The sequence below is a fragment of the Wyeomyia smithii genome, chromosome 1 (assembly GCF_029784165.1).
Source record: "Wyeomyia smithii strain HCP4-BCI-WySm-NY-G18 chromosome 1, ASM2978416v1, whole genome shotgun sequence".
Classification (NCBI taxonomy): Eukaryota; Metazoa; Arthropoda; class Insecta; order Diptera; family Culicidae; genus Wyeomyia; species Wyeomyia smithii.
Window position 1 is genome coordinate 58,361,516 of NC_073694.1, and position 72,089 is coordinate 58,433,604.

The 72,089-nt window shown below is 41.5% G+C and overlaps 1 protein-coding gene across 4 annotated transcripts; it reads right to left on the minus strand.

The window, feature by feature from the left end:
- Nucleotides 1–1,700: 1,700 nt before the first annotated feature.
- LOC129717213 (LIM domain-containing protein A-like) lies at nt 1,701–57,419 on the minus strand. Of its 4 annotated transcripts, none has more exons than XM_055667075.1 (4): nt 57,167–57,419; nt 26,107–26,200; nt 25,791–26,015; nt 1,701–3,363 (listed from the first exon to the last, which is right to left on the minus strand). In XM_055667075.1, exons 2-4 carry the CDS (start codon nt 26,176–26,178, stop codon nt 2,347–2,349), a joined length of 1,314 nt encoding a protein of 437 aa, XP_055523050.1. In that variant the 5' UTR covers nt 26,179–26,200; nt 57,167–57,419; the 3' UTR covers nt 1,701–2,346. The 4 variants fall into 4 exon arrangements, with proteins under 4 accessions (XP_055523050.1, XP_055523046.1, XP_055523043.1 ...); XM_055667071.1 differs by having other exon boundaries at nt 57,096–57,419; XM_055667068.1 differs by lacking the exon at nt 57,167–57,419 and adding an exon at nt 29,590–29,630.
- Between the last annotated feature and the right edge of the window lie 14,670 nt (nt 57,420–72,089).

Below are 72,089 nucleotides of genomic sequence, written 5' to 3' on the forward strand. Positions count from 1 at the left end.
TCGTTACTTCCTAGATGAGGGCTGTGCACGTAAATTATGCTCAGGTTGAAGACACGGCCTCTAATCCTCAACTTGCACATTCTGTTGTCGATTGGCCATCACCCAATCACGCGCTTTTGCATTTCACCCATCACAATAAAAGCTGTACCCAGGTCATGTGTGTTGCCGCAGCTCTGGTAAATGGTATAACCATCTTTGTACGTATTTACCAATACTCCCTTCCAGCATACCTTCTGCAGCGCTACAATGTGGAACTTGCGGACCCTCAATAAGCCGGAAAGAATGCGGCTACTTCCCAAAAAATTAAGGGACTTGCAATTCCATGATCCGAGTTTTCAATCGTTAGTCCGTTTTCGTTGCCTGGGTCTATGCCGATTGTTCCGGTCCGAATTTGTATTGTTTGCTTCCTGTACTGATGATTTTTACGGCTGGCTTGTAAGGCCAGCACCAACCCCCTGTCTCGCCATCATGTCAGCACTGTTTAGAGTCCCACACCGATACCAGGACGTCGATCAGCCGACCTTAACATAGAGAACAGACGCTGTTTTGAGCCGCACCATCTTGGTGAACAGACGCTCAGGTTGGCGAAGCATTTCCTCTACCGCTGGAATATGGTTAGCGCGCCAATGGTCGCGTCGCACCTTCTCACTTAGCTGTTGCCGGATTGACATTGCCCAAGCTACGCCAACCAGCTGTGTCCATGTTTCCAGGTTGTCAACTCACCATTTGACGCCCATACGGAATACTACTAAGCAGGGTAAAAAACTCGAGATTTCTGGTGATCTCATTAAATGAATGAAAACATACCTGACAGACCAAGATCTCTGCGTGAAAATTGGTTCGGAAGAGTCGGAATATTTCAGCGTTACAGTTTGGTGCCCATCTTAAGCAAACTAAATTGCTAGAATCGAATCTGTCCAGAAAAAAAAATATCATCAAGACCATACTGATGACTTTACAAATAAATAATAAAAATAATAATGTTCAATTATGTTAGTTTTTTATCACCATTCGAAAAAAGTCTATTTTATAAATGCAAACGTTAAGTTAAACTGGAGTAATAAAGCTAGTCTGATGGTGTTACATGTAAAGGGCAAAAAACTAGAGAAACTGTAGAACAAACAGTCAAACATGGTAGAGGTAGCTGATCGTAAATCCGTAAATTGTCAACCGACTTAACTTGTTTTTGTTATCAGATTTAAAGCACACACCAATGTTGGTGCAAATAGGTTTGCACAATCTCCCAATAGATCCAAAAGAACTTCGGCAGTCTGATTCTGAAAATTAAAGTTCAAGGACGCAATTACCAACAAAGGAATAAATGCAATAGCAACAAACCATGTTATAATCGTGAAACGTTGAATAAAAATATGTATAAATCATTGTATGTAAATACAATGTTCTGGTTTGTCTGATGAAATTTTGATAGTAATCGAGAAAAATATCGTACTGAAGAGAATTACTTTTCAAACTTTTACTACTCTGCACCATCACCTTTGACCATTCAAGGTATAATTTTGTTATTGTACCCTGTTAGTTTGTCACTTCGAATCTCCTATGAAAATAGGTTTTCCTTCTATTCTATAACGAAACAGTAACACCTGTCCAGTTTTTTCTTGACTATTCAACTGCTAAAATGTTAGATTTCCTTGCGCTTAGCAGTAAGACGCAGTTGAATACTCAATTCACCCTGTGCCGTGTATAGTAGTATCCTTTAAGGTCTCTAAATTTATTTCACTGGGATATAATGCTGCTTAAATTGATTTAAAGTTTGCCGGAACAGACTTTTATTAAGGGGCCGAAACAAGCGCATGAAACTTCCCCGTCAACATCGCTATACCATTCCTATCGAAGCTTCCGCCCTACAACAATAACCGTAATTCTCAAACACGTTGAGGTTTCAATTTTATTCACTACTCTTCTGCGATTCCCATCACTTCTGCGTAGACCAGCTTTCGAGCAGAAAGAAAAAAATAATAAATATACTAACCATAAAGCAATAAAACATCATCTATGAGAGAGGGAGAGGGTAAATATACGCTTGTAAAATACAACACCTCACTAGAAGTGTGGCTAATAATGATGGAGCAAATCACCACACGTGCGCGCCCTGATGCTCGGACACCTCAGATCTGAGCGCTCGCAGGCCATAAAAAGCAACACCTATCATCTCCCAAAAGATCGTTTCGATTGTCGAATAAAGAAATTAGTGGTGGTGGTGTTTGGTGTTGGTTAGAAAAAAGGTAGGACAAAAATTAGTGCCAGGACTGCTGCAATCGGACCGAAAAAATCACTAACGACTAGAAACCTAAAACAATATAAAACTTTCGGCCGTCGCGCGTCCACTCAGTTCGACTGCTCACTGCTGTCACCGCCGTGCTGATGATGCTGGTGATGATGATGATGGGCGGCTCCACCGCCAGTACCACCCGGATGTTCGCTGTGGTGATTATCGTACGTCAGGATCGCTCCGGCGTGATTCGGTTTTAGCTCGTGTGGATGAATGTTGATTTTTTCCTTAATCTCGTGTCCGTGATTCAACCGAGCGTCATCGTCATCGTCATCCTCATCGGCGGTAATGACCAACGCTCCGTGCGGTCCCCGTGCCAGATGGTGATGCTGGTCCAGCTTCTCTCCCGCCGCGTGATGATGTGCGGCAGATGGCGGATGCTGGCTGGTCGCTTGGTGATGCGGATGATGGTTTAGGATGTCAAATTGATGTTTCAACAGACGTTCGTGATCTTCCTGCTCGGGACTACCAGGTTTCGGGTAAAATTCCGGGTCCTCCTCGATCTCTAGTTCGTTGCGCAAGCGTTCAAAGTCTAGGATAGTGTTTTCCGATTGAAGTGATTCAACCAAATCATCCCAGTTGCGATCGCTGGAACCCTTTATCAGCTTGATCATTTCGACTAACTGTTCGCGATCCTGCTTGGAGTTGGTTTCCTCGATGCTCTTCAGAAGTCCGCTAATCTTCTGATGCAGTAGCTTTTTCACATTATCCGTGTGGCTGTTGTGCTCGTAATGATTCAGCTGGTGCTGCTGCAGATAGGTCGTACCGTGGGTTCCACTCTGGTGGGAATGAACCGGCGAATGGTGAATCGGTTCGGTGTCGTTCTCGGTGTACGGCACCACCTCGAGCAGCTCAGGAATGTCGTTCTGTATCAGTGATGCCGTCGTCGATGGCACCTGCACGAACTGGTTGTGCTCCTGATGGTTGTGGTGGTGGTTCTTTTTGTGGGTCGTTTGCTTCTCGCACGACGTACAGGAGCAATTTTTGATAATTTGAACGCGCTTCACCAGGATGGTGGGCTTCGCCTCCTCGTCTCCGTTGGTGTTGAAATTTTCCGAACAATCCAAGGTGACCTGAAATGAGGAAACGGGGGATTAAAACGGGTGCTTGAATGGTATTTAAAATAACGAACAAAGTGATTGATAACGATAGTATTTCAAGATTTTAGTTCTAGCCGTTTTATAACACTGGTCAACCCAGTTTTTGCCTTAGAGATTAGTTTTCTTTGCTTCTGTCGACTTGATGATAATAGCGTTTTAAACATTCCGGTAAACCTTAGAGTATACAAACAATTTGACTTTGTAAACGATTTGTTTTTTTTTTTTTAAGGGGGGATTTGTTAGTAGCTTAAGTATTTATGATAAATATTAGTAAATAATGAGTATGTGTGTCCAATCACAAGTGGTGACTTCTCAACACTATAAGAAATTTGTAATTTTAATTGTTAGGGTTTGTTTGCTTTCGCAATTAGGACTTATCATTCTGGGGGTTTAAACCTACTTGTCAGAAAAGGGGAAGTAAACTTACAACTAACTTAATTGCTAACTTATTGGCTATAAAGAGAGCTTATCGTAGCAATTGAGGATTGCAACGATTTTTGTCGAAAATTGTTAATAATTTTATTTGACATAGCTTCTAATGGTTCAACACCAGTAAGTCTATGTAATTCGAGTGTACCAAACCATGGAGGACGCTTCAAAATCATTTTCAGAATTTTATTCTGAATCCTTTGAAGCGTTTTCTTCCTTGTTGAACAGCAACTTGACCAGATCGGTACAGCATAAAGCATTGCTGGTCTAAAAATTTGTTTGTAAATCAAAAGTTTGTTCTTTAAACAAAGTTTAGAATTCCTGTTAATGAGAGGATATAAACATCTCGTATATTTGATGCACTTGGCTTGTATACTCTCAATGTGCTCTTTGAAAATAAGTTTTTTATCATAAATTAGTCCCAAGTACTTAACCTTGTCGGACCAACTTAAAATAACCCCATTCATCTTGACAACGTGATTATTGTTTGGCTTGAGGAAAGAAGCCCTAGGCTTATGCGGAAAAATTATCATTTGAGTTTTAGAAGCATTGGGAGAGATTTTCCACTTTTGCAAGTAGGAAGAAAAAATATCTAAACTTTTCTGCAATCGACTGCATATGACACGAAGACTTTTTCCTTTTACGGAAATGCTTGTGTCATCGCAGAACAATGACTTTGTGCATCCTGGAGGCAAATCAGGAAGATCTGAAGTGAATATGTTGTACAGGGCTGGACCTAAGACTGAACCTTGAGGTACACCTGCTCTGACAGGAAATCTATCAGATTTTGAATTCTGATAGACAACCTGCAGAGTTAGATCAGTAAGAAAATTTTTTAAAATTTTGATTAGGAAAATTGGAAAATTAAAAGTTTGCAATTTCGCAATCAAACCTTTATGCCAAACACTGTCGAATGCTTTTTCTATGTCTAAAAGAGCAGCTCCAGTGGAATAACCTTCAGATTTGTTAGCTCGTATCATATTAGTAACTCTGAGCAATTGATGAGTTGTGGAATGCCCATGGCGAAATCCAAACTGTTCATTTGCAAAAATTGAATTTTCGTTGATGTGTGACATCATTCTGTTAAGAATAATTCTCTCAAACAGTTTACTTATTGAAGAAAGCAAACTGATTGGTCGATAACCTGAAACTTCAGCTGGGTTCTTATCCGGTTTTAAAATGGGAGTAATTTTTGCATTTTTCCATAATTTGGGAAAATATGCAATTTTGAAGCAGCAATTGAAAATTTTCACTAAAAATTCCATTGTGCTCTCAGGGAGATGTTTGATTAGTATATTAAAGATTCCATCGTCACCAGGTGCTTTCATATTTTTGAAATTTTTAATAATTGATTTAATCCTATTCAAGTTAGTTTCAATTATTTCTGCAGGTAAAAAATTCTGGGAAGAAATTAAATCAAATTGACGTGTGACTTCATTTTCAATTGGACTCACAAAATTCAAATTTGAGTTATGAACACTCTCAAACTTCTGAGCAAGTCTTTGAGCCTTTTGTTAATTGGATACAAGAAAACGTTCACCATCTTTTAAAACTGGAATAGGCTTTGAAGGTTTCTAAAGAATCTTCGACAGCTTCCAAAATGGTTTTGAATATGGTTTCAATTTTTCAACTTTAGTCTCAAAATTTTGATTTCTCAGAATGATGCATCTCTTTCTGTAAATCTTTATAAATAGTTTTAAAAACAGGGTCACGAGAACGTTGATATTGACGCCTGCGGACATTTTTCAAACGAAATAGAAGTTGAAGATTTTCGTCAATTATTGATAAATCAAATTTCACTTGAGCCTTTGGAACAGAATAATTCCTGGCATCAACAATTACACACTTTAATGCTTCCAAAGCGGAATCAATATTCACTTCGTTTTGCAAATCAAGCTCATTATTGAAATTTCTCTCAATATGAGTTTTGTATCTTTCCCAACTAGCCTTGTTATAATTAAAAACATAGCTCATAGGGTTTAAAACTGATTCATATGATAAAGAAAAAGTTATTGGAAGATGGTCAGAATCAAAGTCAGCATGTGTGATCAAATCACTACATACATGACTTTGATCTGTTAGCACCAAATCAATTGTTGAAGGGTTTATTACAGAAGAAAAACATGTAGGACTATTCGGAGACAAAATAGAATAGTAGCCTGAAGAACAATCATTGAATAAAATTTTGCCATTGGAATTACTTTGAGAATTATTCCATGAACGATGTTTAGCGTTAAAATCGCCGATTATGAAAAATTTCGAACGATTTCTGGTGTGTTTTTGTAAATCACCTTTAGAATAATTTTTGGGCTCGCGTGTGCATTGAAATGGTAAATATGCTGCGGCAATAAATAAAATCCCAAGTTCAGTTTGAACTTCAATTCCCAAAGTTTCAATAATTTTCGTCTCAAGATGGGGAAGAGCACGATGTTTGATTCGGCGATGAATAACAATTGCAACTCCACCGCCGGAACCCTGAATCCTATGATATCTATGAACCACGTAATTGGGATCATATTTTAATTTTATGTTAGGTTTCAAAAATGTTTCAGTAATAATTGCAATATGCACATTATTTACTGTTAAAAAATTAAAAAGCTCATTCTCATTGGCCTTCAATGAGCGAGCATTCCAATTTAATATTTTAATTGTTTTATCCAAAATCATTGCTAAATTTTAAATTGGAAACAATTTTAATAGTAAAATTTGTGCCTATTTGAATGGCTTCAAACATTGATTTTGCCTGCAACATGGCGTTCATAAGATCGAACATTGCCTGTTGCAAAAAAGAAAGTTTACCTGCCGTAATAGGCCCCAGGCAGTTGACATTAGAAAAAATATTTTCGGCAGCAATATTAGCTGGAGTAATAGGTGTACAATTATTTTCTAGCGTGTTTTGCTTACCCATATAAACGGTCATTTTCGAACTACCAACACTAGGCGGTATAATGTTCGAACTACCTGTAACCTGTGCATAAGTTAAACGGGTATGCAAAGGAGTAGGTAAACTATGCGTCACTGGTACGCTTGGAGAATTTTGTTTTGAAGTTGGTTTTAATTGAGAAATTGAATTTTGTTTACCTTGCCTTGCCTCAACAATTGCTAAACGGACTGGGCATTGATAAAAATTTGACATATGGTTGCCGTTACAATTCGCACAGCGAAAATTTTTACTCTCTTTCACAGGACATGTGTCCTTTTTGTGAGAAGAGTCTCCACAATTAAGACATTTTTGGTCCATGTTACAGAATTTGGAACCATGGCCATAACGTTGGCAAGTACGGCATTGGGTGATATGCTTTTCACCTCCGCCATACTTCCTATAAATTTCCCACTTTACACGCACATTATACAAAGCATGTGCTTTTTCAAAAAATTTTAAGTTGTTAACCTCATTGCGGTTAAATGAATTAAATAATTGACAAGGGAAATTCCAGTTCTCTGACTGTTTTCGCCTCGTGATTTTTGTTTCATTAGAATTACTTGGGTAGGGGCTATGCCAAGTAATTCTGTTAAAGTAAGTTTGATCTCATCAACGGTTTGATCGTTGGTGAGACCTTTCAAGACAACCTTGAACGGCTTGGCGTTCTTGGTGTCATATGTAAAAAATTTGTACATCTTGTCAGTTAAATACTGAACAAGACGATCACGACCCTTTACTGAGTCGGCTAATAAGCGGCAATCACCTCTACGGCCAATTTGATAGGTAACATTAACGTCAGAAACAAACGTTGAAAGTTCCTTTTTGAATATATTAAATTCAGAAGAAATAGTTACCACAATAGGTGGAATTTTCTCCTTTTTTAAAGATTTTATATTTTGTATAGTTTCATTATTGGTAACTTCCATTTCACCAGCTTCTTGCTCAGGCAAAAGATCAAAAGGATTGTCACTACAGACACTCGAAGTGTCAGAAAGAGATGCCTCTCTTTTCCTCCCCGCAGCGATGCGAGGTTTCTTTTTCCGTCCAGCCATTTCAGGTGATACGAAAAAAGTTAAAACAAATGTTAAATTCAAAAGTAGGTAGTCTTGAGAAAGACTGATGGGAAATAACTTTCAGGTAGTCTTTAAAAGACACACTGACAAAACACAAACTTTGAAGCTATAGGCAGTCAAAGACCAATCCACAAGCAACCGAAAAAACGTCTGATCTGTAGGACAGTTCAAGACGCACTGGTAAACGATTTGTTGTTGTGCACAACTATACGCTCACTATAAGACTAACTCTCAGTAGTCACGTATGAAAGCTAGCATGCAAAAATTTGTCCAAAAAATCTTCATAGTATAACCGACCACTATGGCAAGAGGATGGTTTACTGGAAACTGGCTCGACCCGCAGCAAGTGGAGCAAGTAGCGCATCAGGGATGAGCAAGGATAATTGTAAAAACATGTTTGTATGGTTTTTGTACCAGCTAATTCGAACATAGCCTTCCATCACAGACGAAACAACGAAGACATTGTCCGGACATGTTAGTGATTCTGCCCGGATCTGGCGCGTTCGCTTTTAGCCGTTTGGCTACTGCTATTAGGTAGTATCGGGGGATTTCGGCTAAGTGGTCTTTTAATTTGGAAACACTTATTTGATTCTGTCCAACGTTTCAACACCGGTTGGTGTCTTCATCAGGGAAACTATATTTTGTTTAAATAAGTTGGATTTTAACTATTTTCTTTTTTTTACAAACATTGTCTACTTACAAATGCTAAGGTTCCTCGTCCTATGGCTTTTTAAAGCTTATAACTGTGTGTTTGGTGCAGTTGTGTGGTGGTGACATTGATAATTTTTAATGGTTTAAATTAGTTTATTTGACACGGCACGATACATTTTCTGTTTTACTGAGCCAAGTACAATTCATATTAATTCTACGTTAGCAGGGAAAAGAGGGAGGCCTTTTTTTTATTCTCGCGGCCGACTACGAGCTAGTGGGGATTTAAGGTGAGAGGAGGGGAGATACAATTTTGACTTAAAACTATTTTGGAACTTTGTTTTTCAACTGGTAGAGCAATTGTATTCTTGTTTGTTGTGGGTTCAAAATATTTGTGTAAGCATAGATGCGGGCTCTTCGTTTCCGTGTCTTCAGCATAGCATATTTGTATTCTTAATCTGACAAATAGACAAAGAAAATTTTAAATTTTAATGTCAGCGTTTTTCAGAAAGCAGTATAGCTGTATCATGTACTGGAGATCACCGCTTCCCAGAATGTCTCTAACGGGTACGTTCGGTTGTTTTTCTCGGGCCCGAAGGGAATCTATAAGCTCGGACCTAACACCACAGTATTCGGTACACGACCAAACAACATGCTCGATGTCATGGTAGCCATCGCCACAAACGCAGTGATTACTGTCTACAAGCCCTAAACGAAAGAGATGCGTGTTTTACGTGTAGTGATTGGACATAAGTCTGGACATCACGCGAATGAAGTCCCGACCGACATCCAACCCCTTGAACCATGCTTTCGTCGATTCCTTAGGAAAAATGGAATGTAGCCACCGTCCCAGTTCATCTGAGTTCCATGATGATTGCCAACTGTTGAGTGTTCTCTGACGCAAAATGCTATAAAATTCATCATAAGCAATTGGTCTTTCATAAATATCGCCATCAATAGCACCCACCTTAGCTAAAGAGTCAGCCTTTTCATTACCCGGAATCGAGCAATGAGAAGGGACCCACGCTAAGGTAACCCGGTAATTTTTATCTGTTAAAGCACTTAAAAACCGCCGTATTTTCCCCAGGAAATACGGGGTGTGCTTCACAGGCCTCATCGATCGCAGAGCCTGAATGGCACTGAGACTATCTGTGAAGATGAAGTAGTGGTCTGTGGGTAGGGTTTCGATGATTCCAAGAGAGTACTGAATAGCAGCAAGTTCTGCGACGTACACGGAAGCAGGAGCATCGAGTTTGTAGGAGGCGGTAAAATTTTCGTGGAAAACACCGAAGCCAGTGGACTCATCTAGATTAGATCCGTCAGTGTAAAACCTTTTATCATAACTAACATGTTTAAACTTATTGGAAAAAATCTTAGGGATCTCTTGGGGTCGCAATTGATCCCGGATACCAGAAATGTCTTGTTTCATGGTGGTGTCGAAGAATATAGCATTATTAGAAGTATCTAAAAGTGCGACATTGGAGGAATCGTATGAAGAAGGATTAATATCTTGAGCCATATAGTCAAAATATAAAGTCATAAATCTGGATTGAGATTGAAGGTCGACCAACCTCTCGAAATTTTCAATTACTAATGGGTTCATAACTGTGCATCGAATTAGCAACCGGTAAGAGAGATTCCAAAAACGATGTTTCAACGGAAAAATACCCGCTAACACTTCAAGACTCATCGTATGGGTCGACTGCATGCAACCCAAGGCAATACGCAAACAACGATATTGTATTCTCTCTAATTTTATAATGTGCGTGTTCGCGGCGGAGCGAAAGCAGAAACAGCCGTACTCAAGAACTGACAATATCGTTGTTTGGTAAAGCCTTAGAAGGTCTCCTGGGTGGGCTCCCCACCAGGTTCCGGTAATCGTACGAAGAAAATTAATCCTCTGTTGGCATTTTCGTGTCAGATACCTAATATGACAAGCCCAGGTGCATTTAGAGTCGAACCAGACCCCGAGATATTTAGCGACTAAAACCTGAGAGATCGTTTTACCCGTTAGTAGGAGCTGCAGCTGAGCTGGGTTATGCTTCCTAGAAAAAACGACCAACTCAGTTTTCTCCGGAGAGAATTCGATACCCAGCTTAAGAGCCCAATCAGACAAATTGTCTAAGGTATCTTGCAATGGTCCTTGCAGATCGCTAGCCTCGCTACCAGTAATGGATACAACGCTATCGTCTGCAAGTTGCCTTAGCGTGCATGAATTTGCAAGACATTCATCGATGTCATTGACGTAAAAATTATATAAGAGAGGACTTAAACATGAGCCCTGGGGAAGGCCCATGTAACTAATTCGGGAAGTTGTCGAATCGCCATGTGAGAAATACATATGCTTTTCTGACAAAAAATTGAGCAAAACGTTATTCAAATTTGGTGAAAGTCCCTGCGAATGAAGTTTCGCGCTTAAAACTTCTACAGAGACAGAGTCAAAAGCCCCCTTAATATCCAAGAACGCAGAAGCCATTTGCTCTTTTCGAGCAAATGCGAGTTGAATTTCAGTAGAAAGCAACGCTAGGCAATCGTTCGTCCCTTTGCCCCGGTGAAAGCCAAATTGAGTATCTGAAAGTAAACCGTTTGTTTCGACTCATTTGTCTAACCGTAAGAGGATCATTTTCTCCATTAATTTCCGGAGGCAAGAGAGCATCGCAATCGGCCTATATGAATTGTGATCAGAGGCAGGTTTCCCGGGTTTCCGAATAGCAATGACTTTTACCTCCCTCCAGTCATGCGGAACAATATTTAGCTCAAGAAACTTGTTGAACAAGTCCAACAAGCGTCTTTTTGCAGAGTCGGGTAGATTCTTCAACAGGTTGAATTTTATTCTATCTAACCCTGGAGCCTTATTGTTGCACGACAGGAGAGCCATTGAAAATTCCAACATCGAAAATGGAGGCTCTTCCGTAGTTACTATAAACGCGTCGCGAAAGGTTTTCTGTTCCGGTACAGAGTCCGGACAGACCTTTTTGGCAAAATCAAGTATCCAGCGATCTGAATACTCCTCACTCTCATTCGAAACGTCACGGTTCCGCATGCGCCTGGCGGTATCCCAAAGAGTGCTCATCGCTGTTTCCCTCGACAACGCGTTTACGAACCGCCGCCAGTACCCGCGTTTTTTCGCCTTTACTAAGCTCTTCATCTGCCTGCCCAGTGCCTCGTACTTTCGTAGTAGGTTGACAGTGCCGTACTCCCGGTAGTCCTTATACGCCGCGGACCTTCGCGCGTACAGCTCAGAGCACTCTTTGTCCCACCATTTGTTGGGAGGGCGTTGTCTAATCGTTACCCCGGGTATCGGTTTCGCCTGAGCTTGCGTCGCGGCGTCGATTATCAAGCCAGCTAAGAACGTGTATTCTTCCTCCGGAGGAAGTTCCTCGTGAGTCTCGATAGATTCCGCTATAATAGACTCATAACGCTTCCAATCAATATTACGTGTAAGGTCGTAGGAAATATTGATTGGGTTCGGGGGAGTTGAACCATTAGCAATTGATATAACGATTGGAAGATGATCACTACCGTGGGGGTCGTTGATTACTTTCCACTGGCAATCTAACGCTAGTGATGTCGAGCAGAGGGATAGGTCAAGCACGCTTTCACGTGCTGGAGGATTAGGTACACGTGTCGCTTCCCCAGTATTCAAAAGTGTCATATTGAAGTCGTCGATCCAGTTACAAATTAAAGAAGATCGGTTGTCGTCGTACAGCGACCCCCATAGCGAACAGTGAGAGTTAAAATCTCCCAAAATCAAAAAAGGTGCGGGAAGCAATTCTGCTATATCAAGGAGTTGCTTCTGTTCAATCCGCGCGGATGGGGGAATATATAACGAAACAAGGCAAAGGTCTTTTCCATTCATATTCGTTTGAATGGCAACAACTTTAATGGCAGCAACTTCAATATTCGAGATCGAGGGGAGGTCGATTCTGAAAAAAGAATAGCACTTTTTGATCCCTAAAAGTACCCCTCCACCGTGTGAGTCTCGATCTCGACGAATGATGTTAAAATTGTGGAAATTAAGTTGGTCATTTGAATTGAGAAAAGTTTCACAAAGCGCGAACGCATCACAATTGTATGTGTTTATCAAATGTGAAAATAAATCAAATTTGGGGACGATACTTCTGCAGTTCCACTGTAACACAGTGACAAAATTCCTAACCTCTTTCGACGTATTAGTCATCGAAAGATACGATAGCTGAAATGAGGGGCCAAGTTGCTGTGAGTTGCTTCAAAAAGGTTTTCACTGTAGGGAGAAGGGCAAGAAGAATGTTTTGAAGGGGATCTGGTATGTTGAATGTTTCAAATATCCAGTCCACAATATCAGAGAATTTTATGATCCCTGTTTCTTTTATGTCTTCTGATCGAGAAATGGGTGCACGAGGGGTTTTTGGTGCCCCAGGAAGCGGTGGGTACTCCTGGTTTGATTTGAAATTAAAACCGGGGGGTACTTGCTTCGGTTTTTCTTCACCGCTTCCTTTTTGTGTTGTCTTATTGGTCATTCCGCTGGGGTTATCTTACGACCTTTACGAGAAAGATTAGGAGAGTTGAGCATTCTCCTCTTCCTAGATCCCTCTGGCAAGGCATAAGAACACCCTTCGACGGGATCGTCAGATGTACCCTCATCGGTTGGCAAAAAGGAAAAGATGTTTCCTGTCGAGGGTGGCTCAGCCCTCTTAAGCATTTCTGCAAAAGAGCGCTTTGATCGTTCCTTAAGGGAACGCTTAATTTTTTCCTCGCGCTGTTTGTACGCGGGACATGCCGGAAGGTCATGCCGAGTTCTCTCGCAATAAAGACACTTTTCAGTATCCCCACTGCAAGCGTTATCAGCATGATTGCCTCCGCACTTGCTACAGCGTGCCTTGTTGCAGCAGTAGGTGGCTGTGTGACCTAACTGCTTACAGTTTTGGCAATGCATGACCCGCGGTACGAACAGGCGTACAGGTAGACGAACCCTGTCCAAGCGGACGTAGTTCGGCAGCGCGGATCCGGCGAATGTTACTCGGAAGGAATCCGAAGGGAGGAATTTCTTCTTCCCTTCTTCAATGGATACTGAATGCAATTGCTTGCAATCCAGTATCTTTACACTTTGCATCAAGGGGTTTTTAAAACAGCCAACTCCATGACGCAAAATGTCATCGACAGTGAGATTCTCCTCGGTAACCACACCGTCGATTTCTACATCCTTGGCAGGGATGTACACGCGATACTCTCTCGTGAAGAGCTCGTAGCCAGCAATTTCGTTTGTTTGCATGCACGTTTGCAGTAATACTAATACTAATAACAATAGTAATAATAATAATAATAATAATTATAGTAATAATAATAATAATAACAATAATAATATCAATAATAATATTAATAATAATATTATAACATAGTAATAATATTGATAATAATAGTAAAAATTCTAAAGGTAATACTTCACCGAACGTTTAAGTCACGACCTCACGGCTGATAGTAGGATTAATCGAGCGTCTCCGCAGAACAAACAATGACGATCCAGCTTCGTGTTGTGGCACAGTGGCCGTGTCCTACACGCGACCTTGTAGATGCCACTTGTAGTTGACTTCCACTCGCTCGATCCGGTCCGTGCTGCTAGCGGGGTAACAGCGGTGCGGGAGAATTATTCTTGCTGATATATCAGCTGCGTATCGAATCACTGTCATTGATAATTTGGCTAACTATGAGAAATTATGTGGTTTAGTCTGTTGTTTGTGGTTTTAAATTAAATATTTCTCACTGCTATTCTGTTTTGCTGTTTAAAAATCTGTGGTTGTTCTAACTGGCTACGTTCACTTTTGGCTATTGGGAATTAATATCTTGGCTATTGCTGTTTGTGCTATTTTTAGAGAGAGATGGACTATTTTTTGACATCTGAGTTAGAAGGGAGGCATATGCTGTGTTTAGACCGGCGATGTTCGTTCTCTTATTTACTACGTGTTGTGTGGTGTATATGTGACACATCTCCAAGAACGGGAGTGTGTTAACTGTTCTACTACGATCTACAATTGTGGTGTTGTCTAGGTTGAATTTGTGTCTGAAGTCAACGCGATGTTGTAGGAGTGCAGTTTTCTCTCTCACCTCTTCTATTGTTGTTGTTGTGTGGGTACCATCCATGATCTCATCTACACGTTTCATGTTGGATTTGTGGTGCAATAGTCTTGTGTTGAGTTTGTTTGATGTCATACCAATGTAGCAGCTATTGCAGTTGCTACATGGTATTTTGTAAACAACGCTGTGACAGTCTGATTTATCGAGTGGGTCTTTAACTCTCGAGAGAAATTGGTTAACTGTGTTTGTTTGTCTGCATGCTATGTGGTATTGTGGATAGTCATGTGTAAACATTTTTGCTACTCGTTCTGTCAGCATCGGAACGTAAGGAACAGACCGATATAATTTTACCTGCTGCGTAACGCTGGGAAAATCTTGAAGTTGTTCTTGAGTATGTTGTTCGGATGCTCCTGGGTGGATGGTGTTTTCGGTGTCTTCTTCTTGGCCTTGGTCGGATTGGGTAGTTGGATTCGTTGTTGGCGGGGATCTTAGTGATTCTTGTTGGTTGCTGTTTGGTGAATTTTGCGGAACCGAAGATGGTACTGATTTTAGGGTGCTGCTTTGTGGATTTGTCGGTGACGGAGGCGGTGCTGGAAGTGGTGGTGACCTGGATGGAATCTGTGCTGGCGTTGGATCAATGTTAGATCCCCATCTCCTATTCATCGTCGAGATTTGTTCTTGGATGAGCCTGTTTATCAGTGTTTATGGGAAGTTGTTGTTTCGCAGATGCTGGTGTATTGTGGTTTTTTGATGTTGTATGCTGCTATTGCGTGATAAAAACATGACCCGATGGTTGAAGTTTTTCGCTACATTGACTTTTTGTCGCATTTTGTGGCATGAGTGGTAGTTCAGCATCCTTCCCGAAGCAATTGGTTTTATATACCATTCTGTCGTGAGATGCTGGTTTATATTCCTGATAACAATCATGTCTAGGTAAGGGAGCTTTCCGTCCTGCTCAACCTCAACCGTGAATTGTATCCTCGATTCCTGTTTGTTGAACACGTCTAAAACGGTAGGTACTGCATCCTTCGAAACAGCCAGGAATTTTAGCTGACATAACATTGGATTCCGTCATAGAGAGGGCCCTTACTGAACTGTCTTTCACAGTTCCTGTAGTCCGGAAATATGTTGACGATCTCTTCCTGGCTATTCCGAAGGATGCAGTACCTACCGTTTTAGACGTGTTCAACAAACAGGAATCGAGGATACAATTCACGGTTGAGGTTGAGCAGGACGGAAAGCTCCCTTACCTAGACATGATTGTTATCAGGTATATAAACCAGCATCTCACGACAGAATGGTATATAAAACCAATTGCTTCGGGAAGGATGCTGAACTACCACTCATGCCACAAAATGCGACAAAAAGTCAATGTAGCGAAAAACTTCATTCATCGGGTCATGTTTTTATCACGCAATAGCAGCATACAACATCAAAAAACCACAATACACCAGCATCTGCGAAACAACAACTTCCCATAAACACTGATAAACAGGCTCATCCAAGAACAAATCTCGACGATGAATAGGAGATGGGGATCTAACATTGATCCAACGCCAGCACAGATTCCATCCAGGTCACCACCACTTCCAGCACCGCCTCCGTCACCGACAAATCCACAAAGCAGCACCCTAAAATCAGTACTATCTTCGGTTCCGCAAAATTCACCAAACAGCAACCAACAAGAATCACTAAGATCCCCGCCAACAACAAATCCAACTACCCAATCCGACCAAGGCCAAGAAGAAGACACCGAAAACACCATCCACCCAGGAGCATCCAAACAACATACTCAAGAACAACTTCGAGATTTTCCCAGCGTTACGCAGCAGGTAAAATTATATCGGTCTGTTCCTTACGTTCCGATGCTGACAGAACGACTAGCAAAAATGCTTACACATGACTATCCACAATACCACATAGCATGCAGACAAACAAACACAGTTATCCAATTTCTCTCGAGAGTTAAAGACCCTTTCGATAAATCAGACTGTCACAGCGTTGTTTACAAAATACCATGTAGCAACTGCAATAGCTGCTACATTGGTATGACATCAAACAAACTCAACACAAGACTATTGCACCACAAATCCAACATGAAACGTGTAGATGAGATCATGGATGGTACCCACACAACAACAACAACAATAGAAGAGGTGAGAGAGAAAACTGCACTCCTACAACATCGCGTTGACTTCAGACACAAATTCAACCTAGACAACACCACAATTGTAGATCGTAGTAGAACAGTTAACACACTCCCGTTCTTAGAGATGTGTCACATATACACCACACAACACGTAGTAAATAAGAGAACAGACATCGCTGGTCTAAACACAGCATATGCCTCCCTTCTAACTCAGATGTCAAACAATAGTCCATCTCTCTCTAAAAATAGCTCAAACAGCAATAGCCAAGATATTGTTTCCCAATAGCCAAAAGTGAACGAAGCCAGTTAGGACAACCACAGATTTTCAAACAGCAAAACAGAATAGCAGTAAGAAATATTTAATTTAAAACCACAAACAACAGACTTAACCACATAATTTCTCATAGTTAGCCAAATTATCAATGTCACCACCACACAACTGCACCAAACACACAGTTATAAGCTTTAAAAAGCCATAGGACGAGGAACCTTAGCATTCGTAAGTAGACAATGTTTGTAAAAAAAAGAAAATTGTTAAAATTCAACTTATTTAAACAAAATATAGTTTCCCTGATGAAGACACCAACCGGTGTTGAAACGTTGGACAGAATCAAATAAGTGTTTCCAAATTAAAAGACCGCTTAGCCGAAATCCCCCGATATCAATAATACGGTCGATTCCCAAATTATGCTAATATGTAGTTGTGCGTGTGCTGGTAGTGTGTAAGAACTAGAGAATTAGAATCATCTCGTGCCATCGGCAAAAGGCAATCAAAAATGTCTATAAAATAAATAAAACTGCCGGTGACACTTTTGTAAAACCTCAATGGCACTTATAAGCACCCCAAAATCGTATAATTGAAGAAGTTGATATTTTTTCTGTCACCTGTCTAAACGTTGCTGACAGTGATAAAAACTACGCGTATAATTAAGTTTTCGCTTCTCTTCTTAGACCGTTTACATACTGGCGCGTTCTGCGTTGCGGAGACGGTTCGCCTTGCCGTGGGTTAATGTACAGCTCTACTTAGCGCTGTATATTAATCCACGGCAAGGCGACCGTCTCCGCTACGCAGAATGCGCCAGTATGTAAACGGCCTTAGTGTTCATTCTTGGATCGCAGCCGGTGCAGCTATCGAAAATATTTTGGTTGGTTTGCTCGCTCGACACTCTCGACTACTCTCAGTAGTCACGTATAAAAGCTAGATCGCAGAAATTCTGCCTTCACTGTCTATCCGATCAGTGTTGTAAGAGGATGATTTACCGGAAACTGGATCGGCCAGCGGAAAGTCGCAGCGCAGCAGGCGGCGATTTCAAATATCTCGCTGTGCTCTATAGCGGATGGGCTTCCAGAAGAAACCGGTGGACCACGCGCTGGTGATTGTCGATCACCTTCCACTACGCTGAATTTTGCTCTTCCGTCTGTGTGGAAAACACATCATACAGGCATGTCCCCAACTTTGTGAAAACCAAAACTAACCGTTCTTTCAAGGACGAACATATATTTTCAATTGAAGTACTTGAAAAAAGTTTTCTATATCTCAGAAATAAAGTACTGAATAGTTTATTATCAAAAACGGGGTGCTATTTACCGTCAGGAACTGTTACTATAGTAGGAAAATTAAGCACACGTGACTGGTTCGCAGTCACTTCACATTCAGAATAACGAACAAACTGTCACAAAATTGGTATATTGTCATTTTGGTTCTCATAATTCATGTGTCGAATTCATTTTGAAGTCGAACTAAACCAAATCTTTACCCCACGTGGAACTGTAGTTTTTTATATTCGATTGAACAGTTGTAGCACGTGGGGTGAAGCTTGGTGAAGTCCCGCCGCAAAAACGAATTGGATATTAGTTTCGAGAAAACCGGGTTTAAAAATTAGCGCTGTTAATTCCCATTCACAAAGCAAAGCCGATTCGGAGCTTGAACTTCTGTTTATTCAACACAGACTTCACAGCCACCTGTTAAGTGTACAGAATAATTGCGGGGATAGCGCTACGATCCTACTGACACTAGCAGTCTCTCTCGAGTCGGGACTCGAACCTACGACGACTGATTTGTTAGGCCAGTATCGTACCTCAAGACTACCTGGAAGGGTCCCAATTCCCATTCTCATTGAACCTATTTGGGTCTATTAAGTATTAAGACTATTTAAGATATGTAAAAGGTAAATCATGACCCATGCAATGCATAGATTAATCCGTAAAGACCCGGAACGGAACTTGTTTTTTGAAAATGCTCGTTCTCAGCACTGGAACGGCCGGTTTGGGAAAACTTGGAATTTTATTCAAGGGGAATAGTAGCTCTAAGTTTTGGTAAAGATGCCACCCCTCTGGACCCCTTCCCGTTTTTGTGAGACGCAAATATTTCTGAGTTTTTTCTAATTTCAAACAGATTGAGCAAACACTGGGAATTTTCACACGTATCAATTGCTCCATGTATCAAATCATGTCAGGTGGGTGAAATATGGTATGTGAGAGTGAATTTTGCAGTTTCCAAATTATTTCCGTACAAAATCACAAAACTACGTATTTTTATAAAAATTCAAACAACAAAACCATTCTTCAAATTTAAAACTCTACATTTTTGCGGTAGAGTCTCCTGAATCCATACGCGACGAAATATTTATTTTAGCATGCAAACATTTTGAGAAAAACCAGTTTAAATTCACCAAAGTACGTATTTTCATGGAAACCTGATTTTCCCAGTCTCCCACAGTAGGTTTCAACTTAGTTTTTCAATTTTCAAGCTCTATATTTTTAGAGTAACGTCTTCTGAATCCAAAGATGGTGAAAGATTTTTTCTAGCATGCACAGATTTGAAGAAAATCTAGTTTTCATAAGAACTCGTACTTTAGTGATTTCAGTGAATTCAAACTCGTTTTTCTCTCATGGGTGGAATTTGCTTTTCATTCTCATGGGTGGAATTTGGTCGCTTTAGGCTGTTTTTCAGAAACCAGAAGTCGCCATCTTGATAATTAAAAATGGTGTCTGTGGTCGATTTTAGCTCCTGCGTATCATTCTGGTTCCGGAGATACACATATTGGACGGAAATCGACCATTTTTGGCTGTTTTCCAAAAACCGTAAAATGCCATTTTACAACTCGTAATGGTGCCTGCGATCGATTTGTGGCTTCAGTGCATCATTACGGTTCGGAAAAATCTCATATTGGGTGGTATTTGATCACTTTGCACTATTTTTCAGAAACCGGAAGTCGCCATCTTGGATTTCAAAATGGCACTTGGAGACATTTTCTGGCCTCTGAGCGTCATGCTGGTTCCGGAAACACCCTCTTAAAAAACTGGAAGTTTCCATCTTAAATTTAAAAATGGCGTCGGGCGTCGAGTTTTGGCTCCAGTGCATTGACCTGACCATTCCAGGCTGTTTTCCGAAAAACCTAGTTGAAATATCTGTTTAATTTGTGTGGGAGACCTCCCTCCTCTTCCAGAGCACGGAGGAGTGTCAAACCATCATAGAAAAATGTGTTTAATTTGTATAAGAGCCCTCCCATCCAGAAGTTGGAGGGGTATCGAACCACCATGAAAATATTTGCTCCCAAAAACCTTCAGATGCTAAATTAGGTTCCATTTACTCGATTAGTTCTTGAGTGGTGAAGAAATTTGAGTTTCATTTGAATGAGCCCTCCCTTCCAGTTCATGGTGTCGAACCACCATGAACATTTTTTTGCTCTCAAAAACCTCAACATATCGAATTTGGTTCTATTTACTTGATTATTTCTCGAGATGTGCAGAAATTTGTATTTTATTTGTAGGAAACCCCTCCTTTCCATAAGAGGGGGGGGTCAAACTATTATGGACATATTTGTTACCCACATTGACCTGCCAAGTTTGGCTCTATTCAGTTTGTGAGTTCTCGAGATGTGAAGAAATTTGTGTCTCATTTGTTTGGAACCCTTTCCTCCCAGGAGAGGTGTCGAATCATTATGGACATATTTGTTACCCCTAAAAACATGCACATGTCAAATTTGGTTTTATTTGCTTGATTGGTTCTCGAGCTGTGCGAAATTGGTGTTTCATTTGTTTTTCCTTACAGAAGAGGGAGGGGTGTCAAACCATTATGGACTTATTTGTTACCCCCAAAAACATCCACATGCCAAATTCGGTTCCCTTTACTTGGTTAGTTCTCGAGATGTGCAGAAATTGCAGAAGAGGGAGAGGTCTCGAACTATCTTAGCCACCATTCTCGGCCCCTAAAAACCCTATATTCAAAATTTCACGCAGATCGGTTCAGTAGTTTCCAAGCCTATATGGATCAGACAGACAGACAGACAGAGCTGCATTTTTATATGTTTAGATGAACATCATTTATTTTATGTATTTTTTTTAATGTTGGTTTATAAGTTGCAAAATACAATGTATCAGGTATCAACTTTTTTCATTAAATTTTATTTTTTTAATGATTTTTTTGTCTTTTTGCCTTTCTCCTAGAAAGGTATAGCAATCACTTGCAAAACCGAAAGTATGAAAGTGCTCCAAAGGGCCGAATGGCATATATCACTCGACTCAGCTCGACGATATAATAGCTCAAAATTGAATAGTTCAACTATTTACTTTTTGTTTTCATTTTCTTCTTTTTCCCAAACTTTTGTCTTCTTTTTTTCATTTTCCAAATTATTTTATTTAATTAATTCATTAATGTTGAATATATTTTTATTTAAGTTATTCTTCTATGAACGAATCGTTGCGAAATATAAACAAACATGGTCCAAAGTAATACAAATGGTGATTCAATTTTATTTTTCGAAATGGAACAGATTTTAATTAACTTTGAATATGATGTTTTAGTTATATAGTTATATGTCATATTTATATATTTCAGGGTGGCGAAAAAGTTTTCAAAATCAGGTTCCCTGATTTTCCTCGATATTGCCTGAAATATAACATCAATTTCCGCATGCAGCACACTTTTTTGTGTGCAACTCTGAAATCCCAGTGAGGTGGTCCCGACAGGGCCGGCGTTTCATGTGGGTAGTATGGGTAGTAGTACCCACTCGGAAAATATCCTAGGGTACTTACCCACACGGAACTACCGGACATAACCAAGAGAAAAGTAATGTTGCGAGCGACAGATTGTTTGATGGATATCGTTGAGCGAGAGGTTATAGATCTACAGATTTATGTACAGTTGTAATGTTTTCTCAGGGAAAAGGATTATTTTTTGATTGTTTCACTTACGATAGAGTTATATATTTCATTTACGATAGAGTTCTAAAGTTTTGTTTTCTCGTAAAATTTCCCATGCTAAATTTAAACTCAATCGGACTTCGGGAAGTAGAGCGGTCAAAGTTACAGTTTTTTGATCGATGAAAGAAATGTTCGAGCTGGGAGTGTCTCTTGTGTGTTCGGGTGTAGCTCGAGTCTCCCAACGCAAAAGTTTCCATGTCCCTGAAATTCAATTTTTGTTTTATGAAACAACATCAGATTTCGACATTTCATGCATTTCTAAGAGATTTGCTATCAATTCGAATTTCGGAAACTTCAAGAACTACTCTTGTGCTCTTCTAAGTTGGTCAAAAATGTAAAATTTTCACGACTGTAAGTGAAACCTTGTTGATTGTTGAGCCCTAACGGCGCATTAAAAAATGCTCAAAAATGCCGATTTTTCATGAGTTTACCTTTACACGCACTTACGAAACTGACCATGCAGCATCAATCATAGTAACCCATTAGTCAGCAGAAAAAATTGACTCGAACGTAATGGCGTAATGGCGAAAACAGTGAAGCTACTCTGTTCAGAAGTGTGCGCGATCAAAGAACGTTACACCGCCGCGTCTGAAACAGACATCGTACGGAAAAGGGACGCCGGTTTCGCTTGTTTTGGTATCTACAACATCTTGGCACTGTTGGACTACAATCAGAACATCGAAAGACCGGTTCCGGACGTCCGACGACCCTGAGCGACAAGAGGCTCCGAAGAATGCTGAAGAGAAAGACCGAGGGGAAAGTGGCTACATTGCTGCGTACACTTGATCAGGATGTCGGTTCAACCGGCCAAACAGTAGAAAAGTACCTGGCGAACATGGACATCAGAAAGCGACAGTCCCGTCCATTGGTCTCGGAGCTGCAGGCAATGACGCAGTGTCAGCGGCTGAATAAGATGGTCAAGTCGATTTTTCCGGCGAATCGCGACGTGTTGGTGATCGACGCCGAGACCTATCTCACCCTGGATGAGAACGACAGGCAGGGAAATCCGTATTTTATATTTCCCACCAAGGAAGTGACCTGTGAGTTGAAATTCATTTCACATACCAAGTTTCCAGAGAAGGTGCTGCTGTGGCTGACAATCAGCAAGAAGCTCCATACTGGCTGTGAACGGGGAAATTTATAGTACGAAGTGCCTGCCGGAAGTTGCGTCGTTCATCAAGAAATACCAAAGGGGCGAAGACGCGGTGCTCTGGCCGGTTCTGGTGTCGGCCCACTACTCGAAGCAATCGTTGGAGATGAAGCGGCTGAAAATCGATGCGGTACCCAGGTCGGCCAACCCACCCAACGTTCCCCAGCTGCGTCCCATCCAGGGCCGGATTTAGACGCTGGGAGGCCCGGGGCAAATTTGTCTGTGAGGCCCTCTTTTCTTAAAATATTTAGAGAAAACATTCTGGAAGGTGACGAGCAAAAAAAAGGTCGCCCCAGGATTAGGGAGGCCCTTAAATCGGGAGGCTTGGGGCGTTTGCCCCCTTTGCCCCCCATCAAATCCGGACCTGGTGCCATCCAAAGTTTCCGTGCAAATCACAGCGTAAGACCTACTTCAACAATTTTGACGCGAAAATTGAGGAGGAATTGATAAATAAAACGAAGAAAGAACACAAAAACATGCCTACGCATTCATTATGGCGAATGTTCCGGTAAACTCTCGGAAAGCCACCCGCAAGGGCGTGGAATTGCTTTTGCAAATGAGCCTATATAATTACCTTCCTTGGGAAATTCATGGGAAACATTACTCCTGAACGAAATTCGGAAACTTGAATCCTCCTAAACATTCCATTGGCACCCTATTTTGATGCTGTCGATTTTTCGTAAAATTATGTTCAGGTATCAGTAGGTCCTCCCTCCGGTTACCCCTTTGTCACCCATGAACCTTCCCTATTCCTTACTACCCAATAATATCGCGCGCTTAGCCTTGGGGCTAAAAGCGGTCTCGATCAACTAGATTAGTTGAGAGAATTCGTTATCGATATTGTTTTTGGCATATTTTGTATGTGTAGGATAAGTACAACGATACACCGTGCCCCAGTGTTGAGTCGAGAAAATTTCCAGCTCGAAAAGATCCTCGACTCGATCGGGAATCGAACCCGATATCACAACCGTGTGGGAGAGCTAGCCGACCGACATCGCTAACCACAGAGCCACGGGGACCACACTTACTACCCAGCCGGGAAAATAATGTGACGCCGGCCCTGGGTCCCGAATTCACCTTTTATGCTAAAAAATCAGTTTTTGCTCTTTTTGCGATCTTTGAAAATGAATCGCGTTTTGGTCCCTTATTATTTTTCCGTTTTCTTTTATATTTCCTGATATAGAAATAAATTCCCTGACATTTCCTAATTTTCCAGATTTTTCCAGGTTTTCGCCACCCTGTATTAGCTTCATTTGTTTTGTTCTGTTCACTTAATGTATTCATTTTTTATTTTCAATATTTTCAACGTGTTTTTTATTAAGTTTATTTTATTGAGACCATCCATTCAACTTCAACCGCTGTTCTGACACATGATGTAAAACCACCGAACATTTCAGTTTAATCATTTTTGTTGGGATGACATACATGTTTCAGCATAATCTTCCACAGCTTGATGCGTTTTGCCGAGTCGAACGCCGCCTTGAAGTCTATGAACAGATTATGTGTTTGTGCGTTGCGTTCTCAAAACTTTCCGAAGGTCAGTCTCAAGGTTAACATCTGATCCGCTGTAGATCGGCCCGCTCGAAAACCGCACTGTTATTCACCAATAAAAAGCTTCCTATAACGGCCTCAGACTATGGAACAGGAAACGGGAGAGAATTTTATATGCGGAATTTAGGAGGGTTATGCCTCGATAGTTGCTTACGTCGAGTCTAAGCCACTCCTTATAGGGCATATGAATTCTTTCAAACAGTCTCCTCATTAGACACAGACAGTCATTGTATGTCCTCCAGCTAACGACAAGCTTCATTTGGTTCCATACACCTCTTGTATGCCTGCATTGTTTATGTTAGTTGTTCCTTTTGTTTTTATTACATTTTTTCAACTCTATCTATTCAATTTGTTTCATTTGTTGATTTTGTTGATTACTATGTTAATATTTTATTTATTCATCAAAATCATTTGATTAATCAATATTTTTTGTGTAACTTTGATTTTTTTTTGTTTTTTATTTATTTTCATTTTGTTATTATTTTTTGTTTTATTCTTCTTCTTTTCTTCTTTTTAATTTTTGGCTTATCCTAGTGATTTAACTTATTTAAAGTATTGCTTATTTTATTTTATTCATTTTTCTGTTTATTTTGATTAGCTTTTTTTATGTTTCTTGTGAAGTTTATTCATTTGAACATGTTCTGTTTATTTCATATATTTATTCATTGTATTCTATTGACATGTTTCTTCAACAAAAGCTGGAAACAACCTTAAAAAAAATGTGGATCGTAACTTTGGGAAGAAATACCGAAAACCGACATGAAATTATTTAATTTTTTCAGAACAAATAGTATCTATTGGAGCAAAATCATAGTACATTTAATTTAGGATTGAAACAAAATTTAAACAGACCATCAACAAACAATTTTTGCGATATATAAAAAAGATGAGAAATATCTGATAAACCTATCAGACATTTAGATTTTTCCCCCTTGGTATGCATTTCATCGTATTGCATAAATATTGCGTCAGTCAGTAACTATTTGAACTTCACGTACTGTCAGCCTGGTTTATTCTTAATGCAATTTTTGTTTTTACGCGGTTTTGTGCACTTACAGAAACTCAAATATTTTTATATTTTAAAATCTTGCAACATCATAAATTCTGTTTTGCTTTCCCATATTCGGATTTAGCGTTATATTAAAAATCTTTCTCGCATTGATTAACACGACAAGAATGTTCTGCAATCCTGCATCAAATTATAAAACAAAACACACTCACATGATGCCACGACGTCTCCGACGGTTGGCAGCTATCACAGTACGGTCCAATGACCTCACCCGGGTCCGACGGCTCGGTGTGTGGGATCGAATAGCTGAAACAAGCGCCCACACAGACGTTGTTGTCGATTGTCACCTGATTGCAGCCAGGATAACTAATCACCTGGCTGATGTTACGCGTGGAACACCACGAGTGTTTATCGGGGTACAGCACTATGTTGTGGACCTGTGGGGGGCGAAAATTAGAAAGAAAGAAAAAACAGCTCCATTAACGAACGCTGAACCGTGCGTCCCCATACTGCTGTCTGTTCACTTGCCTTGTGTTCTCTATTCCCGCCAGCTGCCACAGCCAGCGTCAGAATATTCATCACGTACAACCAGTTCCCCATTTGACTAACCAATCGGGGCGATCTGTGAATATAAAAAAGTCGTGCTATAATTCACATCAAGGCGTGAACTGGAACCGATCAGAAGAACAACAACTTCAACTCGCAGCAAACATGAAACCTTGGGTGTGGTACGGGAGGAAGTAAAAAAACAACAACGAATCTGTTTATTTGTTATCGCAGCAGCAGCAGCGGTCGATGATGATGATGACTCAAAGTTCGTCGCCTGACCAGCCGCTCACATCTTTCCGAACGCACATTCGCACTCACGCAAAGTAGGAGGCCACGCTGCGATGCCGCCGCTTGCTGGTGGGTCCACGAAGTCTCGTTCGCACGTTTGCTGGCAGCCGGGCTACACGCGAAAGGGCGTTCCCGGTAAAGGACTTCACCTTAATGAGCAATGAGATACGGCTGAGGTCAGCAGTGCGAAAAGGGCATACTACCGATTGCTTTTTAATGATTTATCAACTCTTAACGATGTGGTAAGGGATCAGCCCAGCCCGCAGGAGATAAGATTGTCATTACAACTTGCTACATATATTGCATTCACTTTTTCAAGTGTTCAATTTTTAATTTTTGTCATTCGTATCTACGGGCTTAGGTTAAGGCCACTGAATATCCCAAAGGAGTATAGACCGAATCGGTTAAAAACCATAAAAATTGACCCTGGCGGAATTATTTTGAAAAACTACTTATACCATGTTGTAATATTTAGTTTAATTGCCTCTCTTGCTACAAGATGGTTTAATAAAGTTGGTTCTACAATGACCATTTTGGAGAGATTGTGGAATTGGTGGAAGAGCCTTCTTAAGTGACCGGAAAAAATTATTTAGTTTTCTACAACGTCAAATACAAAAGATCCAAACTGTTCATACGATATATAAGACAAACATACAACGATACCCAAAAAATCTGAATGAATCTCATTGAAAATATTATCTGATGATGTAATAAACTTTAGTTTCTGTGGTATATAAAAAAATAACCACAGTCTGAAGCTTACAGTTTAAAACCGTTTTATACTGTAACTATTTTCATTTTTCCGGTGATTTCATGAACAAAAACAATGGTTAAAAGTCGTGTTGTATAAAATCTTCCACTTTGCTTTTCTGTACCGGCCCATCAAATTTTATAGCCTATCCGTGCAACTGAAGCTTCATTATTCTGATATCAATGTAAAGCACGAAAGTCATGCGGAAAACTTTTGTACCTATTTTGTTTCTTTAGTCTACCCTGAGCAAATAAAAAATTAATACTGCTTTCTAAGTCCCGATAAAAGATTAAAGATTTCTTCATCGATTGAGCTTGAAACTGAAAAAAGCAAACACACTGACAAAATTGACCTGGTGTTAATATAGGAGCAACTTCTTTCTACGCCAGTGACGCCAGAAAGATTTCTCGTACAGCTAATGATCCTTCCTAGTGCATATATTGAAAGAACGAAAAGTGGTGCAAGAACGCGAAACGGTTAAGCATGAGCATGAGCATGAGCATGATTGACCGCCCGCGGTTGCTACTCCGTTATTGCCAGATCAGCTGTAATTACACAAAGAACCAACAGATGATGTTTGGGACCAACATGCATCCTCAATGTGTAAAAACAGGTGACCTAAATCTTTAAAGTAGGCAATACCAGCGCCGGCCGCATCCGAATGCAGGTCAAAGAAGGAGTTTGTATAGGAATATGTTGACGTGATACTCGCTTTATTGGAAGCCGAGAACACCTCTGCACTTCCACGAGAAATCACTGGGATGTTGGATAAAGGGGAAGGTATACAGCAGGGTTCGTTTTGGTAAACGATGCGCTAATGTCGGGTTCTTCAGAACGCCACGTCTACAAGTTTATTACATCCGCCACGATATTCATAATGTGATTCGAACTTATTTAGTTTGACAATGTTACACCGCAACAATAAAACGTACGCGAGGATACAGGATTTTTGACTAAACCGAGACAACTTAAAATTACCGTATATCGCCTCGTAAGACGATGCTCTTTATACCTAAAACTATTGCGCGTTGTTGATCCATCTGTAGATAATACGACCTCATGGAAGGTACCGACGCGGGGGTTGAAATGATATTTATCGACTGAACGAAATCTTCTTCGATTTCCGATGTAATAATTTATATGCAACGCGCGAGCAGTCTCCGACTTAACGTTGATGAAGATGAGAAAGATATGATGAAATATCTGGGTTCACTTCGCGAAATCACCACACGCCGGAAGTCCATATATCAGCAAAACTCGCCCGGGCTGAATACGCGTTTACACCGAAGCGTTACGAACAACCGCTTTAATCCCCCCGGCCGACACATACGCGCAGGAACTCGGCGTTTACGTCGATTATCTCTTAACAATGTACGCCTAATACCCCTTATAAATATGAAAATTGGCAATGTTCCATGCATCCAAAGCCTCAACAATTTAATAAAAGCAAAAATACATATAAGCCAGAATATATTTTTAAATTTATTGACAAAGTGCCGAACTAGTCATAAATATAACAAATTATGTAAAACAACTGTTCAAAAGCTAGAACAATCAAAAAATCAAAGCATATGATTCCTGAGAAACACATACTCCAAACTCCACAAACCACACTAACACTTTGTGGACAAAAATAAAACTTGTTACTGAAACCCTGCGGAAAAAAATACCGCGCACACAATTTCAACGATGAAATCAAAATCTCTCTGTATCTGTTTTCTCACATAAAGTAAAACTAGAAACAAGCATCAAAATATCACTATACAATACAGACAAGACAAAACGTATACTTAGCATTCATCTCTTCATTTTCCAGTTGTTTTCAACGTTTTTGGACTTTTCTTTAAATAGCAGTACACTCGTTTAATCCATACAACATTTCATTCGTTGAAAAGAGATAGCACATAAACACTGTAAACGGCGATGCATGGTTTTGATCTTATTGGCAAATTTTCACTTCAAGTTTAATTAGATACAAGCCAAATATAATTTGCACTATGCCAATGAATAAATCCCTAATGAGCATTCAATCACTATAAAACTATGTGGAGCAGCTGCTCGAAAAACACTCACACAAAGACCACACACTCCACCTTCAAACCGTCGCCAAGACAGCGATAGAAAAAAAAAACAAGAAAAAATAAACACTTTGGTGAATCTAAAAAGCAACGCAATAATATTCAATTCTCACAATTAAATTCACTTTTTTTTGTGGAACTTCACACTTTTCGCACTCAGCACATTTCAATAGAACACCTGTATATATGTTTAACAATTCTTTAGATGTAAAATAACCGAAAATCACCAAACAATGTGATGTTTTCAAAGCAGGAACCAGCTGGCCAATCTCGATCACGGCCTCGCACAACCATCCGCGAACTTTTCCAAGAAAAACCAATTTTAAATTTAGAAAATAAACTCACTCCGCGATAACATCTATAACGAACATGCACAACTAAATTAAACAATTTTTCTTCCGATATAACATGCGAGCGACTGCAAGAACGCGAAACGGTTAAGCGCGACAAACTCAGAGGTTCTCGGTTGCATTTTTTTTTATTGTCCTGCTTTGGTTAACAGGTGCAGCTGCTGTCATATTTGATTACCTCCACAGGGGTGTGAAAAGCAATCAAACAACTTCGAGCATCGTTTTGCGTGCTGTGCTGGTGCTAGCGAAGCGAGAGAGACACACACGGAGAATGGCGTTATTACGGATAGAATTTCGTCAATAATTTACTGTATGGCTGTTTCAATAAATATGAATGAATGTGCGAAGTTAGCTTTGTGCTTCTCATTAGTGGTTAGAACATTCCCGGCAAAACAGAAACTTCCAAGTAAACATTCAATTCACGAATCAGGAGCGTAATATATTTCTCCGTGCATCAATAGAGTAAATCCAACTATCATATATAATAGGGTGGGGAATCGTTATATGGAAGAAACGAAACTTGATAGCAGAAAGCCAGAACCAAGTTTTTTTTGTTCTATTTGGGGCCCCAAACAATCCTGAATTTATCGGAAGTCGATTGGTTTTGTCTCCGCTTGGCGCATTGCATTTTAAATTTATATGGAGATTTGTATGGAAAAACTAACCTTTTTGCATTATCCATTCTTAAGAGCTCAAAATGGCTCAAACCATAGGTTTCATGACTTCAAATGGTAGGTTTTTTGCTGCCTAACAACTTGGCTGAAGACACTAAAGAGCTAGGGTGTGCCAAAAAGATACTAGAGCTGTTCAAAGCTGAGTATGTCGAAATTTATGTTGCAAATCATTTTTTCTGTCAACACTGCCAGTGCACCGGCGTTAGTCAGATTTCTATCAGAAGTAACCTCTGATACACGTGGTAGATTCTATTTACGCCTAGAATATTGACCTAAATTTGTTTGCTTGGTCCAGCTGAGTGTATAAACTCGTTACCACAGGTTACTTCTGATAGGAATCCTACTGACGCCGGTACATTGGTAATGTTGGCAGAAAACAAGATTTTCTGCATTTAAATCGACATACTCAACTTTGAACAGCTATGGCTCTTCTTAGGTACATTCTAGCTCTTCAGTGTCTTCTGCAAAGTTGTTAGGCATCTAAAATACTATACTTTAGCGTAATGTAGTGCATTATTAGAGCATTATTGGGCTCTCTAGAAAGGTGAATGCTAAAAAGTAGGTTTTCCCATATAAATTTTCATACAAATTTGAAATGCAATGCGCCAAGCGAAGACAAAACCAATCGACTTCAGGTAAGTTTAGGGATGTTTGGGACCCCAAAAGGAACCAAAAAAACTTGGTTCTGGAAAATCGATCATTTTTCCCCACCCTAATATATAAGCAACTAAGAATCTTAAAATATCTTAAAGAATCTTAAAAAATCTTAAAAAATAGAGAGCTTCGTAGCCGCAAGGTTACAGAGTCCGCTTTGATAAGCGAGTGGTCGTGGGTTCGAATCTTAGTAGAATCAGGCCATTTGGTTGTCAAAGGACTTTAACATGGGTTTATTCTCAGGCTCTCCACTACATACCCTTCCTTCAAGCTGAATTCTATAGTACCCTTGCTGACTTGCATCCTAACAAAAAAGTCCCTCTTATAATAAAACTGTTCTGAGTAACGTATAATAGTTCTCTTCAGGGAATTGTAATTATGACGCGGTCTTGGCTGGAGGAACGAGGTTTCCTCTTGACAAAAATATAAGTCCTACTTATAATAAACCTGACCAGAGGTGAAGCATTGAGTGCCTCTTCAGGGAATTGTGATTGTGACGCGGTGTTGGTAGGAGGAACGAGGTTCGATAAGACTCCTTCCTCTTGACAAAATAAGTCCTTATAATAAAACTGATTTCAGAAATATTCACTCTCTACAGGGAATTGTAATTGGCGATATTGGCACGAGGAACGAGGTTTCGATAAGATTCCTTTCTCTTGACATAATAAGTCCCTCTTAGAATAAACCTGGCCAGAGAGGAACGTTAGGTGTAGCCTCAGTTCAGGGAATTGTACTTTGGCGATATAGGTAGGATAGGTTTGGTAGGATAGAAAAGAGGCTCGGTATAGTAGAGCAGCAAGCTTGAAATGAAAGGGTAAACTCTCACACACAAGCACGGATATATAAAAAAAGCGTATCATTCACTTCAATAGTGATACTGCCAAAAATATGAAGCGCGGAGTACAGAAAACACCTGGGCAACATCACAATAGATCAATATGTCTCTGGTCGCAGTGATGAGTCCACACAGAGGAAAAAAAAAGAATCTTAAATCTTCAATCATTCCGATGATTATTTTAGCTGTTGGGTGAAATAAGATTGGGATAACACCCGGAGTGACCGATTTTCAGTTCCTAATTAGGCTCTGGGATCTAAAACTGTGAATAATCACATACCTACACTGACAGATACACGTAAACATCAAAATAATAACTTCTATGCTCAAAAATGTGGCCATTCACCGCTGTCCAGTAACTCCTATCCCAACCTCCACGTGGTGCCGACCGGAATACGAGTAACCTTAACGGAGATCGGGTAACCAACCCCCGGTGGAAACTGTATCCCCATATTAGGGGCGGCGTACAATAGCGTGTGACCCGGAGCGGGCGGCTGAATTATAGAGTGCTGTATCCCGCCAGCTACACCTAAGATGGCAACCCCAACAGCAGGATGTAGGTTTCGCGACCCTGGCAAGGTAGCATACCGAAACCTTTCTTCAACCACGAACAACGAATTTAGAAATACGGAACGGATCAATCGGCAAAGATCTAGGCTGCGAACACAGAAAAAGATTAAGGTAAACGATTGGAAATTGGGTACTTGGAACGTTCGATCTTTAAATGAATCGGCACGGGCTGGCTTGCTTGCTCGAGAACTACAGCGGCAGGGAGTCGAAATCGCAGCGATTCAGGAGGTTCGGTGGCCAAATTCCGGAGAAAGGGAATTCCGTGCAGTGGACCCTATTGCACGCACTTCTTTCAAGTACCACATCTACTACAGTGGCGGCAAAGCAGCAAAACGGGGCGTCGGTTTCGTAGTGCTGAAAAATCTGAAGACAAGAGTCATCCGGTGGATGCGTGTTGAGGATCAAGGGCAAATTCTTCAACTGCAGTTTAATCAACCCCTATGCACCGACAAACGACAAACCCGATGAAGTTCTATGACAAGCTTGAGCGAATATATGACGAGTCCCCAAAACACGACGTAAAAGTCGTCATCGGAGGCGCAAACGCACAGGTTGGGGAAGAGGAATTCTTCCGTCCGGTCATTGGAAGGCATTACCTCCACTCGTCAACCAATGAAAACGGCCTGAAGCTGATAAACTTTGCCGCGGCCAGAGGAATGGCCATATGTAGCTCCTATTTTCCACGTTTGAATATTCGGAAACACACCTGGAGGCATTCAGAGGAGAAACCTGCTCCGAGATCGATCACGTACTGATTGAAGGTCGGCAGTTTTCGAATGTTACTGATGTTAGGTCTTTTCGGGGACCAAACATTGACTCTGACCACTATCTCGTCGTTTGTAAGATCCGCGCACGGTTGTCAAACGTGCTGAAATCTCGCACAGAGAGGACGACGTGTTTCAACATTCAGCGGATGAAAGCTGATGGCGTGGCAGCAGAATACGTCAGAGAGCTGGATCAACGGATCGCAGAACAGCAGGAGGAAGGAGTGGAAGGCATAAATGGGCTGTGGAGCAGTATTCACGGCGCCATCGAAACGACTGCGAGAGAGGTGGTAGGTACGACGCGTGGAAGACAGCCTAATGGCTGGTTCGATGCAGAGTGCCAGAGATCGACAGATGAGAAGAACCGTGCCAGGAGCCGCATGCTCACTGCCGCTACGCGTCAGAACAGAGAGAGGTACAGGGTGGCAAGAGCTGCCGAAAATAGAACCCACCGTAGGAAGAAGCGCGAGTACGAGGAGCAGATGCTCGCCAGCGCAGAGGACAGCTATGCTCAAAACGACGTGCGGAGATTCTATAGAACTGTCAACAGAGTCAGAAGCAGGAATTTCCCTGTGCCGGTCATGTGTAATGACAAGGACGGCAACCTGCTTATTGATAAACTTACGATTGCAGCCAGGCCGCTGGGAAGGACGGTATCCCGGCCAAACTTCTAAAAGCGGGAAGCGAGCGGCTGTACTATGCGATCCACCAGATAATACTGAGGATCTGGGCGGATGAACAAATGCTGAACGACTGGTTGGGAGACCTTATATGCCCTATCTATAAGAAGGGTCATCGATTGGATTGTGGCAACTATCGAGGCATAACGTTGCTCAACTCTGCATATAAAGTGCTCTTTCGTATCCTGTTCTTCAGATTAAGACCGTTAACGGAATCCGTTGTTGGCAGATACCAGGCTGGTTTTCGACAGGGGCCTTTCACGACGGATCAAATCTTCACCCTGCGACAGATCCTCGATAAGTTCCGGGAGTACAACTTACCGACTCACCATCTATTTGTGGATTTCAGGGCGGCATACGACTCAGTGAAAAGAAACGAGCTGTGGCAGATCATGCTGGAACACGGTTTCCCTACGAAACTAATTAAGCTGAGCCGTATGACGCTGGAGGGATCGAAATCGTGCGTGCGGATAGCTGGTGAGACATCAGCCGCATTCGTAACGTTTGATGGACTGAAGCAGGGGGATGCGCTCTCCAACTTACTGTTCAACATCGCTCTTGAAGGTGCAGTACGAAGAGCAAACGTGAAAAGAAATGGTACGATCATCACGAAATCTCACATGCTTCTTGGCTTTGCGGACGACATCGATATCATCGGTATCTACCGTAAGGCCGTGGAGGAGGTCTTCGTACCTTTTAAGAGGGAAGCAGCGAGATTGGGACTTGTCAATAACTCTGCCAAAACGAGGTACATGGTAGCTGGCAGAGAGCGTGGGAGTCCCCGTGGTGTTGATGCTGAGGTGGAGATAGATGGGGAACGATTTGAAATGGTTGACGAATTTGTTCAACTTGGTACGCTTGTGACATGTGACAACGATATGAGCCGTGAAGTGAAACGACGAGTTGCAGCTGCGAACAGGGCCTCCTACGGACTACGTAACCAGCTAAGGTCCCGTAGTTTGCAAACTCGCACAAAACTAGCACCGTATAGGACGCTGGTACTCCCGGTGGCCCTTTACGGACATGAAGCATGGACGCTGAAGAAAGCTGAACGACGAGTGCTCGGAGTTTTTGAGCGTAAAGTTCTGCGATCGATACTTGGCGGTAAATTGGAAGGTGGAGTGTGACGCAGACGCATGAATCACGAGTTGTACCAGGTCTACAAACATGCTGATATAGTGAAGGTAATACAGCGGTGCAGGCTTCAGTGGGCTGGACATGTAGCCAGAATGCCTGACGAGAGAGCCGGCAAAACAATCTTCAGTAGAGAACCAGGAAGAGGCCGCCGGCTCCGTGGTAGGCCTCGCACGCGGTAGATGTGCGCGGTGGAAGAAGATACACGATCTGCTGGTGTACGAGGTGACTGGAGAACGGCTGCCCAAGACAGAAGAAGCTGGACATCGTTAATTCGTTCGGCCCTAGACCGGTGAACGGTCCGTTAGCCAACAAAGTAAAGTAAGTGAGGAGTTCCAGTTATCGTACAAGCCACAGGAGCATTTTGAAGAACAAGCTCAAGGTCTAGATTGAATTTTCGGCACACCAAAAACTTTTATAAATTTCTATGCGCTTAAAATTATGACAACTTTGGTTCTACTCTTTCGATTCAGATAATAATTGAATTTTTATGAAAACATTCCTAAATTATTATTGTTGATAAGAAAAAAAAAAATATTCCTAAAAGTATTTATCTTCAATGCAAGCTGAACAACTTTGGTTACTTCTTGTTTTTACAAAATCAAGTATGAACACCGTTTCGTGAACCTCTTATTGTAAATAGCTCTTTAGAATATTTTTTTTAGTTTGTTTTACCACAGAAAATCAAAGTGGCTCAAAACATACAAAACACGAGCAATAAACATAGCGATGTGACTATTTACATATTAATAAGTTAGCGTTGAGGGTTTAGCGTTTAGCGATTATCGAGCCTAATTTTCCGATTAGCGGCTCAGCAATTAGCGTTGCTAAATTTTCTGTTAGCGGTACCCACCACTGCTTATAAGCAACTAAAAATCTTGAATCTTCAATCATTCCGGTGAATTTTTTAGCTGTTAGGTGAAATGAGATCAGGATAACACCTGGAGTGACCGATTTTCAGTTCTGAAAGTTCCAAAAATGTGAATAATCACATTCAGCAACCACCTTCCGACAAGGTCTACATCGTCAGCGAAGCAGATGAACTGGCTGGATTTATTGGAGATTGTGCCCCACATGATAAAGGCCGTGGCCATAATCAGTCTTGTTAGTTTCGCAGGGAAGTCATTTTCGTTCGTAGAATTGTAAGCAATAAATAGGTGGGGCGTGGGGACTTAGTATTCAAGACACTTTTGGAGGATCTACCACATCGTATAGACTTGGTCTGTCGACGATCGTCCATTCACAAAACCGGTTTGATAAATTTCCAAAAACCTCCGTGCTAGCGGCGAGAGAAGGCTATAGATGATCTGGGAAAGCACTTTGTAAACTGCGTTGAGAATCGTGATAGTTCAGTAGATTTCACATTTCAACTTTCGGCAGATAGAGCTGTATGCCACCACAGGTCGGCACGTGGTGATCGCCGAGGTCATGCAATATGTGCGTGACCACTGACAGTACCTGACAGTCCCGAACCAGCAGCGAGAGATCGCCTTAGGTGGTGAGGATCGGGCACTGAGCAGTAGACTACTCGCAAAAGCCACAAGTACCTGGAAGTATCTCCGACAGAGCGAGTAGTGCCGCTCCCACCATTCAAATACACTAACTCGCCTATTGGGGCACATTCCAGTAAGTTCCCAATTACGGCAACTTTTTATGATTCGAGTCGGATTTCGTTTTTGTACCATGATTTAGGGCTGGCCGTTGTCGTGTGATAACGGCTTGAAACGGCGTGATAACAACCGGTACAGGGGTACCCGTCCCGTAAAACCTGGCAGGTCTTACAGTACGGTCCGCGTCCATTGCCTGGTGGGAATCAGGCAGGAGAAGGATCAGATGGTGGGAATTGGTTTAAGGGCCAGATCCCCTTAGTGACTTACGCTGGTCGGGGCGACATAGGGCGGGATGGGTGACCTACCCTAGTCATGACCTCACTGCTTCGGTCTAGCCCACCATGGGACCGCATAGGCGACTACTCCATTATGAATAAGAATAGCGGCTGGAGGGGGGAGCCAATTAATTAAAAAATAAGCACAAATAAGCAACAAGTGACGGGTATGGAGGGACTACCAAATCCCTCCGCCATCCAGGGGTCTCCACAGAAAAAGGCGAAGACGGGTGCAGCAAAACCCGGCGGCGGAAAGACTAACACGCCAGTTTCCACACCGGATATGGTCCCTTGCTAGTCAAGGCCATCGAAAAGAGCAGAGACAAGCGGCCTAGGGTGGCAGCGCTTTCCGAACAGCTCGTTGCTATCATCGAGTTCGCGGCGAATAGGAGCAATCTGAATCAATCTGAAGCAGGGCCTCCTCCTGCTTCGGGCTTCCATCGGGTTTGGGCACTCACCTCGGAGGTGACTCTCCAGCTTAAAAACCTGGATGAAATCACCAAAGGGTGCGATGTTACACAAGCCCTCAAAGCGAAGTGCGGGTTGGAGGTGGTCACCCTAACCCTAATCTGGCAATCAGGCTGGTGATAGAAACGACTGCGGGCAAGGTGATTGAGAGGATTATCCTCAACAGACTGGTGAGGATTTAACGGTCTGGCAAGTAACCAGTTCGGTTTCCGGAAGGGCAGGTCCACGCTGGATGCCATCCTCTCCGTCACCAAGACGGCGGAGGTAGCACTCCAGCGTAAGAAAAGTGGCATACGGTATTGCGCAATCGTCAAGCTTGACGTGTAGTATTCGTTCAATAGCGCCAGTTTGGACTCCATAGTGCTTGTGCTCAGGAGCATCCATGTACCGGTGTCGCTGTACAAGATTCTGGAAAATTACTTCCAGAATTGATTACTTGTTAACACGGAGGAAGATCAGAGGGGCGTCCCAATCACCGCAAAAGCTCCGCACGTTTCTATTCTGGGCCCGATATTGTGGAGTGTGTATGGTGTGTTGAATCTCAAGTTTCCTGAAGGGGTTGTGATCGTCAGTTTCGCAGACGACATAACGGTAGAGGTCTACGTCGAGTCAATCGAGGAGGTCGAGTTGATGGCCGCGCACTGTATACGCAAAATCGAAGACAGCATGAGTTCTAGGAAAATGAAGCTAGCGCACCATAAGACGGAGATCACGGTTGTGAACAACCGTAGATCGGAGCACTTGGCGGTGGTCAGATCGGAGACTGCACCATCACCTCAGAGCGATCTCTGAAGCTCTTGGGGGTTATAGGCGACGACAATCTCACGTTGGGGGCCACACCGACTATGCCCGTAGGAGGGCCTCATCGGCTATTGCAGCACTATCCGATATCCAATAACTCAGCGGTGTATGGCAGTAAGCGAAAACTTCTTGCCAGCGTGGTTTTATCCATACTGAGGTATCATGGGCCAGTGTGGTCTAAAGCTCTAGGCACTAATAGTTACCGTGGTAAACTAGAAAATACCAATAGGCTCAGGTGTCTGAGGGTTGCGTGTGCGTGCCTACAGTGGCAGATTGGTGCACCGACTTATTCCCGGGGGTATTCGAAATGACAGATCCTGTCAGACCATGATTGCTTCAGGTAATATCTACATAGGTTCAGACACTGGTGATCACGTCTTCTCGTATGCCCACGTTTTGCACGTGCGAGGAGCGACATAATGGCAGTGAGCGTGCCAGGCACTACTCCGGACAACCTAGTCCGGAGGATGTGCGACGTCCCGGACATCTGGTGCGCGGTCGGTGAAGCCGCCTCTCAGATTGTACTGGAGCTGCAACGTGTGAGGCGGGTTAACCTCCAAAACGCCAGTGATAGCTAATTGCCATTCCAGGTAGTTAGGTAGGAAATTATAGGAGTAAAGAGGGTGCATCACTCCCCGACGTAATACTTAACCGTGTGCTGCTGACGAGGATGCCCGCGTAAGACGTGTTAAAGGCGAATGAAGGATAGTCCCCCAAGACCAAGTGACACAGCGACTTAGTCTGGATTCGGCACTTGTTCGAAAATTGGTTTATAAACGCAAAAGTAAAGTAAATATAAGCGGCTTTGAAATCGATAAATAAGTTACGCGTGGGGACTTGGCATTCGCGACTTTCAGACACTATCGCAGCGTGAAGAGTTGGTTCGTTGTCGATCGACCATCCACAACCATTTTCAAAGCATTCCAAAAAGCTCTAAGAGCTCAACAAGAGATCTCTTTGCAGATGATTCAATCTAAAGATTTTCGTTGCACCGCTCAATTAGATCGAAAGACGATGGTGCCTTACCGATTGGAACCGATGGAAAAATTAAAACAGAGTACAGGGGATAGACAAAATGATTGAGACAGGCTAAATTTTGTAAATTTCAAAATGACCATAACTTTACGGAAAAAGAATCACTTTCGACGCAATTAGGTTCATTTCAATGGAAAAGTTTCCAATTTTCCTAGTATTACCTAAAAACTAGACGTGACCAGCGGACACCGGAAATGTTCCTAATTTTAAGAGTTTATGTAAAAATGTACATTTTTTCAACACGTTTAACTTGTTCTCACAGCTCGTTTTATATTAGTTTACATTAGTTGCCAATAAACTAGAATTCGTTCCGAGTCTGTTGGTATCCACAGATCGAAAATCTGTCAAGTAACCATCAAGATATGAATTATTTTAGTATGGATGTTATTTTTGGCAAGTTTTGTTTCCTTTTGGGTACAATTTACATTGGACTAGCACTATCTTCACAGAGCTTAATCAAACTTTTTGGGCGTGCAGGCCTTACTAAATCAAACAACTTGACAAATTGTTCTATTGATTTTTTCTGGACTAACATCTGGAAAGGTTTGAAATTTATCTGAACTTTCATTTAAAAATATTGAAAATAATCAATTTGAGATCATGTACTGAAAAAATTGTTTAAAAAACAAAAAGTAATTTTAAAGATGACATTTAGAATAATCCAAAGTGGGCACCCTAAAGTAAAAAAAGTTTTTTAATATTTGAAACGTTTTTTCATGTAAGTAGCGGCAGAGAAAAAAAACACCCATACTTAAATAATTCATATCTCGATGATTCTTTGACAGATTGTCGATCACCAACGAACTCTAAATGAGTTCTAGTTTATTACATTTTGACACATACTCCTGAAATTTTCCAGAATATTTCCGGTGTCCGTAGACCACGTCTAGTTTGCAAATAATTTCAGGAAACCAGTAAACTATTCAGTAAAGTGAAACATGTTGCGTCGAAATTGATTCATTTCTCGCAAAGTCATGGCCATTATAAAATTGACAAAATTTTGCCTGCCTTAATAATTTTGTCTATCTCTTGAGGATTCTTCCATTAAATATTATAAGCGGCATACAAAAAAAAATTCAACTATTAACGACTCGATAGCCCGTCACAAATTTTGATGCACTTCTAAATTTAATTATTGTCTAGATCAACAAGAATTTTACCGAATCACAACACTTAGCATCGGTTCACAAATCGATTCATGTCAGCTAATCGGAGACAAAAAGCAAAACCTTTGTGCAGTCCTTAATTTTCGCCAATACGTTTCTTAACGATAAATCGAACATATTAGCATTGTTTTCAATCAATTAAAAATAGTAATTCTTAACTTGATGGATGAAAAAACTTTCGATGGCAATAATGACAGACCAGATTCAAACAAAAAAAAAGGCCACGTGGTTCGCTCACAAACCCTACACCCTCTTCCATGGTCTGTCTTCTGGTAAGCTGAATGTACCAGTGTGGGTGTAACCGTTGAGTACTTTAATACTCTCACGAAATTCATTTCCTTCTATACTAGATTTGTTACGAAAATAAGGTTATCGTACCCAAAGGGTTCTTCGATTAGTGTTTAATTTCAATCCGCAATACTGACATTACAGCAAATTATGGATTATGGCAACAACTAAGACAAAAGTAGTTCGTACCTACCAGAGCGCAGGCCAAGAAGGCAGCCGCCTCCTGTGATAGTATCTGTCTGCCGCGATTGGCGGCGATATGAAACCGCTCGAAGGCGGCTTCGTATCATAACTGCAGCGGGCGAGATCTTGGCGGCGGTGGCGGCAAGGTATTTGTACCTATCGGTCTATGCTGGGTAATAATTGCATGTGCACACGCGGCAGCTTGGTGCGGTGCACATATGAAAGGAACAGCAAGTATTGCAGCCGATAGGTTGCCAGCCTTTTGCCTGGGACACCTATTACTGAACTCCCATACTTGGCGGGGTGGGTTGGCGACTTGAGCTAAGCTGTGTACGGCCGCCGCCGCAGCTGAACTACGCAGAGTACCTACTTGTACTCACTGCATTAGGCTGGCTAAGGCTAAGGCTGCTGGGGAAAAGAAGTCGCCGAGGGAAAATAAACCGAGTTGACTGGACACCACCAATTTAGAGAAGCTTGGAATGTGGAAAAGCTGTTTGCATTTCTCGTCTAATTACAATATGCAAACAACAGAACAACCGCGGACGGCTGATTGGCTAGCTAAAAAGTTTACCTTTAGTACAATGAGACAAACAGTAGTATCTATCCGTCAGAGCCTGGAAAGACACCTTTGGCTCAGGCGGAGTGATTGTCTCCACCGTGCTTCATTAGCCGTCCATTAGACCGAGAGTTGTTGTGTTGTGCCTGCGTAAGTAAACAACAGCAACTTAGATAAGGGCCCGCAAGATGACCCATTCCGTTGTCGTGGGTTGACCTTAATTAATCATAATCTTGGGTTGTACATTTTTCGACCCGACCCAATTTCACCTTTGTCTAGGTTGATATTGGCGAAGCTGACCAGTTTCACGATGCACTTTTATGCAATGGCTATCGCAGAACCGGTTTCGGAGATATAGAAAACAGTTACTAAGTCACAGCAATTTTGTTTTAATATTTGGATATTTATTTGCTATAAGGAACGTTCTTAATTACATAACAGCGTAACTTCAAACGACATTATTTAGTTGAACAATTTTATAGATATAAAATAGCTCTACGATAAAAACTTTCTCACAATCCACGAGGCGGTATAGCTATGTAAATTTATTTATTTATTTATTTTACTTTATTTTTTTTTACTACTGAACTTCCCAAAATGTGTTTTAAAAAACTGTAAATTCACTGAACTTTTGTTTGAGGGATTACACTTCTTGAGAACATTTTCACAAATTTTTATAAATATCTGAGCAATAGAGAGCAAGTTAGAGCGATTTAAAGCACCTCGTCACGGCCACATAAGGTAAACTTGAAACTTTATACGCGTTTATCTCGGAGGGGTGTTTTTCAAAAAATTACTTTACCGTGTTCACAATTGCGGTTAAACTACTGTACCGATTTCCTTCATATTTTTTAAATGTTCGTTATCAAATCCCCCAGTCGTTGAACGATCGTTTTTTGATACACGAATTTAACATTGCCCAAACAAAATTGTTGCAGTTTTCAGTTCTCAAAACATGTTTTTTCTAGGTAAAAACGTTCCCGTCTGCACTGAAAACAGAATACTCATGAAAATGATCGTTCAAATACCTGGCACACTTCTAAACTAATGAAATAATATGAGATTTTTGATTTCAGTAGATCTGCTGGGTCTCTATCGAAAACACCGCAAACCTCTGCAAAAAAACAGCGTTTCGAGGAAAGGGCCATAACTCCACAAATAATAGATATTTCTTATAATCAACCGTGTTTTTTATGTTGATTAAAAGAACTTTCAGAAAATTACTACTTTTATACAATAAAAAAAGTGCTACACGCTTAAAAAATTTCAAACTTCGCCATTTTTTCGAGCAAAAAGGTATAAAACCCCATAGAAACATCAAATCGGCTATGTAACAAGTTAGATAATCTATTTTTACATCCTAACGTATGAGGAAAAAAATCCGAACAAACTTTCAATTCCAAATTAAAATCTTGCGCAACTTATTTTTCTATACTTGTTTGTTTATTGAAAAAGTGGATTTTCCCATATAAAATCGTAAGGAAACTTTTAAAATCGGGCGTTTCACCGATCGATCTGGAAAGTTACACAGTTGTTATGGGACCCATAAGGAACACGAAAAGTGCATGGGAGCTAACATTTATTTTTTGTCCCACCCTATTGACCATTTTCAATAATATAGTAAGTTGCTTGTCATGGTTGGGACTTACAATTTTTAAATTTTGAGATGAAATTTTTTCGGATGTCGTGCTCATGACTGAACGAGTACGTTTTTTTTTTTTTGAGACACGGAGATGGAGTAAAATTTATAACTTTACAAATTTAAAAATGTGAATTAACTCATTAGAAAATATTAACTCTTCAATCAAGTTTTTATTTTATCCTGAAAAGGACATTTTGTTGTTCATTTTAGTATCGGATAAGATGCCGATCACATCTTTGCGTTATCACTGACAGTGTGAATAAAATATTCCTTGTGATAAAATAAATAGTGAAAAGCTGATTTAACACTCAAAACTAGACGGCTCACGTGTTGTGAAAATTAGTCAACTTTTCATTGAATGCATTTACTAGTGCCCAGCTGCTATCGTTGCTGGAATCCGCTGCAACTAGTGCGCTATCCGCACACAGCTGTGGCCGCTTTCCGCCATCGCTGGTATCCACTGCACTGCTAGTGCTGCTGCTAAGGGAGGACGACTGCTGTTGTCGCTGTCTAGAACTATTATGAGCGGTTTCGACTGAAACAGGCTCTCATATAGACCAAATAGCATGTTTTCAATTGCAAGGTATATGATTCTGTCGACCGTGCTTGGGAAGCAATCATAAAACGACCAATCAGAGGTCGAATTTTTCGTTTTGACAAGGCTTGACTATTGTCAATAGTACAATAATGTGAAGAATAAAATTACAGTTATCTTGTTTTGAGAAGAATCTTAGAAGGTTTTCCAATCTATTGCTGCAAGAACGAAGGAAATCCATCGAATACTAACCGATTTATTAGCATTTGAAATTGGACTTATTTTTCACTTTTTGACGTTGACTAACGTCTATATCGAAGTTAGGCCCCTGAATTTGAAAATCTAGTAATTCAACCAGGGAAAACCAGAGAAAAGTGGTCAGGTTTTGAGCGCTTATTTTGCAGTCATCTATAATCAGGTTTTCGAGGTTTTGGCATCAATCGATCAGAAATTCTTTTACGGTTAAATTTATGTAACAAAAACAAACTATTGTTTGAGATACACTATTGAAAAATTGGTAATTAATTTCGATTGTCTAAATCATACCGCGCAGCCAATCACTACCTCTCTTCCCAAGCACAGTCGACACTAACGGATACAATCGATCTGACTTTGTTGTTATTGTTGTTGTCACTTTCTGTTGGTGATAGCAGCTGAAAGGAGGAAATACAAAATAGTACCGGTCATCTCGTGCCGGTTTCACCCGTAATGCTGGTGGCTTTAGTAGTAAATGGCTACTGCAAAACACTTAAATGGCTGGAATTCTGGACGGACTAACCAGGAAACTATAATCGGCAACTGGCACCTTTTGGTGCCTCGAAATTTTGGTACAGAAGCGGCTAATTGAATTTTCTGTTTTATCAAATGCTGCTGCTAGCGGAAAAAACCTTGCAAAAATGCATGTTTGTGTTGGTGTTAATATTATGACAGCGGCCGGCGCAGCTTTCAAGAAACATTTGTCTCTACCATTCCATCATCTATGTAGCCCCTCCCTCTTTCTATTTATCTGACGAAGCCTTGGTATAAAACGTATCGTTCGAACATTTCACCCCATCAATTTCACTACTAAACCGTACCGGATACATACGGACGCTCGGTGTTAGCAGCTAAAAGGAGGAAAAACAAAATAGTACCGGTCATCTCGTGCCGGTTTGACCCGTGATGCTGGTGGCTACTGCAAAATACTAAAATGGCTGGAATTCTGGACGGAAACCAGTAAACAAGAAATCGGCAACTGGCACCTTTTGGTGCCTCGCAGTTTTATAATAGAAGCGGTTAGTTGAATTTTATGTTTTACAATTGCTGTTGCTAGCGGAAAAAAAACCTTGCAAAAATGCATGTTTATGTTGATGTTAATTTCACGACAGCGCTAGGTGTTAGCAGCTGAAAGGAGGAAAGACAAAATAGTACCGGTCATCTCGTGCCGGTTTCACCCGTTATGCTGGTGGCTTTTAGTAGATTAACCAGAAAACAACAATGTAATCGACAACTGGCACCTTTTGGTGCCTCTAAATTTTGTTACAGAAGCGGCAAATTGAATTTTCTGTTTTACCAAATGCTGCTGCTAGCGGAAAAAACCTTGCAAAAATGCATGTTTGTGTTGGTGTTAATATTATGACAGCGGCCGGCGCAGCTTTCAAGAAACATTTGTCTCTACCATTCCATCATCTATGTAGCCCCTCCCTCTTCCTAATTATCTGACGAAGCCTTGGTATAAAACGTATCGTTCGAACATTTCACCCATCAGTTTCATTATTAAACCGTACCGGATACATACGGACGCTCGGTGTTAGCAGCTAGAAGGAGGAAAAACAAAATAGTACCGGTCATCTCGTGCCGGTTTGACCCGTGATGCTGGTGGCTACTGCAAAATACTAAAATGGCTGGAATTCTGGACGGAAACCAGTAAACAAGAAATCGGCAACTGGCACCTTTTGGTGCCTCGCAGTTTTATAATAGAAGCGGTTAGTTGAATTTTATGTTTTACAATTGCTGTTGCTAGCGGAAAAAAACCTTGCAAAAATGCATGTTTATGTTGATGTTAATTTCACGACAGCGCCAGGATGTTAGCAGCTGAAAGGAGGAAAGACAAAATAGTACCGGTCATCTCGTGCCGGTTTCACCCGTTATGCTGGTGGCTTTTAGTAGATTAACCAGAAAACAACAATGTAATCGGCAACTGGCACCTTTTGGTGCCTCGAAATTTTGTTACAGAAGCGGCAAATTGAATTTTCTGTTTTACCAAATGCTGCTGCTAGCGGAAAAAACCTTGCAGAAATGCATGTTTGTGTTGGTGTTAATATTATGACAGCGGCCGGCGCAGCTTTCAAGAAACATTTGTCTCTACCATTCGATCATCTATGTAGCCCCTCCCTCTTTCTAATTATCTGACGAAGCCTTGGTATAAAACGTATCGTTCGAACATTTCACCCATCAGTTTCATTATTAAACCGTACCGGATACATACGGACGCTCGGTGTTAGCAGCTAGAAGGAGGAAAAACAAAATAGTACCGGTCATCTCGTGCCGGTTTGACCCGTGATGCTGGTGGCTACTGCAAAATACTAAAATGGCTGGAATTCTGGACGGAAACCAGTAAACAAGAAATCGGCAACTGGCACCTTTTGGTGCCTCGCAGTTTTATAATAGAAGCGGTTAGTTGAATTTTATGTTTTACAATTGCTGTTGCTAGCGGAAAAAAACCTTGCAAAAATGCATGTTTATGTTGATGTTAATTTCACGACAGCGCCAGGATGTTAGCAGCTGAAAGGAGGAAAGACAAAATAGTACCGGTCATCTCGTGCCGGTTTCACCCGTTATGCTGGTGGCTTTTAGTAGATTAACCAGAAAACAACAATGTAATCGGCAACTGGCACCTTTTGGTGCCTCGAAATTTTGTTACAGAAGCGGCAAATTGAATTTTCTGTTTTACCAAATGCTGCTGCTAGCGGAAAAAACCTTGCAAAAATGCATGTTTGTGTTTGTGTTAATATTATGACAGCGGCCGGCGCAGCTTTCAAGAAACATTTGTCTCTACCATTCCATCATCTATGTAGCCCCTCCCTCTTCCTAATTATCTGACGAAGCCTTGGTATAAAACGTATCGTTCGAACATTTCACCCATCAGTTTCATTATTAAACCGTACCGGATACATACGGACGCTCGGTGTTAGCAGCTAGAAGGAGGAAAAACAAAATAGTACCGGTCATCTCGTGCCGGTTTGACCCGTGATGCTGGTGGCTACTGCAAAATACTAAAATGGCTGGAATTCTGGACGGAAACCAGTAAACAAGAAATCGGCAACTGGCACCTTTTGGTGCCTCGCAGTTTTATAATAGAAGCGGTGAGTTGAATTTTATGTTTTACAATTGCTGTTGCTAGCGGAAAAAAAACCTTGCAAAAATGCATGTTTATGTTGATGTTAATTTCACGACAGCGCCAGGATGTTAGCAGCTGAAAGGAGGAAAGACAAAATAGTATCGGTCATCTCGTGCCGGTTTCACCCGTTATGCTGGTGGCTTTTAGTAGATTAACCAGAAAACAACAATGTAATCGGCAACTGGCACCTTTTGGTGCCTCTAAATTTTGTTACAGAAGCGGCAAATTGAATTTTCTGTTTTACCAAATGCTGCTGCTAGCGGAAAAAACCTTGCAGAAAAGCATGTTTGTGTTTGTGTTAATATTATGACAGCGGCCGGCGCAGCTTTCAAGAAACATTTGTCTCTACCATTCCATCATCTATGTAGCCCCTCCCTCTTCCTAATTATCTGACGAAGCCTTGGTATAAAACGTATCGTTCGAACATTTCACCCATCAGTTTCATTATTAAACCGTACCGGATACATACGGACGCTCGGTGTTAGCAGCTAGAAGGAGGAAAAACAAAATAGTACCGGTCATCTCGTGCCGGTTTGACCCGTGATGCTGGTGGCTACTGCAAAATACTAAAATGGCTGGAATTCTGGACGGAAACCAGTAAACAAGAAATCGGCAACTGGCACCTTTTGGTGCCTCGCAGTTTTATAATAGAAGCGGTTAGTTGAATTTTATGTTTTACAATTGCTGTTGCTAGCGGAAAAAAACCTTGCAAAAATGCATGTTTATGTTGATGTTAATTTCACGACAGCGCCAGGATGTTAGCAGCTGAAAGGAGGAAAGACAAAATAGTACCGGTCATCTCGTGCCGGTTTCACCCGTTATGCTGGTGGCTTTTAGTAGATTAACCAGAAAACAACAATGTAATCGGCAACTGGCACCTTTTGGTGCCTCGAAATTTTGTTACAGAAGCGGCAAATTGAATTTTTTGTTTTACCAAATGCTGCTGCTAGCGGAAAAAACCTTGCAAAAATGCATGTTTGTGTTGGTGTTAATATTATGACAGCGGCCGGCGCAGCTTTCAAGAAACATTTGTCTCTACCATTCCATCATCTATGTAGCCCCTCCCTCTTTCTAATTATCTGACGAAGCCTTGGTATAAAACGTATCGTTCGAACATTTCACCCCATCAGTTTCATTATTAAACCGTACCGGGTACATACGGACGCTCGGTGTTAGCAGCTAAAAGGAGGAAAAACAAAATAGTACCGGTCATCTCGTGCCGGTTTGACCCGTGATGCTGGTGGCTACTGCAAAATACTAAAATGGCTGGAATTCTAGACGGAAACCAGTAAACAAGAAATCGGCAACTGGCACCTTTTGGTGCCTCGCAGTTTTATAATAGAAGCGGTTAGTTGAATTTTATGTTTTACAATTGCTGTTGCTAGCGGAAAAAAAACCTTGCAAAAATGCATGTTTATGTTGATGTTAATTTCACGACAACGCTAGGTGTTAGCAGCTGAAAGGAGGAAAGACAAAATAGTACCGGTCATCTCGTGCCGGTTTCACCCGTTATGCTGGTGGCTGTTAGTAATAAATGGCTACTGCAAAATACTAAAATGGCTGGAATTCTGGACGAGAATAATCGGAAACTGGTACCTTTTGGAGCCTCGAAATTTTGTTACAGAAGTTTTGTAAAAGAAGCGTTGCAATTCCCTCTACTATTTGCTTCAATGGAATATTTTTTTTTTTAAGAATACGGTAGTCAACGTCATGCGTTCGTGTCTTGAATACCACCCTCCTACTTTTTCGGTTTTAGATTTTCATTTCACATCCCTTAGACGAACTTCCTGAGAGAAGTATTCTACTTCAAAAAAAAAGTAGATTTTCTCATACAAATTTTCATACAATTTTGAAATGCAATGCACCAAGTGGAGACAAAACTAATCGATTTCCAGTAAGTTTAGAATTGTTTGGGGCCCCAAATGGAACCAAAAAAACTTGGTTCTGGAAAATCGATCACTTTACCCCACCCTAATAAATACGACACCTCTGAACAGAAATGGAACAAAAGAGTTTCAATAGTCAGAGTGCATGCAAATTAAAATAATATTTAGCATCAAATTCTAGCACAATATAAAAAAATATTGAATCTTCAATTTATTTGACTGGTTTTGCTAAAAAGGACAGTTTTTTGTTAAATATAAAATCGGCTATAATACTGATTGCACCTCTGTGCTACCACGACAGCGGAAGGTATTCTTCTGATAGCACAGTGAGAAGTTGTTTTCACCAAACATTTAACAGCCCACATATTTTGAATGCCAGCATTTCAGAACATTTGTGTGTTGTCAAAATAAGGCAACTTTTCATGGAGGTACCTGCTACCACACAGGAGTCACTTTTTCCTACAGAAAGCGCCGCTGTATCAGCCGGTCCTGCCAGAATCACTGCTAATACCCGCTGCCACTGCTGTAAGGACTGTCGGTGTCGCCATCCATAACTAATATGACTAGTTTAGGCAGAAGCAGGTTCTTATATAGGCCAAATAGTACATTCCCTATTTACTAGCTCTATAATTCTGTCGACCGTGCTTGGTAAAGTAAGCATTAGGCGACCATCAGAGGTCGAATTTTACGTTTTAACAAGGCTTGACAACTTTCAATGGTACAATAGTTCGAATAAAAAAATTACAATTTTTTGCATTTGGGTAGAGATTTGCCAATCAACTGCTGCAAGAACAAAGAAAATCCATTGATGATTGACCGACTTATTAGCATTTAAAATTGGACATATTTTTTCACTTTTTCCGTTTTTAGATTTGCATTTTACACCCCCGTGTAGGTGAACTTCCTGAGAGACGTAGCTCTACGTCAAACAATAAAAGGGTCAAATGCATAAAAGGGCAAATGAGTTATATGAAATTCATAATTTTAAACTAACTCTCTAATACTACTTTTAATACACAACATATAATAAACAGCATTTAATACGAAGGTCGCACACAACTGCACGGGTTAAAAAAAAAACGCCAGCTGCCAAAATTTCCCTAACCTGAAGCTGCTTCATATCATTGGTCATTCAAAAATTTCAAAAATGAAATTCCCGGAAGGATTTCAAATTTTCAAAATATCATGAAAAGAAATAAATTGGTCGAAAAATGGGTCCATTTGGTCTTTTTTTTTTGTATGGACCCCACTGCGACCAGTAGTTTTTTTTTATCTTTTGTGGCATTGCCCGGACGTTTTTGCTGTTCGCACATTTTGTTTTTTTTTACCCTTTTGCAGGACTACTTATTGGGAAGTAACCTGCTCCGTGTTATAGTGCTTTTTGTATTCTCCTTCAGTTCAGACTTAGTAACCTATGTCCTTCCTTATCAACCTTATCAAATCCTCCTGCAAGCTATCACTCTAACAGCGTATAACGTGCTATAATCTATGATATTATTTTAACTTCAAACCAGTAGTTATTAAGTCTGGAGGGAAGTTTTGTGTGGAAGAGCCTGAGAATAAATCCTTACTAAAATTTCTTTTGCCAACGAATGGCTTGGTTCTACTAAGATTCGAACCTATCACCATCCGCTTGTCAAAGCGGACTCTTTAACATTGTGCTAATTATTTTTCGATTCCAAACTCTTACACATAACTTCCTTTAAGGGTTCTGCTGATCCACCAAAATCCCTATTTTGATTGGGTACAGAGTTATTATTCGAATATTATTCGAATGTTTTATTTAAAATTTAGTTTTTTGTACCTCACTTTTATTGGTAACATTTTAACAGAAAACGTTGTTCTAAAAAAGCATTGGGGTACACAAAACACACGTTTTGGTCGAAGACTGCACATTAGAGATGGTCGGGTTTGGCTTTTTTCAAACCCGTACTCGACTCGTACCCGATTTTTTTTCGGTTGAAACCCGAACCCGAAACTTATTTTTCGATCAAACCCGAACCCGACCCGAACCCGAAAATTTTATTTTTGTGAAACCTGAACCCGAAACTGTGAAACCCGAACCCGAGATTTTTTTTGGGGGGTAGATTTTCTGTACCAATTTGAGGCTGCCCTGAAGCTTTGAGCCTCGAATGGTATTGAAATGTTAGTGAATTTTACAGTTGCATGAAATTAGACATCATTATCTTACAAAAATGTTCATTTGATATAATCGGGTTTCACTTCACTTTTTACCTTATACGTTCTTAAAGTTATTGAAAAAATAAGCTAAAATATGCCATAACTTTATAAAGAAAAGTCCTGGAGATATTCGGTCTTCGATAAAAAAGTGTATTTTGTATGCCTCAATGCTTCATTAAAACAATGTTTCCCTATAAATTGTAACCAACAAAAGCTAAGTACAAAAAACTTAATTTCATTCAAAATACCTCTGTAACTCTGTACCAAATGAAGATAAGAATTTCGTTTATTCAGCAAAGTTTTGTATTTTTACATGTTCAAAAGCTTTCCCTAATGAACTATTTGTTAATCTCTTATCGGAACAATAAGCTAAAATATGCTATAACTTTGTAAGGAAAAGTCCTGAAGATGTGTGCTATTCAACAACTCCTTTGAACAACATTTTTTGTCAAGTGCAACTAACAAAAAGTAAAATACAAAAAATTAATTTTGAGTAACATCCATATAATTTACTTGATAACTTTGCACCCAATGAAGACAGGAATTTTGTTTGTTCAGCAAACTTTCATATTTTAAATCTTCTGTAACTTTTCCAAATGAACTACATATTACCCTTTCTTTTACAACAAAAAGTTAGTTTTTTAATTTTTAATACAGTGAACTTTTCACAACTTCATACAATTATTTATTCTGGGAACATCATGAAGGTGAAAGGCGCTACGAAATTAAGTTCCTTTTTTGCCTTCTTGGACCACTGTGCAGCTTTAGATTGAAAGCGAGAGAAAAAGTGCTCAATAAGATGAAATCTATATAAAAAAATTTCGCTAGGTTATTATTGAATAAATAAGCCTGTCGTCATGTCACAAGACTGAGCAACATTTGAAACAATCGTTCAAGACATTGGTATTGAACACCCGTCCATTGGTAGAAAGGCTATATGTATTGAAAAACAAAATTTTTCCGTTACATTTTTCGTCACCCTACTACACGGTGACAAAAAAGTCCGGTCACACTTTTTGGGGTCACCTATAGCCTACACGTTGCATCTCTTTGGTGCCATCTATATGTCAAATGAAAGGGTTAACTTTGCTGCCCAAAGTGGCAGAGTTTCGTTACTGTGCAGTTTACATTGAGTTGTGAGCCATGGCAGAGGTAAGAGCAGCTGTTATCGCTGAATAAGTGAAAGGGTACAAACCCGGACACATATTCAAACACCTGAAACCATGTACCGGACCATAAATCGGTACCTAGAGACCGGAAGCACCGAGGACAAGGCACGATCTGGACGTCCAAAGTCTGTGAGAACTCCAAGGCTGAAAAAGATTATACGAGACCGGATTCGCCGGAATCTCGCCCAATCTGCACGGAAGCTGGCCAGGAACCTTAAAATGAACCGAGAATCAAACCGCCTGCTCCTGCGCAAGGATTTAAAACTTACACCGTACAAAAAACAGGTGGTTTATGGGGTTACCAAAGCTACAAAGGACAAGAGGTACCAACGGTCGCGGGAGTTGCTCGGTTGGCGCGCAGATGACGAGATTATTTTTTCGGACGGGAAGCTGTTCGTTTTGGAGCAAACAGTCAAGCGCCATAATGATCGAGTTTGGAGTGTGAGCCTCCAGCAAGCTCCTACGGACAAGCTTAACGTTTCCCGGTTCCAAAATAAGAAGTCAGTGATGGTTTGGGGAGCCATTTGCAATAGAGGTAAACTGCCTCTTATTTTTATCGATAAAGGGGTCAAAATCAACGCAGCGTACTACCTGAACACGGTTTTGAATAAAAATGTTCTGCATCAAGCTGAACTATTGTTTGAATACGATTACTACTGCTTCCAGCAAGATGGCGCCCTATCCCACACCGCAAAGGTTGTTCAGGCGTGGTGTGAGGAAAACTTGACCGATTTTATTTCGAAGAATGAATGGCCTCCGTCGTCTCCGGATCTGAATCCACTGGATTATTTCGTGTGGGGATACATGATGTCGAAGCTGAACGACTAAAAAATAACAAATTTGGAGCAATTCAAGCAAGTTATCACGAAAATCTGGGACGAGATGCCGATGGAGCACGTGCGCGCCGCTTGCGACGACTTTCCGAGACGTCTGAAGCTGGTTCGATCAGAGAAAGGTGGTGTAATTCCGAGATATCGTCTGTGAATTATCTTTATGAGTTACTGCATAAAGCTATGAAAGCCAGATTCAGATTTTCTCTTATTCTTTGTAATATTGAGATATATAATATTGACGTAGTCCTACGTCAAAATATCTCTAAACGTTGTAGCATTTAAGGTAGAATATGAATTTGCTTTAGACATTAGAAAAAAAAGAAAAAGTATAATGTTCTAAATTTCAACAATGTACTTCTACAGAATCGTAGAATACATTTTACGGCAAATTCATATGCTACCTAAAATGCTACAACTTTTGGAGATTTTTTGACGTAGGACTACGTTATATAGTATTTGTTGAAACTGTGAAAGGAAGAAATTTTGAGCTTGCTTGAGCTTGAACGACTGCACGTTTCGTAGTTGGTCCTCCATGACGGATCGGAGCTCGTGAAGTTGCACAAAGATCCACTTTAAGATGCCTAATTTGGGATTAATTTACCATCTTCAATGTTCAGCCATTCAGTAGCTTCCACTTTGCATACATCGACAACGGCACCGGCTACGTTCTTACGGTCGCACAGTAGTCGGAGGTCGGAAAACATTGATTTTTTATGTCAATATTTTTAATGTTTTGCATTTCTCCGAAGTTTCTCGAACTGTGAATGACATTTTCTAAAAGTTTTATGAGAATCGGTTGAGATATCGATTTATGGTAGACTCTGAATGTTGTTATATCAGGCAATTTCGATGACTTTCATGTTCGAAAACCACAACTTTTAGCTTGACTCCAAATACCTGTAACTCCCTCTGTTTTGATCCAATTTTCATTAAATAAGTTTCATTTTGAAGGGAAATTGAAGGTTTTTTTGGGTAATTTTAAAGACTTGCCAAGAATACGCCAAGTTTTTCAATCGAGGCACAACATACTGCAGGGAAATCAAAAAACATTTGTTTCTGAAATCATTTCTACCGTAGAATCTAGTGAAACTGCTCGGAACGATCGGATAACCAACAGTGTATGGGAAATTAACTATACTTTTCAGATTTTTGGGCCCGTATTGCGTTGCCCCCCTTCCCCCTATATATTAAAGATAAAGATAAAACTTATGGAGACGAATGGTGGTCAGTTGTAAAATATTCAGTTCGTAAATTTAAACAAAATATTGACTGGGAAGAGTACCCAGTCAACATTTTCATACGCATATTCATGTTATGTACTGTTTTGGAGGCGATATACATACTGAGGAATAAGACTAGGAAATTTATTGATATAAGTATCGATATACGATATAATCGACTGGACGCGATTTTTTTTATACTGTCTTACGATTCTAAGCCATAAAATCATAAATCAATCAGACTTTGGCATGATATATGATTAGCCACTTTCAGTATTACAAGATATATGAAAAGAGGAAAATTGATGATGAGACAAAAAATATACGGTCTTTTATAGTTCCAATGACGTTAAAATTTAAAAAACGTACGATCTCATATTTTTCCTTGACAGACCTTCAATTTGTCGTAGAAAGATCTTAAATTGGAGAAACGGCCAAAAAGCTAAAAAAATTTCAAAAAAAAAATTAATTTAAATATGTCGATTTTAGGCCCACCCTAACTCATGAAGGAGTACCAGAAGAACCGAACAAAAAAGTACGAGTCTAAAGTTATTCGATTAAGAACAAGTATACCAATTTCAAGCATGATCGGAGCAAAAATAAACTGATCATGAGAAAAACCTTACGGACGTTAAGATGCGTAAATTTATGTTTTCAACATATCCTGACATCAGAAATGAGTTCAGTACCCAAAATCGTCATAATATGTAATTTTCAGTCATTTAAAAAAGACTTTAGGATTTTCCGACTTTTGTTCAGAGACCTGCCACTGTGGGTCAGCTAGGGATCGAGTTTACCGCTGCATCTCTAACGAGTGTGGCGGAAAGGTAGGTATTTTGTCACCGTGGTATGTGAAGGATTTTTATCCTCTACGTTTAACTGTTCCGGTTTTTTTACCGACCCTCTTTAGTCACTCTTACCAAGTATCGTTAAGGAGAGGTATTCACTCGACTATGTGTCTGTTCATTTGAAATTTATATTTCTTAGAATTTACTATGAGGGAAGGGCCAAAGTGGGAAAATGAAGGAGTCTGACAGTAAATCCATACGTAAAAGTCCCTCTCCTTGTCATCGAACGGTCTAATTTTACTAAAATTAGAACTCATAACCAGCCACTTGTCAAAGCTGACTCTTTAATTTAGAGGCTACGCAGCTCCGCATTACTATAAAAGATAATTCAGAGCAAAACCGTAGTTCCTAGTTAGTTTACCGGTTATTATTCGGAAACAAAGAACAAGCCGTTCCTGAAAATCCAGTAAGAAAGATTATTTTTGTTATTTTTTCCAAATTTTCTACGGAAATTTTACTTTGACTGTATTTTTCTTCAATTTGAGATAAAACATTGCCAGTTAATAAACTTTAACAACAACTTTCGTTTAACATTGTTCTGATATATTCGAAAATTTTCTAACACCTGTTCAAGGTATTATCTTTGTTTCGTTTCGACCGAAACGAAACGAATCGCAAAATTGGGCAATACCGTAGTAAATATTATGAAACCAGTAAAAGTTTTAGTTCTTCAAGCAAGTCCTCAATTTTCCATTTAAAATAAAATACCCTTACCATTCCGGGTTTTCCAGTTTCCCCCAGCCCACCAGACACCCTGAGTGCGTTAAAAACCGATTGCGCATTAAATCTCACGGGAGAACAAACCAGCTGCTCTGCTGAATGCCAAGTAGCGGGCTTGATATCTGTGTTTTTTTTTTTTTTTTTTGCACAAACCCGCAGAAATCTGATAGCATAGCCACAGCACTTTGCAGCACTTCAGTGTGTGCGGAGCGAGCTGTTAATCAACTAGTTTTACATACAGAGGTGTTGGTGGGATGCTTGGTTTGTCGGTTGGTTGGTTGGTTAGTGCAGTCTCGCTCTGCGGATGCAAAAGCGAGAAACAGCAGCAGGGAAGCTAGTTTGCAAATCCGTTGCTTTGACAAGCGCTGCACTGCTGCTACACGCTACTTTTGCGGTCCTCCCCCAGCTCGCGGCAGCGCACCACCTCAGAGAACCTAACAACGACTAGAAACCTCTTATAGTCAACCGCGGGAAGATAGAGAGGAGGTTCATTATAAGCAAAAATTAAAATCTTTTAACACCGTCCCGCCAGTTAACCAGCTAAGCAGCCAGTCGCCTTAAGCTCTTGGGGACTAAACTATACACTCGGAGAGGCGGGGCGGGTAGAGCAGTGTGTTGTGCAGCAGTGGGCAGCAGGGTGGTGGGCGTGTATAGAAGAGTGTATGAGGCATACGTAGAGAACTCAGCAAAAAAATATACTGAGACGAGGCTCAAGCTACAAAAAATGCCGCGACATACACGGCAAAGAGCAAAAAATCGAAAAGCGATATCACTACCTCTTCCGTCATCCCTCGTCCCTCCGCTGACTCACATCCCGACCGACCCTGTTCATCCTGTCGCCATGCAAAAAGCTGTACTCTCGTACGACCACTCGTTGACCAGTGTTTCGTCGCCTACCGCATGCATCCTCCTCTACTGCAGCTACCGTCGTACACGGGTACTCTTTCGTTCCCCGGTCTGTCGATTGAAACGAGTATCTATTTTAGGAAATTATTCCTTACTTAGTAAACCAGCTCGCAACCGATCTGCCCAAGTGTAGCATATTCCCGCTAGCCCTACTCCTAGCACCAAAAACTTTACCGATAAACTACCCATATCGCACATCTGTGACCTCTGCTGATACGAAAAATCTGCCCCGAAAACACTTCCGTACACACATAATCGCAGATTTATTTTCTTTATCGCAAGCACGGTGCCGCTGCTCATTAGCGAAAAACCTTTTGACAATATGCTCTCGCGCGTTGCTTCTCTTCCAGCGACCACAATCCTTCTAGCCTTTCCTCTCCCTCCGCCACACCATGCCTGAGTCATCATGTGTGCTGTAAGTGCGACGTTCTTCTGCGGCCACCTTTAAAGCGCATCTGGCACCATTCAGTGGCTAATTTTTGCACTCACTAAGTATCCCCTAAACCACCAATCAGCCCTTTTCGTTGATTTCCTCGTAATCCGTATGTCAGTCTACTCACAACTCACTTCACCTCTCCTCCTGCACGGGCAGTCAGTGATATCCTTTAGTCCCGCTTTCAACAAAACTGTGGAACACTCTCTAATGACAAATTACGAACAACCGCGCGAAACGGCAGCGAACAAAAAGCGCACTTTCCTTCTCCACCGCGAGCTTCTCAATGAGGATCGGCGGCGCAACGATCGCGCGATCGGTAAAGGAGCAGCGGATTCTCGTCGAATACGACGACGGCGGCCGCAGTGATTATGACTACGACGACGACGACGACGTTGACACCACACAAATGAGCCGTCGTCGGTCGCTCTGTAAATACCAGTCGCTCTCGCGGCTCGCTTGGCGCAGTGATAGTGGATGCTGTTGTTTTAGTTCTCGCTTTAGCTTTCGTGCGAGCTTATGCGGCCCCGCACCACACAGCATCCGACAGTCGAGCCGTGCTTACAGCACAGCAGCCAATGGATGGGGCCTTCTCCCGTTTGTTTGCCCTCTCTCGCTCTCCGCTCAAGATTGCAAATAACGCGCTGATAGAGGCAATTTTCGCAGCATAGGAAACAGTCAAAGGTTCAAGCTGGTGGATGACTTATTTTCACTAACATTGTCATGAAATTATTGGAAATAATAATTTTAAATAATGCTGGTAAATTGGCTTCTCAAAAGTGAAAGACGATGAACGTTTCAGTTTTCACAGTCCCCATGCATCATTCATATTGTGATTGTAACTGAAACAATCCTAAAGCCAAACATCAAACTATAATAAGGGAAGGATCACAACAGACATAAAACCTCGACATCACTGTTGTGTTTCACAGTGTAGTCAGTTTGGAAAAAATAGAACAAAATACTACTGTAATATGAATCAGTCATTAACGCAACGATAAAACAGATAAACAGCAACAAACGAAATTCCCTACGGACCACACCTCTGTGGCCCTATAATTTGCCTACCTAGCAACTTAGCAGACAGCGCGACCCATGCGCATAGCAATAATGTTTATTTATATCATAGCTCCACACCATTCGAATTAATTTTTGGAAAAAAAGGCAAATTTACCACAAGATAATCTAGGAAGTAATAATGAACCTATTTACAACTTTGAAACATAAAACAGAACGATAAAACAGATAAACAACAACAAACGAAATTCCCTACGGACCACACCTCTGTGGCCCTATAATTTGCCTACCTAGCAACTTAGCAGACAGCGCGACTCATGCGCATAGCAATGATGTTTGTTTATCGAAAAAACCCATCACCAAAACAACAACGCAAAAAGAATGCGTTCGCACTCGTCACCTCAGTTGTCGTTGAAATAAATATAAATGTTTACCTATGTTTAAGCTATAAAAGGAAATCTGGATATTAATAAAATAATCATTACTCGTTTGGAGCCCGACGAGGAGGTCGACTACTCCAACAGTAAAGTATTTCACTTGCATTCTTACTAGCAACCCAAATAGTTAAGGCCAGATGTTTATTGCAAAAGAAGAAAGTCCCCACATAGTCCGCCGCGGATAAATCTTCAACAATCAACGTTCACTACATCTTGGATATACCTGACCTTTGAAATTCTCGATCATTGACCCACACTTAGCACACTATCTTATGTGATCAAATAAATTCTATCAATTTGTTAGTATGCGTTAGATCGAATACCCGCGATCTACTCGGGATTAGTAAGGTACAAATATAACTAAGTACAAGACCCTGATGGTGTTGCAATTTTTATCTCAGCCGTCGTACGGCAACTGAGGAATCTGACCATTTTCAATATTTCGAATAACGTTCATTGGGGGGAACTAACATGGGCCTTTGTATTTCGGAATTATCTTTTTATTGGTGCCGACGTTCCGGTTAGCAACGAACTCGCCTTCAGAATATCTATCCGGAGATTTATGATCACCTTAAAATGCAACTAAATTTCTCTTCTGCGATGCCTGGATATTGCCAGAAGCTACCTGTCATATTGACGATTAATCACGAGGGACGCTCTTCTCGACATTTTCTGCTCAAATTTCTGAAGGTACGTCTACGAGGGCGCGACCGTTGATTAGTACCAAATAACAGAAAGAAACGGGTTTAACGAGTAGTCGAATAGACAGAGTTAATGATAGCGTACTCAACCTTCGTCAATGATTTATACCCATGGGAATGTTGTATAGCAGCGTTTCTCAACCTGGGGTACGCAACAGACTTTAGGGGATGCGCGAAATAAAAGTCAGTAATGGCGGACGAAGAAGTTTTTTGTTGAATTATTTAGTTTGATTTTTCATCTTGATCTTAAAACATGGCTGTAGCAATCAAACAAACCATAATTTATGGTTCATTAGTTTACTGCTGCGATGTTGAATGGTGTAATGGAAATTTTCAAGCTCCAACGATTCTATTCAATGCCATAGCCAACGAATTGCAATCTGTGATAACGCGGAACAGAATGCCCTATAAATATATACGGAATTTCCGCAGTAAAAATATTATTGCAAGAGTTTTCAACTCGCAACTATATCGTGATTCAGCCGGTGTTGTACGACGTGAAAACTGAAAAGTAAGTTAACTAGCCCTAGATGAAATTTTCCATCATCCTGCTTCTGGAAAAGGATCCCACCCTCTGAACTTTCATCACAATGTAGTTCAATCTCTTTGTCAGGGCGGTATAGAGCTGAGACTGGTTTGGACAAAAATTTATCGCTTGTTTACAATGATCATCGAATTCGAACTTAGCACCGGGTTTAGTCGAAGCTCGCAATGGTTGGAAGATTGTGGAGAAGTGAGGTACGAATCGATAAAAATATGAAAATAACCCAGGACTTCTCTGCTGTCGGGCGGCATAGGTAAGCTTTTAGTAGATTCAATATGCATGCTGTTTGGTATGATGCCTTTCGCACATACTGAAAACCCAAGCAAATCCACTTGAGTGTAACCGAACGAACGAGCACTTCTGATATTTGAGTGAAGAATCTTGCGATCAATACTCGATGGCAAACTAGAAAATGGTGTGAATCACAAGCTGTACAATGTATACTAACACGCTGATATTGTTGATATTATTGAAACATGAAAGGTTACAGGGGCCTGGCCACGTAGCACGTATGGCGGATGAGTGACCATCTTTGCCGGTCAGCAGAGCAGATACCCGAATAGACGCCGACGACTTCGAGGCAGACCTCGCACGCGTTGGATGTGTGCTGTCGACGAGGATGTCCGAGCAGCGGGTATAAGACGCGACTGAGTTTTGTGGAGGCATATTCTGGATTCGGCATAGGACCTCTACAATCTGTCGCCATAAAATTATGTAAGTAAATTTGAGTTGGGGAGTAAACTACAACGCATGGAAGGTGAATACTGCCGTTTTTTCGCCGAATCACACGAAGACTTGATTGACGAAACGCAACGCTGCTTTGATGACAAATCGTAAACTCGCTGTCAGATGTGTAGAAATATTCATAATCTCACAGCAATATCTCCATCGATGGCAATACTTCTCCAGTCAGTGTTTAGCTCACCACTTACTCTTAATGGTATACACCGCGCGAGGTGTTCAGAAGTTTCGTCACTCATCTCTCAATTTTGTTTTCCTGAGAGCATTTGCTGCTCTCGAGCGACGAACGCCCGAGAAGTAGGATTTAATCTCTCGTGTACGACCGCAAACACCGCCATTCAAATGCGCAAAACGCAAGCAGCAAATCGAGAACCAAAATACAAGAAATCTAACATATTAGAGCGCAGCACGATAGAATGACACTACTGCTGCTCCCGTTTGTGGCGGACCATTTCAAACCGCAAAATGTGACATCTTAAGAGACCGCAACGCCGGACGGTTGTAGGTTTGCCGCATCAGCTGCAGCGCTCCGAGGGTTGCACTCATTTCAGAGCGCTCAATCGAAGGATAACTTCATTCGGACGGACGCCAGACGCCACGAACCTCGAACATTGCAGAGCGTGTGGCATGCAATCAAAACAAGCATGGCCATGTCATAGCGCGTAAAATTCTTGTTCACATTTTCATAATCAAGATAGTTCAACCAAGCCAGGGCAACATTAATTATCATACATCCATATAAAAGTGTAACTTGATACTTGAGATCGATTTTGATCAGCCACTAGTCCACACTGAAGTGGTTCGATCAATTCGTTTCATTTCATCGGTCGCACTCGAGAGCGGCACATAAGGTGGAGACTAGACTTGCTTAGCTGCGTGAAACCCGCTAATTTAAAATTTAAATTTTGCACCCGTCTCGCAGTTTATTTTCTAAGGAAAGTTCATCGAACAAAACTAAAAAAGAGGAAACAAAATTACCGCCTCTAACACACTGAAGCGCTGCTAACTTAGCAAACGTCACCGCGACGACTTTGACGTATGGCAGTTTTTTGGCAAAGAGAAAAGTGTTCGACCGACACATCGTTATAAGGGAACCATGAGCTCAGCTCATTGGACCGCCGCTGCCGATACAACCGTCGCCTAATCCAATCTACATAAAACAAATTAGCATATATTCATCAGGTGTCCACAGTCCACTAGCCGGTTTTCTGGTCGTCCTCTAGAAGCCCCAGTCAACGAGGGGGCAGCGCGCACGAAACAATGAATGAAACACATGCTCCGGGAAGCGAAAATGGCGTCGTCCTGCGGCTGGGCCACTCAATGAATGATCCGATCCGAGCGTGGGCGATCACATAAAGGGGGAAACGCATCAATATGCGTGGGCTACCCTGCAGAAACATGCAACCAGGCGGTTAGCAGCATTCAGCCAAGCTATCAAGTCAACGCAGGCTGAAAAGCGAAGAGCAAAATTCATTGATAAAATAAAATATACAGTGCAAACAGCACATTGACGAAAACAACAACACCGAACCGGCTTTGTTTGTTTTCAGCTTTCGCCCACCTTGGGCTTGAAGTTTACAACGACGAAACGATCAACTGATCAAAAAGTCGACGACGTTCGATAAGTATACTAGCCTTCGCAGCTCAACAGCTTTCAGGGGTTTCACACACTGCCACCTAGCGGAATTTGAAGCGGGAAGAATTGCAAGCAAGCTAAGACGACCATTTTGGACTGTGAAGTTACCACATTTTGCTGCAATTCATCTATTTGTTTAAAAATAAAAGATTTTGTCTTTTTTCTCACTAAACATTTATTGATATAATTATTATCGATGTTTTGATATTGATTGGTAAAAAAGCATTCCATTATTCAGTAGCACCGTAAGAAGTAATCTGAAACACCAATCAGAATACAATTTCTAATATACTATTCCTGGACCACACATGTCATATGTATTGCTAGACATGACCTGGAAAAACGCAAAAAAAATCTTTTGTTTCAGAATACACAAAATCTATATAAAATATGTCTGCATATTTGGCATCCTTGCCCAGGACCACTGTACCCATGTTCATGTGTGGTAAAACGCCACATGCTGGACGTTCCGAACGAACTGATTTTCATAATTAGCTTGACGCTGCTCAGACTGTTTTCGCCGCTAACCGTTATCAACGGCGGGGGTCAGCAAAAAGTTGCGGTCACTCAAGGAGTAGCCAAAATTGCTTATTTACAAATAAAATCGTACGGGCGGTTTTAGCGATCTGTACTATCATCATGCTGTAGCCGTATGATACTCGTAATGATTTGCACTAATGTAGCGAAACAGCATTATATAGAACGAACAAAGTTCAAGTTTCGACAGACGATTTTTTTGGCGAACAACCATAAGCTGAGATGTAAATGCGCAGAAACAGAATAACGGTAGAATTTGCATCTAAAAATACTGATCTCTTGCATCTCTTCTGAACAGACAGACAAGGCAGTCAGAATATTGTTCTGGTTCTATTATCAATTGCTTTTTTTTATATTTTAAACTGTATGAATAAATTCCAATCATGTGTCTTAATGTCTTTATATAATGTTATGGATATTAAAAAAAATCTTTAGTTATAGTAATGATACGATTTCTAATCACGTTTTGCTAAGAAAGCGCATCTTTTTCGAATGATACATAAAACTAGTACATTCTGTGCCGAACACGCATCAGTATCGGATGTGTTTGGTGATCGCTCCGATAGAATATAAAACAAAAGACGCGCGAGCAAGTGTTGGCATTGTTTGCCTGGTCGAGTGAAGGTTCAAGGTCGCCCGCCTTTGTGCAACTGTTTCGCATCGTGGCTGTTTGCTGGTGCGTAAGCCGATTTGGCTGCTAAGTGATTTGTGCTACAGCAGTGGACGAGAATCTCAACACAAAGGAGGAAAAAGAAGAAGCCAACAGTTGACAGCGAGTTGTGTCGCTGTGCTGAGTGATCACACACCCAGCTCGCTGCTGGTGGCTGTTTGGAGCTGCTGTATTGGTGCTGCTGGCTGTAACGGCTGCAGCTTCGACCGTTCGGACAACCAACCCTGCTGAAAGGAGAAGTAAAGAGGTACGTGTTCTGTCGGCGCTAGTGCGCTAGATTTAGCGCGATGGATGTAGATCCCTCGCCTCCCGTGCCACCACCCCCGAATCCCTCCGACCCTGTCTCTCCCGCCAACCCTTCCTCTGTTAATTCTCCAGTCCCCCCTCGCCCCAGGCTTTATCCGGACGGATCTCAGGGCAGTTTTACTGTTTTCTTTCGGCCAAAAGCAGGACCGAAATCGAAACCGTTAAACATCCTGCAGATTTCGAAAGACCTGACGGAGGGGTACAAGGCCGTGACCGAAATCTCCAAGATCAGACCCAACAAGCTCCGTGTCGTGGTCAGCGACCTGGAACAGGCCAACGCTATTGCTCGCTCCGAGCTTTTCACACGCGAGTATCGCGTTTATATACCTGCACGAGACGTGGAGATCGACGGTGTCATAACCGATTCGAGTCTGTCGGTCGAGTGTATCTTGGCAAGCGGTTTTAGCTGCTTCAAAAATGCCTTGTGTCACGACGTAAAAGTAAAGATCATAGATTGCAAGCAATTGCGGTCTGTGTCTCTTGTCAACGGCACAAATGTGTACACTCCGTCAGACTCGTTTCGTGTTACGTTTGCCGGATCTGCTCTCCCTAGCCACGTCTCGATCGATCGGGTTCGTCGGCCTGTGCGATTGTATGTACCCCGTGTTATGAATTGCACCAATTGCAAGCAGCTAGGCCACACAGCCGCCTACTGCTGCAATAAGGCACGATGTAGCAAGTGTGGAGAAACTCATGCGGACGATTCTTGCAGTGTAAATGCTGAAAAATGTATTCACTGCGGGGAAAATCAGCATGAGCTCTCCACATGCCCGGTGTACATGCAGCGCAGAGATAAAATCAAGCGGTCACTTAAGGAGCGCTCAAAGCGATCTTACGCTGAGATGCTGAAGAAGACCGTGACCACTTCTACCATAACATCGAACCCATTTGATCTGTTGTCCTCTGATGAAACCGATTCTGACGATTCACCAGCGGGAACAACTTATGCCAATCCTGGGGCGTCTAGAAAGAGGAAAAATATTTCCTCTCCTAAACTTCCCCGAAAAGGTACTAAGATTTCCCAAAGTGAAATGAAAGTTACAAACAAACCAAACAGTGCTGCGGAACAACCGAAGCAAACTCCTCCTGAGCTTGCAAATTTAAAGTCCCAGAAGGAGTTCCCAGCACTGCCAAGAACATCTAAAACCCCAGTTGTTCCTTTTGCACACCCAGTTGATGAAACAAACTCTGGATTTGTGAAATTTTCTGACATTGTGGACTGGATTTTTTAAACTTTCAATGCACCCGATCCAATTAAAATTTTTCTTACAGCATTCCTCCCAACAGTTAGATCATTTTTGAAGCAGTTGACTGCCCAATGGCCCTTCCTTGCAGCGATTGTATCCTTCGATGCCTAATTCATCTGCGTATACGAAGGATTCTATCCCTGTCTTACAGTGGAATTGTAGAAGTATTTTACCAAAAATGGATTCATTTAAAGTTTTAATAAATAGAAACAAATGCGATGCATTTTCCCTTTGTGAAACTTGGCTTACTTCAAATATTGATCTCAACTTCCATGATTTTAATATTATTCGCCTTGATCGAGACACCCCATATGGAGGAGTACTTTTAGGGATTAAAAAGTGCTATTCTTTCTATCGTATTAACCTCCCCTCGATTCCAGGTATCGAAGTTGTCGCATGTCAAATGACAATACAAGGTAAAGAGCTTTGTATTGCCTCAATATATATTCCTCCCAGAGCACAGGTTGGGCAACGGTTGCTCTTTGATTTAATAGAACTTCTTCCCTCGCCACGTTTGATTTTGGGTGACTTCAACTCTCATGGTGTGGCTTGGGGTTCCCCCTACAATGATAACCGCTCCTCTTTAATCTATAACCTTTGCGATGACTTCGACATGACTATTTTGAACAACGGTGAAATGACTCGTATCCCGAAACCTCCAGCGCGCCCAAGCGCTTTGGATCTATCCTTATGTTCGACGTCGCTACGGTTGGATTGCACATGGAAGGTAATCCTCGATCCTCACGGTAGCGACCATCTGCCTATTCTTATTTCAATTACTAACGGTTCAACTCGCATGCGACCAATTGACATTCCGTATGACCTCACACGGAATGTCGATTGGAAGTTATACGAGGAAATGATTTCAAAAGCGGTCGAGTCGATTCAACATCACTCACCACTTGAAGAATACAACCTCCTCGCGGGCTTAATCCTCGACCCCGCGTTGCAAGCCCAAACGAAGAAATATCCCGGCGTAACGATCAAAGAACGGCCTCCCACTCCGTGGTGGGACCAAGAGTGCTCCGATGTCTACACGCAAAGATTCGACGCGTTTTTGGCCTTCCAGAAGGGAGGTATACCTGGCGACTATTTACGGTATTCGGAGCTTAATACCAAGCTTGAAAGCCTGGCTAAAGCAAAGAAACGCGGATATTGGCGTCGGTTCGTGAACGAGACGTCGAGGGAGACATCGATGAGCACTCTTTGGAACACAGCCCGAAGAATGCGGAATCGCGTAACGGTCAACGAAAGCGAGGAGTCTTCAAGTCGGTGGATATTTGATTTTGCCAGGAAAGTATGTCCGGACTCTGTTCCTGCGCAAAACTTTGTTTGCGATACGTCTCCGGGTCACGACGCGATAGAATCACCTTTTACGATGGCAGAATTTTCAGTTGCCCTCCTGTCCTGTAACAATAACGCACCTGGGTTAGATAGAATCAAATTCAACTTGTTGAAGAATCTACCCGGCAATGCCAAGAGGCGCTTGTTGAACTTGTTCAATAAGTTCCTGGAGCAAAACATTGTACCGCAGGATTGGAGGCAAGTGAAGGTGATCGCCATCCAAAAACCAGGGAAACCAGCTTCTGATCACAACTCTTATAGGCCGATTGCAATGCTATCCTGTATCCGGAAATTGATGGAAAAAATGATACTCCGTCGTTTGGACCACTGGGTCGAATCAAATGGTCTACTATCAGATACTCAATTTGGCTTCCGCCGTGCCAAAGGGACGAATGATTGTCTTGCGTTGCTTTCAACAGATATTCAGCTGGCGTATGCTCGCAAAGAACAAATGGCGTCTGCGTTCTTGGACATTAAGGGGGCTTTTGATTCCGTTTCTCTTGACATTCTTTCGGGTAAACTTCACCGACAAGGATTTTCTCCAATTTTGAACAATTTTTTGCACAATTTGCTGTCCGAAAAGCACATGCATTTTACGCACGGCGATTTGGCAACTTTTCGCATTAGCTACATGGGTCTTCCCCAGGGCTCATGTTTAAGCCCCCTTCTTTACAACTTTTATGTAAATGACATCGACGAATGTCTGGCAAATTCATGCACGATAAGACAACTTGCAGACGACAGTGTAATCTCTGTTACAGGAGCCAAAGCTGCCGATTTGCAAGGACCATTGCAAGATACCTTGGACAATTTGTCTGCTTGGGCTTTACAGCTAGGTATCGAATTCTCTCCGGAGAAGACTGAGGTAATAGTTTTTTCTAGGAAGCATGAACCTGCTCAGCTTCAAACGCAATTAATGGGTCAAACGATTTCTCAGGTTTTGGTACACAAATATCTTGGTGTCTGGTTCGACTCTAAAGGCACTTGGGGTTGTCACGTGAGGTATCTGATGAAAAAATGTCAACAAAGAGTGAATTTTCTTCGTACAATAACCGGACAATGGTGGGGAGCCCACCCAGGTGACCTTATAAGGCTTTACCAAACAACGATATTGTCTGTCATTGAGTACGGGTGTTTCTGCTTCCGCTCCGCAGCAAACACACATTTGATCAAACTGGAGCGAATACAATATCGTTGTTTGCGTATCGCCTTGGGTTGCATGCAGTCGACCCATACGATGAGTTTGGAGGTCTTAGCTGGAGTACTACCATTGAAAAACCGCTTCTGGAGCCTGTCTTCTCGCATTCTTATCAAATGTGAGGTCTTGAACCGTCCTGTGATTGAAAATTTTGAAAGCTTAATCGAACTTAATTCTCAAACCCGTTTTATGACATTGTATTTCAATCACATGTCCCATAATATTAACCCTTCTTCGAATATTCCAAATCGTGTCGACTTATCAAATACTTCTGATTCTACTGTGTTTTTCGATACATCCATGATAGAAGAAACTCGTGGAATCGTGCGCGTGCAGCAGATCCCTCAAATTTTTTCCAATAAATATCGAAACATCAACTGCGACAATATGTACTACACTGACGGATCACTTCTTGATGGGTCCACTGGCTTCGGTATTTTCAATAACAATTTAACCGTCTGCCATAAGCTTGATAATCCTGCTTCTGTTTACGTCGCAGAATTGGCTGCAATTCAGTACACCCTAGGGATTATCGAAAAAATGCCCACGGACCATTATTTCATCTTTACGGACAGTCTCAGTTCCATTGAGGCTTTCCGATCGATGAAAGATGTTAAGCACTCTCCGTATTTCCTGGGGAAAATACGGGAACATCTGAGTGCTTTATTCGAAAAATCGTATCAGATTACCTTAGCGTGGGTCCCTTCTCACTGCTCGATACCGGGAAATGAGAAAGCGGACTCTTTGGCTAAGGTGGGCGCAACAAACGGTGAAATTTTTGAAAGACCAATTGCCTTTAATGAATATTCCTCATTTGTACGTCAGAATACGATCATCAGTTGGCAAAAAGCTTGGACCAGAGAGCAACTGGGAAGGTAACCACATTCCATAATCCCCAAGGTGTCGACGAACCCGTGGTTCAAGGGGTTGGATGTAGGTCGGGATTTCATTTGCGTGATGTCCCGGCTTATGTCCAATCACTATAGATTTGACGCGCATCTCCGTCGTGTTGGGCTCGGGGAAAGTGGTATCTGTGCCTGTGGTGAAGGTTATCACGACATAGAGCACGTTGTTTGGTCATGCCCTGTACACCGTGACGCCAGGTCTAAATCAATAGCTTCCCTGCAGGCCGAAGGTAGGCAGTCGGCTGTACCTGTTCGTGATGTCTTGGCGAGCCGTGACCTATCCTACATGTCCCTTATATACGTTTTCCTGAAATCCATCCACGCCCCAGTTTAGTCCTACCCCCTTCCGCCTGCATCCAGCCTAACGACAAGAACACGTTAAGACCCCGGATCCGGAAACAGCAATCAGACCCGCACGATACTCTCAAAGCCCGAGGGAGACAACCCAATATGCCAGTCCGTAATATCTTGGCCCAGCAGCGGAGCATGTGCTTACATATGGCAATGAAAACCATCATACAGTAAACCAGTGCTTTTAATGCAAAATATTATAGCTTTAAGTTACATTTAGTTTCAGCTCGTAGTCGGCAGCGAGGTTAAAAAATTTGCTTTTAGTTATTAAGATACTTTAGAAAGTAAGCTACCAGATATAATTGGCGCCGTTAAACATTAAATTGTATTTGTGCCGTGTCAAATAAATTATAGATGAACAAAAAAAAAATAAAAACTAGTATAGCTTTAGGACCCAGTTATACATAAATGACTTAGCTTGGGTTATTTCGAAGTTTGTGTTAAAAGATGTAGCAGTTATAACAAAATATGGATTGTAGGGGAATTGTAGTGAAAAACTATTGAATAAAAAACCATTTTCTTCCTCTACCGCTGTTCCAATCTTCTTTCCATCGTCTTTGGTCATCGGTATAGACAAAAAATGGTAAAAAACCGGATGGCATCTTCCTCGGCATGGCAGTCAATATTTGGCCATTACCAAAGAGGCCAACGATATAGCTTGCTCTGAGCTCTTCACACGTGAGTATCGCGTTTACATACCCGCACGAGACGTGGAGATCGACGGTGTCATAACCGATTCGAGTCTGTCCGTCGAGTGTATATTGGAAAGTGCCAAAGGGTGCTTTAAGAACAACACATGTCCCGATGTAAAGGTGCTCGACTGCAAGCAACTACGGTCAGCATCGATCATCGGTGGCAAAACAGTATACACTCCGTCAGACTCGTTTCGAGTTACGTTCGCCGGGTCAGCACTACCAAGTCATGTCTCGATACACCGGGTTCGTTTCCCTGTGCGATTATACGTGCCTCGCGTCATGAACTGCCTGAATTGTAAGCAGTTAGGCCACACCGCCGCCTACTGCTGCAATAAGGCACGTTGTGGCAAGTGTGGGGAGAATCATGCGGATGATTCCTGCAGTAAAAATGCTGAAAATGCATTCACTGTGGGGAGAGTCAGCATGAGCTCTCAACATGCCCGGTGTACATGCAGCGCAGGGATAAAATAAAGAGGTCTCTCAAAGAGCGTTCGAAGCGTTCTTACGCTGAGATGCTGAAGAAGACCGTTACCACTTCTCTCATTAAATCAAACCCTTTTGATCTGTTGTCCTCTGATGAAACCGATTCTGACGATTCACCAGCGGGAACATCCTACGCCAATCCTGGGGAGTCTAGAAAGAGGAAAAATATTTCCTCTCCTAAACTTCCCAGAAAAGGTCCTAAGATTTCTCAAAGTGAAATGAAAGTTACAAACAATCCAAACAGTGCTGCGGAACAACCGAAGCAAACTCCTCCTGAGCTTGCAAATTTAAAGTCCCAGAAGGAGTTCCCAGCACTGTAAGGAACATCTAAAACCCCAGTTGTTTCTTTTGCACTCCCAGTTAATGAAACAAACTCTGGATTAGTAAAATTTTCTGACATTGTGGACTGGATTTTTGAAACTTTCAACGTACCCGATCCAATTAAAATTTTTCTTACAGCATTCCTCCCAACAGTCATCATTTTTGAAGCAGTTGACTGCCCAATGGCCCTTCCTTGCAGCGATTGTATCCTTCGATGCCTAATTCATCTGCGTATATGAAGGATTCTATCTCTGTCTTACAGTGGAATTGTAGAACTATTTTACCAAAAATTGATTCGTTTAAAGTTTTATTAAATAAAAACAAATGTGATGCATTTTCCCTTTGTGAAACTTGGCTTACTTCAAATGTTGATCTCAACTTCCATGATTTTAATATTGTTCCCCTTGATCAAGACACCCCATATGGAGGAGTACTTTTAGGGATTAAAAAGTGCTATTCTTTCTATCGTATTAACCTCCCCTCGATTCCAGGCATCGAAGTTGTCGCATGTCAAATGACAATACAAGGTAAAGAGCTTTGTATTGCCTCAATATATATTCCTCCCAGAGCACAGGTTGGGCAACGGTTGCTCTTTGATTTAATAGAACTTCTTCCCTCGCCACGTTTGATTTTGGGTGACTTCAACTCTCATGGTGTGGCTTGGGGTTCCCCCTACAATGATAACCGCTCCTCTTTAATCTATAACCTTTGCGATGACTCCGACATGACTATTTTGAACAACGGTGAAATGACACGTATCCCGAAACCTCCAGCGCGCCCAAGCGCTTTGGATCTATCCTTATGTTCGACGTCGCTACGGTTGGATTGCACATGGAAGGTAATCCTCGATCCTCACGGTAGCGACCATTTGCCTATTCTTATTTCAATTACTAACGGGTCGACTCGCATGCGACCAATTGACATTCCGTATGACCTCACACGGAATGTCGATTGGAAGTTAGACGAGGAAATGATTTCAAAAGCGGTCGAGTCGATTCAACATCATCCACCACTTGAAGAATACAACCTCCTTGCGGGCTTGATTCTTGACGCCGCGTTGCAAGCCCAAACGAAGAAATATCCCGGCGTAACGATCAAAGAACGGCCTCCCACTCCGTGGTGGGACCAAGAGTGCTCCGATGTCTACACGCATAGATCCGACGCATTTTTGGCCTTCCAGAAAGGAGGTATACCTGGCGACTATTTACGGTATTTGGAGCTTGATACCAAGCTTAAAAGCTTGTCTAAAGCAAAGAAACGCGAATATTAGCGTCGGTTCGTGAACGATACGTCGAGGGAGACATCGATGAGCACTCCTTGGAACACAGCCCGAAGAATGCGGAATCGCGTAACGGTCAACGAAAGCGAGGAGTCTTCAAGTCGGTGGATATTTGATTTTGCCAGGAAAGTATGTCCGGACTCTGTTCCTGCGCAAAACTTTGTTTGCGATACGTCTCCGGGTCACGACGCGATAGAATCACCTTTTACGATGGCAGAATTTTCAGTTGCCCTCCTGTCCTGTAACAATAACGCGCCTGGGTTAGATAGAATCAAATTCAACTTGTTGAAGAATCTACCCGGCAATGCCAAGAAGCGCTTGTTGAACTTGTTCAATAAGTTCCTGAAGCAAAACATTGTACCGCAGGATTGGAGGCAAGTGAAGGTGATCGCCATCCAAAAACCAGGAAAACCAGCTTCTGATCACAACTCTTATAAGCGGATTGCAATGCTATCCTGTATCCGGAAATTGATGGAAAAAATGATACTCCGTCGATTAGACCACTGGGTCGAATCAAATGGTCTACTATCAGATACTCAATTTGGCTTCCGCCGTGCCAGAGGGACGAATGATTGTCTTGCGTTGCTTTCAACAGATATTCAGCTGACGTATGCTCGCAAAGAACAAATGGCGTCTGC

Bases quoted from the DNA above. Each gene is read 5' to 3' on its own strand.
- LOC129717213 (XM_055667068.1), bottom strand. From the start codon at position 29,615: ATGTTCGTTATAGATGTTATCGCGGA. The intron at 26,201-29,589 runs GTGAGTTTATTT...TTATATTCACAG, and splicing joins GTTATAGATGTTATCGCGGA to ATCGCCCCGATTGGTTAGTC. The intron at 3,364-25,790 runs GTGAGTGTGTTT...TCCTCATTTCAG, and splicing joins CGGAGACGTCGTGGCATCAT to GTCACCTTGGATTGTTCGGA.